The sequence below is a fragment of the Motacilla alba genome, chromosome 5 (genome assembly GCF_015832195.1).
Source record: "Motacilla alba alba isolate MOTALB_02 chromosome 5, Motacilla_alba_V1.0_pri, whole genome shotgun sequence".
Classification (NCBI taxonomy): Eukaryota; Metazoa; Chordata; class Aves; order Passeriformes; family Motacillidae; genus Motacilla; species Motacilla alba.
The window spans coordinates 12,356,423-12,428,511 of record NC_052020.1 but is presented as its reverse complement, the minus strand read 5'-3'; the positions used below and the strand labels follow the sequence as shown (position 1 = coordinate 12,428,511).

Sequence of the window (72,089 nt, the reverse complement as noted above, 5' to 3'; positions counted from 1 at the left end):
TTCTGAAACAATCTCTTCATGTTGCTGAGCAGTTACTCCCAGGAGTAATTTCACTAACTCTCTGTCATTTACTTGGGACAGGGGCTCTACAGTGAACATAAAATCTTCACAAACTGACTCTAAAACACCCCAATAGAATTTCTAAATTACTTTAAAACAAAATCTATATCAATCTGAGCTGCACCATGAAATCCAGGACAACAAGTTTCTTCCTGGACCTCTAGATTTTATATTACAGAAGGTTTTTTTCTAAGGCTTCTTTCCCATTGTGTAAAACAAAGGTATCTGGTAGGAGGAGAAAACATTTTAAATTCAAAAAGAAAAATGTTATTTATTTACATTATATAGGCTGTAGAGGTATTTATGAAATTAGTTGACAGTTCTTTGAAATAAAATTATATAGTTAATACTAATCTCACTATGTTTCTTCAGAGGAGATTTCAGTGGAATTTTTCTGAAGATTTACAGAATAATCAAGTAAAATCTTTTTTTTTGCATGAGCACATGATACAGGCAGGAAAAAAAGTTTGAATCAAAATCCCATTCATTCTAGTGGAGGACTCTGCAGTCTTCCTTCCTGGATTCTCCAGGATTTATTTTCCTGACAGGTCCCCACAAAACATGGTTTGTGGCTTCCTATGGCTGCTCCTCCAAGGTTACTTCAAGAAGCACAGATTGTGTAAATCCTGGCAGCATTGCATTTCCTGGATTTTTGAAAGGATAACACGAATAAACTTTTTGCTGTGTTTCTTTTCCTGTTGAACAGAGTTGGACCAGATTGCCTGAGCGTTTGGGAGGTGGTGGGATGTGAAGATGGACACAGCATGCTCCCATACACTCAGTGTTAGTCCAAAATATAGGCCTGGACTCCACTTCTGTCCCTACCACTGACTTCCTGAACTACTGTTTTTCCTCCTCATTTTCTAAGTTGTTTGAGGCATGTGTCCACAAAGCACTTAGCACAGCAGAAACCCAGCCACCACTGAGATTTAAGTGCAGCTGGAAAATGTTAATGCTGAAAAGAGCAGCAGACCACAGAGGCAAAATGATTGGGCAGCAAAACCAGCCAGGCCTAGTACTCATCAGTAAAGGAAGGATCTCCTCTGATTTTGGAGGCAGAGAGGCTAAGAGACTGTACATTTCTCAGAATCAAATAGCAAAGTGCTTTGAAGTTTTTGTTCTTTCCCATGAGTACAAGAAATAAAGGAGCGATACATTTACAAAGTAAGTAAATCTTAAAAGAGAAACTTCTGTTATTCCTTCATTATTAGAATTAATATCTTCTGTTTAAATTTATTAATAAAGTACATAAAATTGGTTATCATGAATTTTCCTTCCTTCAGCACCCCAGACTTATTGATCCTAGATTCATTCCAAAATACTGCTGACCAAAATAGGAGCTCCAACTAAATAATTGATTAAGAAATATGTACTTAGAAGAATAGTAAATATTGCATATATGGAGTCTCTGAAATCAGAATAGCCATAGCCACTATTTTCCTCTGAGAACAAAAATAGTTTTTGCCCTTGAAGTTGCATTTTCCCCTCTGTCTTTACAGACTCACACAATGGCTGAGGTTGGAAGGAACCCCTGGAGGTCATTTTGTCCAGCTGCCTTGCTCAGGCAGGCCCACCTAAAATGGGTTGCTCAGGGCCATAGCCAGGCTTTTTTAAATATCTGCAAGGATGAAGTAGACTCCATAAAGTTTCTGGGAAACCCAGATCAGTGTTAAGTTAGCCTCACAGTAGAAAAAAAGAGGCTCCTGATTTTCAGTTGAAATCTCCTGCGTTTTAGTTTATGCCCATTACCACCTGTCCTGTCACTGGGCACCACTGGAAAGAGTCTGGCCATGCCTTTTTTATATCTTCAGGTATTTATATGCATCAATAAGTATATAAAACTTCTCTCTCTCGCTTTCTTTCTCTCTCTCTCTCTCTCTCTCTCTCTCTCTCTCTCTCTCTCTCTCTCTCTCTCTCTCTCTATATATATATATATATATATATATATATATATATATAAAAGCACAAAATCCTTCCCTTCTCTAGGCTGCATGATCCTAGTTCCAGTCCATTATTTGATTTGGGTTTGGCCATTAGGAAGCAGCTGCAACTCTTTTTTGTACTGGGAAGCCCAGAACTGAACGTTATTCCAGGTGCAGCCTCACCTGTGTGAGGAGAGAGGAGGAATCACCTCTGTTGATCTGCTGGCAAGATTCCCCCTAATGCATCCCAGGATAGCACTGCCACAAAAGCACACTGCTGACTCCAGATGGGACCGGTGTAGATTAGTTTGCTCATTCCTGAGCTTATGTGCCATTCAAGGTCATTTGTCCTACCCCATTTGCCTTATTGAGTGTAAAACCCACCATAGGCTTGATTTACCTACACACCCTCTCCCTTTTGTAACTTAAACTTTTGGGGTTTTTATGCATCAAATGCAACCACATTCTTAGGCCCCACAGTAGGGATGAGGGCAGCCATAAATCTCTAAAAGTATTATGAATATAAAACCATATCTAGAATATAAATAAATAAATAAATAAATGTAAAGTATTACACCATATTATAAATTATGTAAATGTGAGTGGACAGGAATTAATACCTTGGATAAGGTTCCCTGTGATTAGGTATCTTATATAATAACTGTCATCGCTGCACAGTGGAACTAAAAAATAGGAGGAGTAATTCTTCCATTAGTTCTGTTGCAGAGGTTTAAACTACTGAGTTATAAAGAACAAAAAATGATGGAACGTAGTGCCTTAGTCACAATCATCCAAGTGAAAAAAGGAAAAAAACAACTTCACATTTTCTGATTGTTCATATAGGACATGGTTAGTCATATAGGATATGTTAATTCTGTCCTCAAACTCTGAAACTTCTGGAATTGGTATAAACTTTAATCAGTCTAAAGAAACAAATGTTATACATCCCCATACAGGCCAGACATGTATCTTTGCCATTTTTCCCCTAGGATCCAAGCAAATGAAGCCCAGACACATCTCATACGCTGAACTGAATGAACCTAAGGATGAAAATAATCAGCATTATAAGATATGGATGAGCATGAAAATGAGAGAGGAACTGATTGGACATTACCTTTCCTGTTCTTTCATCCTGTGTAAACCAGGACTTTCTCAGTGAATGAAGAAAGTCAGGATATATGACATAAGAATGGAAGTAACTGCTCCTCCAGGATAAAGTGTAATTTGGCAATAGGAACTAATTTTCCACTCTTCTTATCTTTCCTGAGGGAGAAAGGCATAATAGATTTTCTTTAACTGCCCTCTCAAGTATTGTACTGAAGACTGAAATTACCACTGACTCTTTAAAGTATGTACTTAATATCCTGAGAAAAGCATCTACAGAGAGATGATAATAGAGAATTATATGTATATAACTACACACACTTATTTTATATCTGGTTCATAACACTATTAAAACTCATGTAAAGCTGGTATCTGAGTTATGACCATTGAACAAACAATGACACACAAGATCATTTCTACTCCTAATTCAGGCAGAAGAATATACCGGAGGAGGACAACTGAAGGAATTCATGCACAGCAGCAGAATTTCCTTATTTTTTCTTTAACAAACACATGCACTTTCTACAAAAGAAGGAACTACAATGATAACAGTTTATTTTTCATCAACTCTGCCTGTTACTGAGAGTCTTCCATTTTGATAAAACTATTCTGAATCAAAGATGTGTGTAGGAAAGGTGTCAGATTTCTTTTGATATTCTGAGCATTCCTGCCCAACCCAATTCATTAGTGGAATTTTTCAACCCACCTGACATTTTATTTTGAATCACAGCTTCATGAAAATATGTTGATTAAGTGGCTTGTAAATTCACAGGTTTCTCACTATTCTCAAATGTTTTCCTCAGGTATGACATCCCAGAAGGGCTCTGTTTGAAGATGTCCTGGAGTAAATGGAGGACCAAATTACACTGGGCCTGATGGGGTGAAATAGCACACACTGAACTGGTCCATGGATGCAGCAGCTAAGTTCCTACTTCTGCATCTAAGTATTTAAAATTTAGAGGAAGCCAACATACCTTCTCTACAGTAAAATAAACAGGAAAGATATAAAATTAAGTCTAATATGAGCACAAATATTTAGAAAGCAAATGTAACCCAAAGAAGAGACACACTGCATATCTTATATTCTGTTTCAAATAAAGCATATCTTATATTCTGTTTCAAATAAAGCATTCTTTGTCTATCTTTTAATCCCCAAATTAGGAACACACAGACTCATTAAAAATATCTCAGAGATGGAGATTCTGTGTCTGTGAAGTGCACTAGTTTTAGTGATTTCTATTATTTTGTAAGTCTTACTTTTTCAGCTAGTATTCCTCTACAAACCCACGTTCCAAATGAGAAGAAGTTTATGCGTCTTGTGTGAGACAGAAACGCGGAGGTGGCACCAACAGTGTTACCAGGCCACCCAACGGTGCCTCCCTGCCCTTTCAAACGCACTGCTCCCCACACTGACATTTTCAGAAGGCTTAAGAGAACCCCAGGAGAATGGGATCACCCATCACGTGATGGAATTTATTACTGACCTGAGGAAAAGTTTTATTCAAGTGGCAATCTTGACTGAAGGCAGCAGGACAAGACATCAAGATTTCAGACTTCTGCAAGCCAACCATTCCTAAAGAGTTTACTGCAGGAAAGAAGAACACTGGTAAAGGTGGCTCAGCAAGCTTCTAACAGGCAACCCCAAATACTGCAAGCTGGATAAACATGGCAGCAGAAAGGAGAGGCTTTGTGTGCTGTCATGACAGCCCTGTCTGCCTCCAGCTCATATGGAGGGCTTGAATCCTGTTGCAGAAGTTTAGGGAATGTTAATTCACTGCACTTTTCCTATCCTCAGCATGACTAAAACACCTCTTTATTCACAAAGGGTGTCCTCATCTCTGTCTCCTGATGTGTTGTTGGCTTTTGTATGCTCCTTATAATCCTCAAAATGTTTTTCTCTGCTGCTGTTTTTCTTATCTGCTTTTTGTTTAACAAGCTACAGAACAAATGCAAAGAAACCTAAGTCATGACTAAAATTGCAAGCTTAGTTTTGCAGCAAACATACAAATGCTTAAGATTCAATTTACTGAACCTTCTACAAACAATTTCATGCCTCATTTTCCTGCTTTAAGCTGCTACAATGGATATCTGCACCAAAAAAAAAAAGAAAAAAAAAAAAAGAAAAAAAGAAGTAAAGCTCCAGTGTTAAGTATTCATTATATACACTCTCCTTCTAAATTTCTTTGACCATCACAATATTTCTTTGATGTGCCAGCATTTTTACATTTCAAAGACTAAGATAACAATGTGATTTTAAGAAGTCTGGAGGGGAATAAAAACAGAGTACACATCTATAGTGTGCAGCAAAGCAACTGCTTTTTCTAAGACAGTTTCAGTCAATTGTCTTGGCTTAGTTTTGATTAATTTTGGAAGGTGTTTTGGTTTTGTCTTTTAAAATGGAGCAAAACAGACCATGAAAATCCCTGTTTTTAGCAGGGAAGGAAGGAGCATTGTTCTTGTAAATCAACAATTTCCTTTTTATTTATTTTTTATTTTAAATCACTGGAATGGTGACACTCTAAAGCAATTCTCTCACTTCACTTTGAATCCTCCACAAGCACAAGGAATAAAAGAGCTCTTCTCACTCAAGGGAGTCTCCTTTTTACTATACAATTCACAAATGGACTTTACACAGCTGGACTGAAGACCCCAAGTAAGGAAAGAAACTGGGAGCTGGAACGATATGGAAATTAATATTGTTCAAAGAAATACATATTTTGGCACTGTATTGCCAAATGCACCAGCATACATACAGCTTTTGTTGCATATTGTCTGATCTGCTTAAAAATTAGGATCTCTAAAAATAGACCTGTTAGTTTTCTGTATTCATATGCAACTTGTTTGTTGGTATGGTAGAGAAACATACAATAAATTAGAAAAACATATGCCAAAATAAGTATTTTTTCACTTGTTAGCACCTTGCTACCTGCTCATTCTACTTCTACATTTTTCCATCTCTGAAATCTGCTAGTGAAGAAGAAAGAGAGCAAAGTTTATGGAAGGCCACATAAAACACATTTATCCAGATAGAGAGGCATGTGGCTCAGCTGATAAGAGACCCTCTTTCTAGAATTTTATGCCCAGAGAATTAATGCATTCTACTTTCTCCATAACTGAGACGTCCACAGAACCAAACTGCAGCAGTTCCATGCCTGAAAACTGCAGAACAGGGTCCAACATTTTTAGAATATTTTGAGCCATATACAGATTTACTCCCTCAGATCTTGAGAAATCTGAGCTGAAGACATCTTGCTTTGTCTGCCAGAACTACATCATAACTACTTCTTGTTGAAGCTTGTTCTTTTAAAATGTCTATTTCCATTTCCTTGCAATTTTCAAAAAAAAAAAAGTAATTTCTTTCAGGTTGTCATATTTCATCTTAACAATTTTCAGTAAAGTCTCTCAAATATAAGGAGGATTTTGTACAGTATCCTGGGGGCAGGGAGTGGGTGGCAGGATACAGAACAAATATTCCTGTCAAAACTTTTTGACCCTTTTCTGATAACCAAAATATTCAAGAATGGTTTTAAGCCCACTTCTTTTCATAGTCTTATCAAATGTAGCTTTCTGAAAATGAAGCAAAACAAAACAAACCACTGGAGCTTGAACAATACATTTTGCAGAAGGAATACAGTTTTAGGCTCTTCCTGATAGCTGTCCCCTGTTCAGAGATAAGTCAAATGCTAATCTCCTCTTATTCATAAAAACATACAGAGCACATACTTTGAAAAAAGAATGCACAAAACCGTTATAGACAAAATCACAGAGACAGTAAAATTACAAAAAAGGGGGACTGAATATTTCTTCTAACTTCTATGAGAAAAATGTGTGAGTGAAAGGGACAAAAACATCAGAATTTATCAGGCCCAAAATCTGGTCTTTATTGTACACAATGTTTATATTTAGTACTTGGAGGAACTTAAAACACTCTTAAAACCATATAAAGTTGTTAGAAGTTGTTTTAATATTTTTTAAGTGTATGAACATCTAAGTTCTGAAGTAGCCAACAAAGTATGTATAATTTGGGAATCTTCAGCCTCCAAGCCAGCATATGTTAATTGTTGCTTAATTTAAACATATGTTGGACTTGCCTTTAATGGGAGAAATATTTTACATTTTGAGGAAGAAATCTAGAAGATAAAGTATTAACCGCATCAGAAGAATAGATGTACAAAGCACAAGTTTAAAATTTTGATCACCTAAATGAGCTACAATTGCTTTTTTGGATAAGTTGTATGAGGAGAATGCAGGAATTAGCAAAACAGAATTTCTAGGTTTCTCTCTACATCTCATTTCTCTGTGTTTCTGGCTGTATATTCCTCAGCTAGGTAGTTCTACTGGATAGATACCTGCCTGTATATTCAAAAAAATTTAATACAATAAAACTGTTTCTGACTTTAGCCTTCAATTCAAATGAGCACTTTAATAATAGATTAAAAGTTTAAAAGTCAGGGGAAATATGCAGGAGACCAATGAAAGTTTCATCATGACAAAACAAAAAGAAAAAAAAAACCCTGCAGAGTAAGTTTGTAACTCAAAACAATATACCAAGAGAATGGCTTATGTCAAAAATGTTGTGTCGAAAATGCAAATAATCCTTCCTTAAAAAGAGCTTCATGACAGTTTTCTATAGTAGAATAATCCCTTTCCATGTTCATTTGTTTTTGTCCATAACCACCATTGTTAAGGACAGGGGGACAATGTTGCACTCCTGGATTTCTGAACTCTGATGGGAGTAAAGAACAAGAGGAATACACAAACACAAGGATGCATCTATTTGTGGATTATTACATGCCTAGTAATGAATTACATGAGATGAAAAGGACATTTTCCTCTTTTTCTTTTTTTTCTTCAGCATATTGATGTATTACCCATTGGGTTCAAAAACCCCAGCTTCCATGCTCTGTTACAGTAGAAATATGAACTCATTTGGTTCAAGCTGAGAGCTTTTTTTATTACTCTTATATGACTTTATGTAGGCTTTGTGTCCTGCCACAACAATTACAAGATGAGAGAAGATGAGACAAGACTCCACTCATTACCTTTAATACCTTTCAAGACAAAACAAAATAAGTCTTATCTTTATATTTAAAATTGCTTGCCTGTATTGTGATGCAGTCATTTCACTCTCTGGCACATTACTGTATCTGGTTTATAATTTTATATTTATTTCACATTAACCATTTTTGGCTGAAAGGTTTTGCTTAACTGCTATTTATGGCATTTTTCTGAATTCCCTGGTGTGGCACTACATAAAGATAAAGTAATAAACAGCTGGTTGTTTTGACAGCAGGTGTAAAAAAAAAATAATGGCATACTAGGAATAAATAATGGGAATAAACCAATAGGATGGGTCCTGATTCCTTGATTTGGTCATTATCCTCCCAATTAACAAGGGGTAACAGATTTAATAACAAATGGTATTTTGAAGCATAAAATTTACAGTCCTTCAAAGCAAAACCAAACCGTCCTGGCCCTCCTGAGCAACAAATCACCCTGAAAGGTAGGGTATAAGGAACAACACATGCTTCATTTCCAACTCCGGAGAAGTATTCCACCTCCAAAGCAGTGGAGAACTACACATTTGGCCCTCTCTTCCATCCATCCCACTCCATGCACCAATCCTGGCACAGAGCTGGCAGGCAATATTGCAGGCTAGAAAATCTTGAACAGATGAAATGAAGATTCTGAAGTTAAAACCCTTTAACCTCTACTGCTTAACCAACAAATACCTCTTACAACTTATGGGATTTACACTGTGAACCCCATTATTGTTGATCTTTAAGCTGACAGGTTTTTTAGAGAAGGACCAAAACACTCAAATTTGTATTTCAAATACATAAATTCCTACAGAAGCATATATAAAATCTTGGCATTCTCAATTCTGTGGCATATACCAGGAAGACTGCTTGGGGAATCTTTGTATGGATAAAATTACTCTGTTTGGCTGCAAATTCTATTTTGTTTGAAACCTTTGTTCATGCCTGGACTAAAATACCTACAAGATGCTTTGTAGAATAGACAAGAGAATTGCTGTAAAGGAAACAAAAAAAATTTATTTTATCAGCACAATGAGCCCATCCATACCAGGTTGCTGCAGATACTTTGGCAGAGGCAGGATTTCTTTGCTACTCAGAATATTTTGGAGCAAACCTTGCAGGTGTTTCTGTCTAGCTGTTTCCTGGGCATCTCCATGTACAGACGTTATTTAACTGACTCTGCATATGAGAATGACAGCTCAAAATGGAAATCTCAGGGTTGCTCTAACAATGATTCAGGAAAATAAATCACCAGAAAGTGCTATCCCTTCATCAAAGCTATGTATTCTCTTTGAACCTATTTGAAATGTTGCGATTCAACAGGCTCGAATTTTGGCCATCAAAAGGGGCAGTTCACATGGAAATTTTAAATATCCATAATTCATGATGGCATTAAAATAACAACAACAATAATAAAGCCACATAGGAGAAATGGACATTACAGGGATCTGTTCGGGAGTTCACAGTAACTGTCTGGTTTGTGAGGTGGTTGTCCTTCGCAGTAGAAGTAGAGAGATTCTTTTTACTCTGAACTGGCAATAAATATCTATATTACCTTTTATCTGATAAAATACAGCAAATACACAAATTCTACTGGCTTCTGGTATGAGAAGGAGATACTTAGGACTTCAAGAAGATCACAAATCTGGACTTCTGTCTTGCAATAGCAGGTGATCAATTTGAGGTATAAACACCATTGTTAAGCAGCATTTAGTGATCATTCCCTTCATGATGCATGCAAGGCTGCAATTCCCACATATAGCTAAACTACTGATAGCTGATCTGCACCTGGCAATTGGTTCTGTTCAGAAATGGAAAAGAAATAGCACCAATCTATTTAGATCAGCACCAGATTTCTGCCTCCCAAAGACCTCCCTCTCTACCTCCTCCAGCATGCACGAGTGATGATAATGAAGATATTCATAAGCTTAAAACAGGATCCTCTTTTGATCTCTCTCTGTCCATGTGTGCCTTATCATTCCGAGTATCACCACTGTTAGCATGTTCCTTCTGTATTACATGAGGCAAAAGGCTTCAGGAGACAAAATTTGAAATGCATGAAGTTCTTTAATCATACCACTGGCATATTAACCAAAATTAGCCTGACAACTATACTGCAGATAAGTTTTTATATGATATTTTCTATATTAAAAAATCAAAATGAGAGCGATTTAATAAACCTTGTGGATTCATCCTTTGGAATCCTGCACTGAGCAGTGCTGTCAGGGCTGAAATATGGGTCAGAAGTATTGATGTATTCTCAGCCTATTTTTGTGTTTTGTGCAGAACCCACTGATGTTTCTTTCTCTTGTCCTGAAAGAAATGGTCTCTTTGATATCAACAGATAAATACCACAAACGCTTAAAAAAAAAGTGTGCAAAGTATTGACAATGTAAATTTGCTGACACAACACAGAGAATCCCTCTCAGTGAAGTTTAGTTCACAACTTTATCAGTGCTTTCTTTTAAATACATTCAGACCTTCAAAACTACAGTTTTCTTTTCAGGAATTCAAATCTATTCTTCCAACTATGTAAGATTAATTTAAATTATTATTTTCCATTTTTATTAATTTGTTCGACCTGTGGTTGTTCTTTCTCATTTCACTTAGGCTCTTGGTACATAAATCCATTCTAAATGTTTTCACAGCTGCTCAGAAGGTGTTGATTCTTAGTGTCAACTCATTCACTCAACATAATCATTCCCTTTTAATGAAACAGTTAACAGGAGACTGACAACTATCATTTTACTGATGGGGTCCAAGAGCTGGGAGAGGTGACAGTGGTGTAATTACCAGGCCTGACATACTTTGTTCACTTTTTCCCACCTTTTTAGGCAGATGAGGCAGTGCTGTGCAATGTCAACAATCAAAATGGAAATGCAGGCAGTGTGAGGACCCGGGTGAGTAATTACCAGGGGCTGCAGACCTGTGACTACTCCCAGTGTGGCAGGGCTGACAAGGTGCAGATTGTTTTTTATCCCCTAGTGTGAATCTGGCTGTCTTGCTGTTGATAGATCCAGGTGGTGGTATTAATTAATACACCAGCAGGAGTTAGTTCAGCTCTTGACAATACATTTTCCTTACTAGAGAGAAAAGAGAAGGCAACAGTCTGTTACTGAGGGAAAAAAGGTCAATCTTTTTGACTTCTTCCTGTAAAGGTTGAAAAATAAAGTACATCTCAAGTAAGAAGTTATCATCAGAGATTACTTACTGTGTTTCTGTCTTTGGACGTTGGATGCAGGTAGGGCTGCACTATTTAATTTCACTCCAAAATTACTCCATTTAGGTTGTTCATGTAAGAAATGTTCAACTGACTGTTGGGAGTTCAAGTACTGTACGTAGACATGAAACTTGTCACAATCTGTTTAAATTTTTTGGACCATCATCAGTTCCTGCCATTTGACCTGCAAATAAATTCCAGGGGAAAATATTCCAATTGCATTTCAATTGGAACTGAAATGCAGATTCAGATTGTGAGTGTAGTTATTACTCTGCATGTCATCCAAATGTACAGTCACAGCTGTCAATACTCTAATCACCTGTAAATTATAAGTGATACTATCACAGATCATTTGATATTTTACATTTAAAATTTAAATTTGAATATATGTAACAATATATGCTCCACTTGAATGACAAAGTCTTTTACCAAGACTATATCTTGTGGTAAAAAATATCCAAATCCTGTTTTCACCAGTGGCTTTACATTTTTTTAGGTGACTAGTAAATCAAATGTATTTTATGGCATAGGCACATGCAATCCCCCATCTTTGGCTGGGTTAAGTGAAGGGGTAAAAACTTGAGTCCTCAGCTAGTTAATAAACTCATGGCTTGTCTCTCTGTCCCCTCTGCTGCAGCAATTGATTTGATTACTGCTGGGAACACTCAATAACCACTTTCAGCCAATAAGACTCAAGCTGACAAAACCTTATTTTTTAAGCTGTTTTAAATACATTTCTTTATTTTTTACTTCAGTGGGTTGATAATGCTGGCAAGACAAAAACTAATGCCGATGATGACCCTCAGGACTATGGTTTAGGTGAAGTTAAAAAGAAAATATAGCTATGATCTTACATTTATAAAGCTATTTTTCAAAATAGGTCTCTACCTATAAATTCATGGGGGGCTTCTTGGAAATTTACAGTTTAAGTAGTAACTACTCAAGTGGGTATATTTTGTTAATGACACCCTTGTAGTATAAAGTATGTAATGTTAAATTCTTTTTAATCACATGTGAATAATTCTTTTACATTCAGATTTCAGTGTCCAAGTCAACAGCTTCAAAAGTATGGGGGAAAAATGCTTGAAATGTTAAAGGCTCAGAATATCACATACAGATCAGTATGTACACACCTGAAAATGCCTTAAAATGGTCTAAATGGTGTAAGAACTCACAAAAAAAACTCCTAAAATGCATATACCAGAATGGCATTATCCAAAACTTCTATACAAATTTACTGCTGCTATGTCACACATGCAAACCCAATTTTATTGCAGCAACACCCAGTATTAAATTTCACCCCTCAAAATTCTACACCCTATACACCCTATTGAAAGGAAATAATAATGTTAAAGGAAAGCAAATTCTGTGATTGTTTCACATTTGGCTGCAGATGTCATACCATATTCAAGGGAAATATTTGCCTGCCTTCCTTCTTACTTGCTCAGATAGTTACTGGGCCAGACCCACTGCAGTCTCCTTGAATAAAATACCCTGTTTAATTGAATGCCTGACACTCAGGATTGAACTGCTGAGACAAGCCTGCACATGCAGTAGTCAGAAGCAATATTAAAAATAGACTCTACCAAATAGCAGAAAAGCAACATAAAACAACAAAAGCTGGTAATCACTACTGAGAACTTCTGGTGATGGATATGAAAGCCTACTGGAGAAAATGCAAATGAAATCTATGCAGGAATGCAAAGAAAGAAAAATAATTTTACACCTAGAGGCTGTAATAAGATCTCTGATTGTTGGTATCACACCTGTAGACCTCTGAACTAGTATGGCAGAAATACGGGGGCATGACTCATTTGCTGCAATAAACAGCTTGCTGACTGATGAGAAACAAAGTAATTTTTACCTTCTATTTAAAACTTAAGTAAGCTGAAAGGCAATTAGGCATCCTCTGCTGTGAGGTGGCAGTGCAGTTCCTTCTGTGATGGTGGGTGCCTGCAGCTTCATGGATTTCCATAGAAAAGCTGCATCTGTATGATTATTATCAAATATATCCCTGAAATGCATTTTTGTGGCATCTTGGAACACTTAGAATACAGCTATGTTTTATCACTGATCTTATTGACTATAATTTGTTTCCCAAATTTTGTGTAAAAAGACACTTAGGGAGATTAATTTTTCTTACATGTTAGCAACAAGAGATGCATATCACCCCTTAGATTCCTCCCTCTAGTGATACTTTTGTCCTAATTAAATTTGCACATCAGTTTTATACAGACCTGTGAACAAATGTAACCTCTGTTACAGCTTTTCAGACTAAGCCCTACCTCAGGGTGAATGACAGCAGGAGTAGCTGCTCTAACTTCTGGTTAAATATTCAAACTGTTGATATAATAACAACAACTGTGAGAAATTGATTAAACATTTTAGATATCAGCTTTCCTGGGTGCTATTTGTGCACAGTGTGCTATGTTCAGCTATCCTCGTGCTGTGCCCCCAGTAAGATTTATTAAATAAGAGTATGATCATAAGAAAAAGTTAATAAGTGGACTGAGTGCAAGGTTTTGCAAGCAAATGAGACTGCTCCATACTTCAGTTCCTGTTCTCCTGTCCTGTGAATTCACAAAAAATGTGAAATAATTCAAGCCATGTAATCTCACGGGGCAAGAGGCAGAGCTACTCTATAAGCACTATAGGAGTACCAGGAGCAAGGATATATATCTGGACATTAATTTAGGATACTTCATGCTTTTTACTCCACAGAAACTTATCCTTCTGACACAACTAAAGAGGTGAGAAAATCTAATAATATTCTACAGAAGTTTCAATGTACCATATATGAAACATTTTTCTGTGATTTTCATTCATTTTTCCTTTCCATTTTTTTGGTGTGTTTTTCATTGCACTTCTGTTTATTTCTGTACATATATACATACCTACTTGAAAGGCTACCTTGGCAGTACTTCCAAAGCTACTGTTCCCATGAAATGCATCCCAGAAGTGGGGAATTGCAATCTCTTGCCTGCCAATTTTGTTTCTATGGTTTACACCCTTTGTGGCTACTTTCATCTGTCTGGTTTATGAAATAAAAATCAATATGAAAAAGATAATATTTATAACAAGCAATGACTACCATTTGATTTGAAGGCTCATTTGGGGATGGTAAATGTATTTGTCTGCACCAGATGACTTATCATAAGAATTAGCTAATTTTCTTCTGAAACCAAAACAATGCATTTTTCAGCTCAGTTAAAACAGCTGCTTGTTTGGACACAGTCAAATCTTTCACTTAGTGGTTCAGCTACACATTTTCCAAGTCCTAATGCTGATTTCTTGCCCCCGCACACACCAGGAGACTTGAATTCCAAATTTCTCAAAGTTTAGGTTTCATCCCATTTGTCAAATTTCCCATTATCTTTAGGACCTTCAGAGTCTCTTGAAAGTGGAAGAGCTAAACTTTGGCCAATGATAATATTCTTTAGGTGGCAGAGTGAAAACATTGCTGTTGTGGGTTAAGCTAAAAAAACTGGAATGTGAAGTCAGAAGAGTCATTTAATTCCAAGGTTTCAGAACAAGCAAACCAGAACCACAGAGAAGAACAAATTTCCAATTCTGCCTATAATGGAACTATTGTTTTCTTGGGAAAGGCATAAGGACGTGGCTATGAATTAGGGAACTCTGCCTAAGTGGCATCTGAGAGTTCAAAGCCATAATCTTCATAATCAGAAATATCTATTCAGATGGGAACTACAAGAGTTTAGTTATTAAAGATGAGAATTGAGGACTTTGAATGAAAATATTCCAGTGATCTTTGAAAAAGTTTTAAGAGCTCAAGACAGCACCACTTTTGTTTCTGATTATGCCACTGCTCCCTTGTTCTGCCTTTTAAAAGCAATTTTTGAATTAAGGCTATGGCACTGACTGGAGAATGGGCAGAATTTAATTCTTTAAAAGTAGTGCTCCCATAGGGCACAAGAAACAACAAAAGAAAAAACCAAACCAGCATTTTCACAATTAACCCTGTGAATGTTTTAATTAAAAGAAATACATCTTTCTTCTGTTTTAAAACACAGACACAGTTTCTGTTGCCTGCGCCCTATGTGAATGTGGTTTGGAATCAGAAACAAGACTTAAGTGAGGATTAAAACAGATCAAGTGTCCTCTTGCACTGAATTTTCTATGTATCTTGTCCTGGTTCTAATAAACCTGTACAAGATACCTAGAAAATTAATTTTCTACTACTACTTTTACAATAGTGATATGGTTGTACTCCTATTTTCATATAAGATATGGTCAGATAGATATGGGAAAACAAATACTTTTTTCATAAAAACCACAGAAATTGCTCTAGGACCATTAAGTAAGAATATCACAGTTTTCTGTGCAGTTCGTGTGTCCCAGCAGACTTCCTGCTCTTGCTAGAAGAGGGTGGAATGACTTCTGAGAAGCCTTGTCAACTCAGCTTGCAGCCTGTGAAGTGGGGTACTGCCTTAAGTGACCAAAATTTTGGATTAAAGAACTTCAGACTGCAAAAGTAATTGACCTTAAGTTATCCCTCTTTCCAGAGCAAGGGGCTCCCCTCATTTGTCTTCTCCTGAGTTGGCACTGGGGGCAGGTACAACTCATTGCAGCCCCAAAAACCATTTCAAAACCCTGAAGGAAGAGCAAAATCTCAGTCTTGCTAACTCTCTGCACTGTCCTTGAAGGTTGATTCTCACTCCAATTTTTGCATGCATTATGTTAGAATATCTAAATCTCTAATAGAAAAAGATTTTGGACAAAGATGCACAAAGATAACCACTAAAGTCTAAAAGGACTTAAAATTCAATAAACTTTAAAGACTTAAAAAAAAAAAACCCAAACTAAAAGATTTCAAAAGACCAAAAGACACAAGATATCTAAAGTGTGGGAATGTACATAATTTAATTTATACAAATCTTAGCTGTTCAATTTTTAGGTTTTTTTCTGCACGTATGAATCTGTAGGCAAGATTCTGATGTCCTTTTTGAAAACTTGGATGGTGGTGCAAAATAAACCCATATTCGGCTTTGAACAGCAGACAATTTCCCTTTCACAAAACTCTTTTAATGCATCTTTTTTTTTTTCTACCAGTTATAAAACTGGTAGAAATCATGATTTATTAGAGCTCCTCTGAAATCTGTATTTGCAGAAATTCTTCCAGTCTTCACACTGACCTCTATGAAGTGTCAAGTACAGGTCGCAAACATGAAAGACAAAACCAAGTTTAAAACATTGTCTGAAAGCTGGAAGAAGTAATTTTCAATACTAAAAATATTTTGATTCCAGTCTCATTTATATGGTCTTATATGTACGTTAATAATGCATTTTTAACAAAGGGAAAAAATCAAATTATTCAGTAACAATATATGAGTGCATATCATGCAATTCTGTAAAACTGTAATTAATTAATGTCCAAGGAAACCTGTCAAAATGAAATACTCTGCCTAGCCTAGTACAGAGATTTCACCCACACATGGATTTTCTTAAGCCTTTTTACTCCAAGCTTTGTGATTCATCCACATAAAATTCTTCTGAATAGCCACCACCATGAGACCAATATGATTTGTTAATAATCAATTGACAGTGAAAAGGGAAAAGTAAGGATTCAGTCCATGCTTAAACACGTTCTCTGTACCCACACAGTTTCTTCTGCTGCCCCACAGTGAATTTACACAAGAAGCCTATTTCTCTTCCATGTGAATTAACAGCTACATCACTCCTGTGTGTTACTATAGTCACACAATGATAAAACATCTACCTTGAGTGTTTTCAGAAAAAATGATTTTTACATTTTTAGATATCCCCTGCTGAAGTGTAATTTTCCTACAACTTAGGGTTTCATTTCTCCAAATATAACACAGAATTTCCCAGCAAAATTGAGAAATACTTGGACTCCTCCCCGTCTCCTCTATTATATTATGCACCATATAAGACAAGCAACTTGAACGTTATCCTGCAAGCTTGAATCACTTTTTCCCTATAAAGGAAAATATAACACAATTACAGTTGTACACGGACACATTACTAGTCTCTTTTAATTAGATGCTAATTAGTGACTCCCTGGCTTTAATCATATCAGTCTGGTAATACTATTTATGTCACACAGAATAATGATCTACTTTATGAGAAATCAACGTGGTCCATGTTGACATAGGAACACATCCAGCCATAATTCACTCTGTGTAAATATTCCCACCTAATTCTGAGCAATTTAGAGAAGATGCACTAACTTAGCTGATGAGCATGGAAAGAGAGAGGAGGGAAGGACAGGACAGAAGGAGTCAAAGAAAAGTACACAATTTTTTTCCCCAAAATATCAGCATTCTCATGCTTTATGCAATAGATACCTATCAATGTGTTTTACATTCAAAGGATGGTAATAATGTTATAGCTCACCCGTGCTGACAGAGTTAAAAGACAGCGATTCATATGTTTAATTTTCATTAAAGGTGTTCAGGTACTGCAACAGAAATCTTATATATTACATAACTCACTATAGATGAAGATGATTTTGAAGTTATCATTCTGCTGGAGAGGTAATAATATTTCAAAATTGTCACAGAGTATTTCAACTGTACTGAGAGCCTAACAAACCCAGCATATCAGGAGAAATTAGATGGATATAAAATAATTTTCACTCTGAAATACCCTGTGGGTGTCCTAGTTGAAGATCTGCACTTCTGCTTTTTAAAAATACCAGAATGACCACTGGTTGCTCCTTCAGATGCAGTTCCAGGATAAAAACCAAATCAGATAGTAAATAAAACTATAATCTAAACCTGAAACTGCAAGCCCTTCAGACCTCTCCTTTAGGTTTCTTTTATTTTATCAAGATATCTGGGATATTCTGCCAATTAAATCTCTGTCTACTAAGCCTAAAAAAAAAAAAAAAAAAAAAAAAAAAAAAACCCCAAACAATAACAACAAAAAAAAAGAAAATGCAAGAAACCAAAACCAACAAAAATACCACCCAGACAAGCCAAAAAACAAGCAACATATCTTGTGCTTTCCATTGGGTTCAACAACAGGAAACATTCCTGCCACAGCCACAACCAAGTGAGCGCTGAAGAATTAAAGTTTTTCCTCCTGAAGACATCGGTGCTTTTATATAATTACAGAGCAGTACACAGTGTTTAATGTCTGCTGTTGTCAGGTTAGCTCTTATTGCATTATACTGTATAACTTAATGTGCCTTAATATACAAAGTGCACTGAGGGATACATTTTAAAACTGTGTGTTATTTCAGTTGACAGCGTACAGCAGGCTTCACAGAGAGAGAGGAAAAAACCACTTTCCTTTTCTGGTTATGATCCCGGACAAACTGCAAACTTTGGAAGCGCCACTGTCATAAATTTTTGGTGGTTGGATACATTTTTTTTTATTATTTTTTTTATTCATTTGTCAATGCAAAGGAGCCTACACTATTTCCATTACCAGGCAAATTTAGTACACAGAACCAATTGCCATGCAAGTGAATGGACAGTCAACCTCTCACATATAATTTGCTTCATAGCCAAAAACCTGTTAAGTGTTTTGTGGTTTTTCAAAATTAAAAATAATCGTGAACAGCTCTATAAAATATACTCCACATATTGAAATATTTTCAACACAATATTGTAGGAAAAGAGTGAGATGTGTGAGTCACTGTTTTTAATTTCCCTTTCAGCTGAAACAGAGAACATAACTGGACCATAGGAACACATATTTTTAGACAGACAACTGACTTATGTAGATACACTATATACATTCCCAACAATTTTACCATGGTTAAAAGGTATTTATATTCTGATGTGGCTAAAATTGAACATGTCAACACTAATGCATTTTTCTAGGAGAACCACTACTTTCACCATAATTTCCATGGAAAATTTGTGTGCACATGCAGTAATAGATACATTTATAACATCAAAAGGATTCAATTTTCTTTTCAATCATACTACAGTATGAATAGCTTTTCCTATTGAATTTAACAATAAGGCACATTACCACAGTCTAAAGGATGGGGTACTTCTGCTTGCTCATATGAAAGTATGTCAAACAATATATATCTCACAATAGTTCTAGGTTAACTGCTCCTTTATATAGGTTTGTTTCTAATACATTTGTGTCAGCAGATTTTTTTATATTACTATTATTTAAATTTGTAAGAAGAGCAGAATTGCAAACTCTGTTTAACACTCTACAATATTAAGAGTACTTAAATATTATTTAAATCCGTAGAGCGACTTCATGGTACAAAAAAAAAATTCCTTTTCATTACGAAATCAACTGGAATTACGTGTTTAGATGTGTAGGTTTGGATTTGTAACACTTATAGTCATTGTACCCACTCATGGGCATCATTCATATTTAAGTCTCTGTCCCACATGGGAGAGAAAGGGAAGGTTTTATCTGAGGACCATTGTCTCAATCCTACATGCCTTGAGTAGGGCAAGAAAGAGAATAAACCCCAAACTGAGGCCTAGTACAGTTTTGCTTGAACTCCACATTTATTTTGCTGTCATGAAAGAGGATTTTTTCAGAGTCTTTAAGTCAATGAAAACAGCGTTTGTGGAAATCCAACTCTGACAGTCTGCACAGCCACAAGGTATTGTATTGCCCAATTCCTGCTTTAAGAAAAAAAGACAAATTCATAAAAGACTGCAAATTTTTCTATTAATCAAAGACAATAACTGACAGTTTTTAAAGATTCATATATAAGCTTATTTATTGTGTAGCCCATATGAAAGGGAACATGTAACAGGACTGTAAATATCTTTGGAAAAACTTCTCTTCTCATACAGGTGTTGGCCATTCCCAGAAGGTGACTGGCACTTTCAAACTTGGGAGCTATGGAAGACATCTTACCAAAACAGTAAGTTAAGACCCACAGAGTGTCCAGGTGTAATCAGACATCACACCTCTCTCCATTTTCTGCTACTAATTTACTCACTTATGAGTAAAACTAACCTGTGAAATACAATGCTAGTTTCCCTCCTTTCTATAGCTGCTTTATTCTTTATTAGGCCTGAGCACTACTCTAATGGGATTAAAATGAGCAAACTGCCAAAAGCCCGTGGCTTTAAAAATCCCAAGTTCCATTCAGTCATTTAGACAAATATTCATCTTTGTGAACCATGGGATTTTTAGATTTTTTTTCCCCCTGCACGTTTAAAATAAGTGTTCAGAAATCCTGCTTCAGTAGCTTTTTCAGACTCCCATTATTCTAAAATTGCAACATTTGACACGAATTGCTTGGACAAAACCAAGTCCCCTTTTGGTTAACTGAGTATTTAAGATTCTCACCGAGTCATTCACCCTGGACCACAGGCTTCACTTCTAGCTATAACTACATTCTTCCAGTTTCACACCTGAGTAAGTGTGGAGTGAGACAATGGTGAATGGTGACAACAGGTCTTTGAATCTGGAGCCCCACAGGACCTTAGAGATCTCTTGCAGGTACTGTTTTTTGTCACAGAAAAAAAATTATTTGGGTAAAACCACTGTATTTGTCTTTGTTCTCACTGACCATTTGTTTGCTGTCCTTCCAGTTCCCATGTGTCCTGGTTTGGGGCAACTACTGTGTTACTTAATATTAAAAAAAATTTAACTACTGGCTCTTTTTAATGCAGTTTTATAATTTTATTTTATTTTTTTTAATACAGATTATCTGCTATGGTGTTTACCTGACCAACAATCTGTGAAATTCTGTAAAGGTGCCTACACCTTTGCAAGAATTGAATACCATTTAATCCACATTTTGAAGGTGGTTCATCCCCTTTAATCATTGTGTTTCTACATATCACAAATGCAGAAATGTAACAACAACAATACTAATTATATAATTTTACTCTTCCAAATGGCAGGAGAAGCTTGCTATTAAAAGTATACAGATATATATATATATACACACACATATTTATACAGATATACATATATATTTACACCTATATATTTATACATATATACACACTTATATATGCATATAAAACAAGCATGAAATTTCTTTTACAGTATCCACCTTCCTTTATCCCTCTCTGCATATATTTCAGGATGTCATTACACCAAGCTTTGCATTTCCTACCTCTCACCATTAGAAGGAAGCATTGCTGTAACACAGCATGGACACATCTGGGACTGGTCTCAGCAGCCCATCGACTTTTGGCCCCTCACTGCAGTAGGAGAAAGCTAGGGACTGAAGTCTGTGGAGCTCAGCTGAATTACTCACCTGAAGTCCCTAATTTTAATGCCTGTTCAGCTGTTTCCTGATTCACATTAGCATTTGTTATTCAAATGGATAACTTAGATCCTGATTATATAAAAAGCAGCTGAACCTTTGCAGCAGCAATGTTTTCTGCTTTCAGTTCTGACAGTTAATTAAATTATTTAAGAAAACAAAACAAACAAAGCCAAAGCAACAAATACGCACACACACCCACACCCCAAAACCCCAAAAGAATAAAAGTACAGTAAATTCCTTTCTGTAAATAAGGGTAAGTAGTAAATATTTATTAAACTTTCAACCCTAATGCAAACAATCAAGGAACAGAACGTATGCATAATGCTATTTTTTGTGTTCTTGGAAAATTTGTTCTGCACAGGTTTCTGTGGGGAAGGATCTGCTTTTGAGATCACAGCACACAAATGGGAGAACTCTCATCACGGTTGAGAGATCATCTGTCATTTCCCTGAGAATTCAGTATGTGGGGACATCAGACTCATAAACCAAGAAAGGCAACCAACAATCTACAGCTAGAAGTGCAAAAATTCCTAGACATGACAGGAGGCACATTACCTAAGGGCAGGGAGAGTAAAAGTGCAAAAACAGCATAGACAAGGGACCAAAGAAAGGCACATGCCTCATCCAGTTTCTACAGCTCAGCAATCCTTCTTCCTTCCACCCAGTTGCAATGAGCACCTAATACAGCAAAGAAACTATTCTCAGTGCTGAATGCATCAGAATTCTAGAGAAATGACTGAAGAAAAAGCTAAAGGCCACAACCTCTAATGAGAATTTCAGTCTCTTGGGTACCACAGGTTCTTTAGCTTCATCAGCCAAGCTTGAATTCGTGAAGCATATAACTTGTGTTGGAATTATTCTTAAATTCTGTGCTCCTCACTGCCAGACTACACTAACATGATTTTAGTTTTTTTAGGTTTTTTTTCAACTTTTGCAAGGAGGGCAGGGGAGCAAGAAAGAAAGAAGCTAAAACCTGTACAGCACTTTGCATATTTTTAGGGTTTGTCTTGTTTATTTGTTTGTTTTCCTACACTAGTTCCCGAGAAGGTGTCTTTTTTTCTCCTGTGATCTTTTCTTTCTAGGAACTTCAGTTCTCCAGCTCTTTGGTATCCAGCCATAATCTGGCCCTTTACAATGAACCATATGAAAAAAAATCACATGTTTAGCAAATTGTCATAGAAGCAGATTATTTTTATGTTTCTGTGACTGCTGAGTCAGATTAGAATCTGACAACATTCAATACACATTCAAGCACAAGACATGGGTGCATAATACACACAGCACACAAGCAGAAGTTCTATGAAAAATGAGATCAAATCTCCTTGTAATCTGTAGGTAAATTATATTTATCACTCAAGAGTTGTATTACCTTTTCCTTAAGCAAAAAGACATTCACTAAAAACAATATTTGAATCAGATCAAATTGCATTTTCATTCAATTTTAATAGCAGTAGAAAATCCAAACCTTCCTCCCCAGCACATTAACATGACAAACAAACTTCCTACAACTTTAAGTCATGGCAGGGATGTCTGTTTACCATTCAGGAAGGGTGTAGGAATGGGGATTATTAAGGAAGTAAAATGAGGTGTATAGTCAAGGTGATATTGTTGTCTAGCCACTGGTGAATAACCACACATCACTGAAAATTTGTACATTACATCAGGTACTAGGAAAGAATTAATTGAAAGATATAATGTCAAAGGTGTACACAGCAAAAGATAAAGTTTGGAAAAGAAAAAATGGGATTCTTTAGTTCACATTTCAAGTACCTGTTCAGTTTTCTGATAGATTCAAGAGGAGTCTATTTTCAAAATTAAAAGAGAGAATGTGTACCCCAGTTTTGAACTTTTACTTATAATTATCTGATTTGTGACAAAGCTCTAAACAATCTCATGTTTAACTGAGAGTACATGGAATTATTTTCACACAGACTGAGCACCATAACTACCTTCAAATTTCCCCTGGGACCTCAGCTTCCCAAATGTGCTAGATTGCATTGAAACAAGTACTAAACTAAGGTAAACAAAATGTTTCACAGAAGCTGGATCTGGTACATGAACTTTAGACTTGGAGTTCAGGATCCCAACAGCTATCCTGATTGCAATGCACTTCCTTCTGAAGTCTGTTGAGACTCAAAACACAAGAAAAAAAATGCTGTTTGTCACACACACACTCATATATATATCTAAATATATATATATATAGAAACTTTTAATAGCAAGCTTCTCCTGCCATTTCGAAGAGTAAAATTATATAATTAGTATTATTGTTGTTACATTTCTACATTTGTGATATGTAGAAACACAATGATTAAAGGGGATGAACCACCTTCAAAATGTGGATTAAATGGTATTCAATTCTTGCAAAGGTGTAGGCACCTTTACAGAATTTCACAGATTGTTGGTCAGGTAAACACCATAGCAGACAATTTATATTTAAAAAAAAAAAGGAGACATTTTTCTAAAACTACTAAAAAGAGCCAGTAGTTAAAATTTTATTAAAACTAAGAAACACAGTAGCATTTTTCTGAGCCCGAGTTCCTTTTCTTTGCAAGTAATGATTATTCGGTCCATTATGGACTGAAAGACAGATTTTATCATCTTTAAAACAAAATTAATGTTGGGTAGTTTTGTTTTTTTTTTTTATTTTTATTTTTATATTGCAGACAACAATTCAGTTTGAAAGGAAAGAAGTTTGCATTTCAGTCAGCAGGTTCAGAGAAGTGCTACATGTCATGACTCCTTCTCTCATTTGTTGCTAGAACAACCACAGCAATTATGTCATCTTCTAAAACTGTCACCACGTTTATCCACCCTGAGCCCAATGAGGGAGCATCAACAGGTTAAATAACCTTTGCCAGCATGATCATCCTTCTATTATTTGAGGAAAAGAGACCGATAAGGTGATCTGATCATCCATGAAGCAGAGAATCTCCATGACTTTGAATTCAGTAGCAAAACCAATAATATTTACATTCAAGTCCCTGAGTAAAGGGTTGCAGGCTTGAGGCTTATGGTGTCTTGAGAGAGAACACTGGAAAATACTCTCTAAGTGAGCTTTTAAATAATTCAAAATATCATTGCCAAGGATGGAATTCTTTTATCACTTCACTGTACAAAATTAGGCATAAGAACAATGCTTGCAAAATCCCAAATCTGAACCCCACCCCTTTTCATGTACAAGTGCCAATAAATAGCAAAAGAGGGAAAAGAGAGCAATGAGGAGGAGAATGGAATGCACACAGTCTCTGCCCTATCTACAAACAACTGCATTTGCTTCAAATGGAATAGTTGGTGCAGTAATATTCAGGAAGGGAAAATAAAAATGAGTGCCCATTGTGCAAATCTTTAGCTCCTGTATCTGTGACAAAATGATTACACTTTTAGGGAGAATCTGCATATGTTTCCTGACAAAGAGATAGGAGTCTAGAGCATATATATAGGGAGAGAAAAAAAAGATAAGGAAACAAGAAAAGAACTGCTCAGTCCAGCTCCCATGGAAGTGCTCACTGAAGAGCTATTTAGAAAAGACCACGCTTCAAAAAATTTGGATCCTCTAAGAAAATAGATTTTGCCTAGGGAGAATTTTTAGCAGTTGAAATGCAATAGTTTTTCTTCAGTTGAAATAAAGGTTTCTTTTCCCAGAGAGTTAAGAAGGAAACTTATTTATCCCCAACTCAACCATTTGTTCTTTCTCCCAAACCAGCACTCTCCTATAAGGATTACAGAGATGATGCAAGTAAAAGTGGGATGGGGAAGGGGGAGAGGGCCAGTACTGAAAATGCATCTTTAAACTTGGATCATGCCCCACTGACAATTGGAGCAGGGACATATTCTAGCATGTGAAGTGCTTTCTTGTTTGACTTATGTGCATGTAGAGTTATAACAAGAAATAGAATAAAATGTAAAATCCTTTAAACATGTAAAGCACAATTTCCTTTTCCACAGGAGAATCGTCTTTTGGAAAATGAGAAGGAATTAATATGAAAAATTACAGTTGAATGAAGCGAGAGGGCTGAGAGACTTTTTAAAATTCATTTTGAAAGTCCCACTGCAGAGAAATCAGAAAGCTCTTTATTTTTAATTTGGAGGTTCTCGCAGCCTAATCCTCGCAAAGGCCGGCTGCTCGCTGCTGACTCGGCGAGTTTCCCCTTCCTTCTGCTGGTGGAGAGTGATCAATGAATTGACAAATGCCACTGACTGCTGAGTCAGCCCTGCAAAGGTTTGCCTGAGGGAAATTTGCGCACTGAAGAGCCAAAGCCAGAAAAACAGAAATAAAACCCACCGAGACAGAGTTCTCTGAGCAGGAGGAGGCAAAGAACAGAACATGAAGGCAAGGAAGGACACAAAGGGGGCAAATGCGTGGGTGGGAGATTGCAAAGTGTTTTATTGTCTATAATTTATGGACTGTTAAAAGTATTGAAGCACATGATGGCTGGGTTCAGCACTGAGAGAGAGATTAGGAGGATGAAGGGACAGATCACAGTATAAAGGGAAAAACTGCTTGCTTGTGAAGTTCTCTGCGCAAAGGACTGGCTGTGTAAGACAAAGGATGTAACAGATGCTCCTCCTGCCAACAGCCTTTACAGGTTCATAAGCAGCTGGGAGCAAATCAGAGTTCAGACTTCCAAGCGCTTGACATTTCACTCAACCCCAAGATTCTCTAATAATTGAGTGAAATGAGAACAGTTTTGTCCTATAACTCTGTCCTGATGTACTGAAGTGAATTTGTCATTTAGGAATGAGAGATGTTTTTGTACCAAGATTGCTAGACACCATGACAGCAAGAAAGAATGATCATTGGGAATAATCCTGGTGTCAAGGCTGTTACAATTTGCAGCATACACCAACAAAATTAACAAATCTTGCCCTTCTGTATCAAGGAACCTCCTCCTCTTACATTTCATTTTGTCATATAATACTCTCTCATATAATTCTCTTCTGCCACATTTCATAAAAATGTATCCTGCCACATATTTGGCAAAAATAAAAGTGCCTTTCTAGTGTTTGTCATTTACTTTTCATTCAGCTTCTTTCCATATCTTCCTTGCAGTGGGCATCTATACCCTACCAGAGAAGCACCTGCCCAAACTTTTATAACCACCTTTCTTCTAGTTTTTGCAGTAATTTGTTCTGATGTTTCAGAGTACTCTTTAACTCTTATTAGGAATTCACAAGTCTGAAACCTCATATAAAAGGTATCCATTCCATCTATTACATAAGGAAATTTTCAGACATCCTATCAAGTCTAAAAGAACTCCTCCCCTACTTTTTAAAAATCTTCACAAGGGAGTAGAAGCTCCTCTCTGGCCTTAAAGCTGAGTATTTTGTTCTGCAGAGAGGTAACTGAACTAACAGTGAGGATCACAGATGTAGATTCTGAGTCAACTGAAATTTTCTTTTTGAGAGTGATCTCACCTTTTCCTAACAAAACAGAGCAGCAGTCAGTTGAGTTGGAAAGATACCTGCTGCAATTTTAAATAAATTTTACTCCAACCATAGAAATAAAAATGTCCTGAATTGGGAGAGACCCAAAGGATCATCAGAGAATAACTCCTGGACCTGCACAGGACACCCCAACAATCACACCTTGTGAATTTTTTAAAAAACAAATCCTTGAAGCCTGGGTTGGCTCTGCCTTCAATTTATTATTTATCAACAGTTGGCCTGTATAATACATAGAAACTTTGCAAAGAAAATTACTGTCACTATCTTTCCAAATTTTTTTCTTCCAGGTCAAATACATTTTTTAAAAATAAATTTTAGAAACTGCTGGAAGATCCTGATTATATTTTAGAGTTTAAAATCTTTTAAACTCAGGTGACAAATACCAAAGGAAAAACTCAGATCTTTGAAAAAGAATAGAAGCTTGAATGTTTCTTTTATAAGATATCTTAGCCATGCACCTACCTATAAAATTTAATCTTTTCCTGGCACTGTTCTAGCCAGGAAAAAATGGAAAACAATGTGACAGTGACAGCCATAACAATCTGTTCTTTGGAAGTATTTGGATTACAGTAAAGGAACACAGAAATTAGTCAAATTGGATGATCAAAGGAGGTCACAAAGGAAGGTCTGTGCTGTGGAGATATATTTGAATGGTAACATTATCAAAAAACAGTCATCAAAATGGCAACCAATAAAATATAAAACAGCATAATTTGATTTTTCAAATGGGCTTTTCTATCACCTATTTATGATAGCTGAACTTTCTGTTCTGCCTCTGCATTTTTCTCCCAGTCCTAGTAGTGGAGATGGGAAAATTTTAAAGTGGTATAGTTATCAACAATTTATTAAAAAAATAACAAGAAAAACAAGCGTTTGAGGTCCAGATATTTAAAACCTGATTTTTACAGAGATAAAAAGGCAATGTTAATAATTTCCCAAGTGAAGAATATGTAGACTCTTCCCCTTACTATTTATGCTCTTTTTTTATTTAAACCTGTGATGCATGCTGAAATTATAAAACACAGTGAAAGCACAAAATATAATGAATAAAATCATCTGCCTCAGAAAAATCCCAGGCTTCAAAGTAAGGATTAAAACCAAAAACTCATGAAACTCAACAAGATTTTTCATCACACTCCTAAACCCCATATGATCAGAGCCCATGGCTAATAGCCAGGTGACCAAGGAGCTGATTTCCTCAAGTGACTGCTCCTCAAATTCTACTCCACTATGAGGAAGAGAGTTGTGCCTCACACTCATTTTTTCACCCTTCATTTCAGGAGAAAACAAAATATTCAGAACTGGAGTACATAGAGATTTTTTCACTAGAGCAAAAAAATGTAACCAGTATTTTCGTAGCTCATTATGGCCTTTTATAAATGTCTTTTTTTCCCTCCCACAGTATTGAAGAGATTATAATGGCCACAATTTGTGTGAGAAATGAAAAGTCTAGATGTTTCATAGAAAAATCTTCATCCCTTCTTTTCTTGTTTGTAAAAAGAAAGCTTTGGTCCTTTTATCTTCTCACAAGAGCTGGGTTATTACAAGTCTTCTAAAATCCTCCCAATCAAGAAAAAGATGCAGAACTTATGCTGAAAATTGCATGAAGAAATTTGTGTATTGAGAGGTGTCCCCAGCAATGTCGAAACCATAGCACTTGATTTTATTAGTTTTCAGTCTCAGGTAGATAGATTTCTAATTAATGAAGCATTTGTTCTGCATCACAAAACAAGTGAAGAATACCCTCCTAATGTCAATGACTTGCATCCAAGAGTTAATTACTGCATGACCTTCAGTCATGCTCTTGTTTTAGGACTAGAAGCACCTATTTTTAGTGTGAATAAAGTTTAAAGGTGTCTTTGAAATAATATCCATGGCATACTTTCTAGCCATAGAGTTTCCTGCATTTAGTGGTCTGATTTTAAAAAAACTATATCACAAAGCTTTGTCATAACTCTAACATGCAAAGACATTCATAAAACATAAAACACTGAGAACATATCTAAACTCCACAGGAGTTTAAAGCATGGTTCTTCTGGCCAGTTTGTCTGTAACTACAATAGTTAAAGAGAGCAATATAAAACAAACTAATCACTCATCACACACAGGCTTTTGTTGCTACAGAGAAGCCTAAGTATAGTGGTTAAGGAAGATGGAATAAGTTTCTGCTGTGTGCTGTTGGATTTTGATTGCAAATTATGACCTCTGATAAACCAAAGTCATTCTTAAAAGAAATTTTTAAAAATTGAAAGAGGAGAAAAGGAAAAAAGGAAAAAAGGAAAAAAGGAAAAAAAGGAAAAGGAAAAGGAAAAAAAAGGAAAAGGAAAAGGAAAAGGAAAAGGAAAAGGAAAAGGAAAAGGAAAAGGAAAAGGAAAAGGAAAAGGAAAAGGAAAAGGAAAAGGAAAAGGAAAAGGAAAAGGAAAAGGAAAAGGAAAAGGACCCTCATGCACGAGGTTTCCATAGAACTCTGTCAGCTCTATAGGTATCCTTCCTAGGAATACAAAACAACACTCTGAATCTGCATTGCTAAAAAAAAGCCAGTATTTTCCTAAAAAAAATAACAAGGAATATTCTCAGTAAAGGTCTGTTTCTAAAGATATTTGAATGCTGCTCTAGAACTAGGAACACAGACAGACCAGCAAGCTGGATCAGACTTGTGGGTCACCTAGGCTCCCCTTTCAACTTTATAAAATTCTCTCTAGTTCAAAACTAAGCAAACTAAACAAATCTTTCATTACCTCCCAGTGCTAGGTCGTTTGAAAAACATTTCCCAGAATTTGAAATACCGCAGTTGATATGATTTCTAAAACAGCTCATTCCTAATGGAACTTGAAACATAAACAACGCTGTTTTCCAATCTGTCACAGCATTCTCTCCTGTGGCTGCTGCAGCACATTTCAGCTGATGATACCAGAGAACATTCAGGAAACAGGGAATCTCCTCTTTGAAGAACAGTGACACAAAATACAAAACATACTGTGGATTTTGTAGAGCCATATTCTCATAGATACTTAGTAAACCAGCCGCAGGTAACAACTCTCACTAACGTTTGACAAGAGTACTGAATAATGCTGTCCTAGTGCACATAATGTGGAAAATAAGTATCAAAACAGTTTTTGTTTCCTATTACTAGTCACAGTATTTGCCCACTGATTTATTTTTCATTCCCACTCAGTCCATTCTGGCTTATGTCTCCACAAAATGGTTAACACTATGCATAGAGCTTTCTTACAGCTTGAGTTGAATGTCTGTCAGTTGCAGAAACCTCCCTTTCTTATTAGAGCACAGCCAAATTGTTTAGAACCCCAGGCAACAAAACATATATATATATATATATGTACATATATGTATGTATGTATGTATATGTGTCATTATCACCTACCCAGCCCCATCATCGCAGCTGTAAGGTCAAGAAGTGGTGTAAAAGTCAGGGAGTAGAAGCCACTGGGGAAAGAATAGAACTGCAGCCAGGCAAGAGAAGTTCACTGCATCCGTTGGACTTCTTTCATCTGGATCCAGGCCTTAATCTTGGCCATTACTGGCACTTAGAGAAATTTGCAGTTAGTTTTAAACTGAGGCAGTGTCACGCCATTAAGCTTCAATACAAAAAACTAGTAAGTAAAAACAGGTTGTTTCATAGAATGTTCTGGTTTAGTAGGGACCTTAAAATCATCCAGTTCCAGGCCCCTGCCATGGGCAGGGACACCTTTCACCAGACCAGGTTGCTCAGAGCTCCATCCAGTCAGGCCTTGAACACTTCCATGGTTGAGGCATCCACAACGTCTCTGGGCAACCTCTTCCAGTGTCTCATGACGCTCACAATAAAGAATTTTTTTCCTATTATCTGATCTAAACCTACTCTCTTTCAGTTTGAAGCCATCATATCAGAAATGTCCCGTCGCTACACGCTCTTGTAAATAGTCTTTTTCCTTCATTTCTGTTGGCTCCATTCCAGTTCTGGAAGGAAAAATCCTGGAAACTGCACAGAAGTCTGTGACTTTCCTGCTCCTGGGTCATCACAGGACACTGCCTGAGACATTGCTGGAAATTCAGCCGGGGAGCTGCTCTCTAGGGAGTAGGAGCAATAAGGCTGAGGCTGTTTTGGATCAATCCCCTCCCACAGCAGCTCCTCACAAGACCCCCAGAGAGGACACCAGGCTGCTGGGTAAAACCTGTCCCAAAACCCGGAGGAGGATTCTGTGCCTTTGCTCTGCAGCTTTGTCATCGTACAGGGGGAAAGCTTGGATAATGGCGCTATGTTCAAATGGCACTCGCAGCAATTTTTTAATCTAAACATGCAGAAGTTTTTATTTAGAATCTCTTTTTTTTTAGAAACTCATCCAGCAAACAGTCTTTAGGTAAATGAAGATATAGATATTAATTTGGGAAAAAAAAGAAAAAAGGTGTTATTTTAATGTGGGTAGTCCACATTTTTGTCTTGAAAATAAGGTCATACGTTTGTTGCTCCTACAAGTGCAAGCTGCTTTCCAGACAATTTGAGTGGGCATCATGCCCCTGAGTTTGCCTTTTCCTCCAAGTACATGCCACAGTTACAGCTATTTTTCTGTTCATACTCTGACCCACTCTGGGCTTGTTAACAGTTATTTTTTGGGGGGTTTTGAGAGTGCCAAAAGCAGGTGAAAATCCCAAAGAACAAATAATTTAAAAAATGGGAGCAAGCACCATGCCACAAAGCCCCCAAGTAGAACAGAATGAACGGCACGAACAAAATGCAATTCAAGTGTCCACTCTTCCTTATTCAAAATCACAGCTTTGACTCCCTTTGTCACTCTTGTTTGGTTCACTGTCATCATCCCTGCAAGAGTTTGGCAACCAGAATGTGACAGAAAGTGACAGTAATGCAGTCATCCTTTGCTTTTCTTGCAGAGGCAGCTGTCAGAAGCTATACCACATTAAGCCAAAGTACCAGTCATCATGAAGCTTTTCCAGCATTAAAATTTAAGAATATACCTTTGGAGAGTTTAAAGTAAGTTAGGATTGTCATTTCACGATAGATACAGAGATGGATGGATAAAGGAATGGAGGAGTAGGACAGACAACAAGTGTTACAGCAATATTGTTACAAGCCATTTTGAAAACTCAACTTATGCAATCTTGTTGTACAAATTCCAGAAATAATAAGGATATTGCACAAAACAGCATTCCAGGTACCATTTCCTGACTACATTTATAATATTAAGGGACTCCCTCACCTTAGATAATATATTAAAAACTCTACTGTTTTGTAAATATTGTTACACTGTTTCTTTTTCTCTGACACATTTTTTGGGATTTGGTATTTTTAGTGCTGTCCTGTCCAGGCCAGTTTCTCTTTCATAAGCAGTCTAAATCTATAATCATGCCCACTTGTAGAAACACAGAACTTTTCAAAAGCTAGCCAGTCACAGGACAAGTCCACTCAAAAACAGCAACTAAAATCAACAGCATAAGGAAAAACTCAATTGAGGTAAAATAAAATACAGTAAAAAATAAATGCTTCCAGGTGTGAATTTTTGTGTTTGTTTGTTTTTTTAGATATTTTAACAGTGTTGCAGAAAATGCTAGCTGAAGTTCATTCTAAATAATAATAAAGCATTAAATAATAATACTATAGCAATCTAAAATAAGCAAACCCTGTCTGCAACTCTACTAACACTACAGCAGAATCCCAATACTTCACTAAACACACAATTATGTCTCAGAAAAATCTTGTTACCTACTACCACACACTTAATTAGAATAGAATAGGTGCCACAGAATTATGAATATAGGGGTGAGAAATGGCTGTGCCTGGGTTACTCCCCTACCCCTGCCCTACTAGGTGCTGTAGGTGTGCTCTCCTGGAGATGATTTATTCCTGAGAGGCTGAATTTTTCTGATATTTCTGTCCTAAACTCCTGTATGTTTCCCCAAATAGAGATATATTTCTTTTCAAAACAGCTCTTATCATATTAGGGCTTAAAGACCAATAGTAAGGGAGAAGAGTGGAATGTCTAAAGAGGAGGGAAGAGGCAGAGTCAAAACCTCCCTTATCTAAAAATATTGCATAGACTACAGGGATAAACCATTTTCCACAGTCCTTACGCATGAAACAAGTGTCACTAAGTATAAATTGCAGCAAAAAGGATTTAGATTAGCCACTGGCAAAAAGCTTTCTGGCAATAGGACAAACAGAGTCTGCAGTAGTTGGAAACTTAAAATGTGGGGCAGCCTAGCAAATACACAGCCCAAGTGGGGTGGGGCATGCCAGCTAAGCTAAAGGGCCTCCTAAAGCCCTTTCAGCTTGGTTGTCTCTGAATTTTTTACCTTCCTGTAGGATTGCCTCAACTACAGCAATTTTAGTAGCAATTCATTCTGAAGAATGAAAATACTGTACCCCCATATAAAAGTTTTTTGAGAGAGGAAAGCAAGACATGCTCATGAAAAGGAGGACAATTTCATACTGAAGAAATACTCTGGTGAGAAAGAATTAGGCATCAATTTAAATAAATTTTTTGGTGAGATTAATTTGGAAAGAGTTGGAACCACATTTGAACTACTCAGAAATAATTTCTCATACATACCAATATTCCCTATGAATGGCTCAGCTGACACTTGTAGAAACAGCTATTAGCCCAATATAAATAGCACCAATTTATTCATTTTACACAATGCTCTGCATTCCAGCTTCTAGAAATTTCCTACATTTTCTGGATGGCTATCTTTGTTTCTACATACTTACACTCTGCCTAGTCCTTGAAACCTAATATAGCAGCATCTTTTAACAGAGGCAGCACAAAAGCAAAATGCACTTTTAAAAGGAGAATATATATCAAGCTATATATCTATATATAGAGTTACCTGAGATGTTTTTCTTTCAAAGAAAAAATATTGTGATGTTGGATAAGCCACTTCTAAAAGCTCCAACAGAATTTCCTTTTTTCTAACTTCGTCTGTTTCATTAAAAGTACAGTTTTGTGCTGTGGTGTACTCTACAGTATCCATGCATATCAAGAAATGGTGACAAGATATAGAGGGACAGCAAGACTATTAAATATCCATCATGCCACTCTGGATCAGGCTTAATGCAATCAGAAACACATGACTACATCAACTTATCTCCTTTGATCAAATGTGATTAAGTAAGTCATTAATTTTCAAGACAAATAAAAAATGCAAGATCATTTTATTATAAATGTAAATGCCTGTCTTCTTAAATGATTTTTCTAAAGGAAGCCCTTCTAATACAGAACTTTGTATACTTCAGAGAACAGTTGTTTTAACATTGGTTTTAATTTTAATGAAACATTATGTATTTGTATGCATGTCTTCTTTCCTTTTTTCTCACACTGCTCATGTTGTCAAGCAAAATTTGTGCATCAGCTTGATCAAGATAATTTCATTATACCATTGTTACCATTATGACTTGGGCAATTAGTAGTTTATAAGAATAAATTTATAGCAATCAGTGATTGAGGCACATTTGCAGTAGTCAGGGTGTAATAAAGCCCAATCAATTTCTTTCATTTAATATGTAGGCTGTGACCCCAGTTTTGATGAGAACTCTTAGCTATTTCATCTTTAAATAAAAAAGAATGTCTGCAAGCAATTATAGTGGTGTGTTAATTGGATATTCCTTTTTATCTTTTATACTACAGAATGCATTGCTAACGAAATCCTTGTTTTCTCTCTCATTCCCTTTCTCTCTTCCTCTCTGTAATGAACTGATATTGACTTGGTGTATTTTGCTAAGACAATGGGCCAGATTTTGATTTGCAGTAGCACTGGTGTAAATCTGGAGTGACTTCTCTAAATTAGATAGAATTGCTTGGATATCTATGCACACAACTGAAAGCAAAGCCCACTCCTCTTTTCTCAGTTTTTATTGCCAGTAACAGAGGACCTGATTCAGAGCTGAGTGCCTCTGCAAGCTCTGATCAGCCACTGCCTTGTACCTGAGCTGAAGTATCCACTGGCATGTGCTATTCAAAGGGATGATTCCCAGGCTCAGAGCATTGGGAAGGCTTGGTCTTTGCCTAAGGTACTCTACTGCATTAATTCCATGCTGATTTAAGGTATGTGATGATAGATGAAAGTAATACACACTGCAGGAAGAAATGAGACTCCGACCCAGATTTAATCAGCATTACACAGCCCAAGCTGTGCATGTTTCATGTTCCATGAAATCACCCATTGACCTGTGCAGGTCCATCATTTGGTTAACAAGTTCCTGCACAGGACAAATAGAGCTTAGATAAAAGGTGTTGTGGGTGCAGCATGCACACATTGGGACAGTTCACCAAGAATTTGCTTCACATTTCTTTCCCCTGTAGTGGGTTTTTGACACAATGCAAAATATCAGCATTTGTGTTTATGTTAGTATTTTGAAGATTCTCTATCACACAAAAAGGAAAATTACAATTTTTTTTTGTTTTTATTTCTTCTGGGACATAATTAAATAACCCTTGAATTTTGTACTTCAGCAGGGGTATAACTTACCCCTACATGGAAACAGTTTCCTTACCTGGAAACATTTGATTTTTTACACATCAATAATTATGCAAGAAAGATCTTTTATAAGTAAAAAAAGTTTCCATCCTTCAGCGGTGAATTTTCACGTCCTGTGACTCTTCAGGCAAAATCATTTGTGTAAAGTTTATCATTTGTGCCAGAAGACAATCTAAACAATTGCAGCCTCACCTGATCCTATTTAGGTGTCCTCTGATCTATTCACATGCTTCACTCCAGTTCTGTGATTTATCAATGCTTATGATAGTTTGCTACCTGCAAGCTTTTTTCTAATATAATTTTTTTTTATTCCACATTTTCTGAGGCTGAGGCAATGGAATCCTGAAATCTTTAGTCCTTAATCAAGCAAAAATCCCACTGAAATTAAAAGGAATCTTATTTGAGTGTAAACTCAGTGAAGACTTAAGGGTTATACTCTGCTTTATACTTCAGAAAACTTAACCCCCTAAACATATTAGAACATATTATGGGGAGAAAGGTTATTGAAATACAGAAATAGAGAGATCCTCAAAACCTTAACGAGAATAATAATATTAGTGTGTCTCAGAGAATTAGATAGCCGGCAAAAAAAAAAAAAAAAAAAAAAAAAGAAAAACAGGCAGAAATGACTGGTCAATGTAGGTATATATACACATTAAAAATATACACATATACGTACATATCTCTATATGATTGGAGATACTGTGACAATGTGACAAATAATGTTCAGTATCTCTAACTTGGTAGTTAATTTTGTTGTGTTTCTTAGTAATTCCCAGTCTTCGAAGCATGGAGGAGAAGGAAGGAAAAGATCTCTTTTTAATGAATGCAATGGATACAGTTGAGGAAGAATTTCAGCTCTCAATTCTGACATGGACTTCCTCCAAGTCTTTTATAAAATTGCTTATTTTATTCTAAATCTGGCCCAAGCCTCAGTTTCTCTTCTGCAAAATAGCACCACCTAAACAAACTCTTAATGTCTTCCTTGTGCAGAGGCCGTAAATAATTTTTGCAACTGCAGCCTTGAATAAAAAAGATTGTATAGATATCATTTGGAATGCTTAAAAATATAAAGAACTGTAAATACATTATATTTTTCATGAACAAAATGGTAATATTTTCAAATTGTAGTAGTTTCTATTTCTCCCATCACCATGACAGATTTTATGACCAAAGCTTGCACTGGCTTTAAGATGGGCTTTAATTTCTATTCTTCTTTAATTCACTGTTTAGCATTTAATTTTCATTACCTTTTTATATGTCTGTACCCTTTAATTAATAACATCATCATGTAAGCATTGAGATCCAGACATAATGACAAAACAAAAAATACAAAGCAAAAAAATAAAAGATTTTTTTTCAGTAAGTCTTTTCAGGTAAATACCCTGGCAAGGCATCAGGTCCTCACCAAAGCCATTTTATCATTACCCCTCCTCAGGTGGACAGGGGAGGGAAAATAAAATAAAAGGCAGGGAGAGGTCAATCAGCAGTCACTGTCATGGGCAAAGCAGGGTCCACTTGGGGAAATTAATTTAATCTATTGCCATTTAAATTAGACTATGATAATGAGTAATAAAACCTCCTTTTGGAAACACCTGCTGTCCACCTCTCCATTCTTCCTGGGCTTAGCTTTCCTCCCAATTTCTGTGCCTCCTTCCCTCACAGCAGCTCATGGGGGTGGAAGCTGGGCTGCAGTGAGTTCATCTCATGTTGTCTCTGTCCCTCCTGCCAGGAGCCTGCTCCAGCACGGGTTTCCCATGGGCTCACAGCCTCCTTCAGGATCTCCCTGCTCTGGCTTGGGCTCCTAGGAGAAGGAATCTTGTTTTTGGCACCTGGAGCATCTCCTCCTCCTCCTCCTTCACTGACCTGGGTTCCTACAGGGCTGCTCCTCTCACATATCCTCACTCCTCTCTTCTCTGGCTGCAATTGCTGCTGCACAGTAATTTTTTCCCCTTCTTACATGTGTCACCCAAAAATCCAGAGGAAAGCACTGGTGCAGTAATGCCCTCACAGATATCCAAGGGAAAATATACATCTGTAGGCATGCCAATCTCCCCTGACAAACAGCAGACTCAGGGAAAAATCAACAAGAAAACAGCCAAAACTTCCCTAACTTCTGAACAGGAAAGAGGCTTATGATTTAAAAATAAATAAAAATCAGGAGCACAAAAGAGTTATTCTGGTGATTTTGATAAACTTTTTGATAAAAGATATTTTTCAACATCAGTGGCACTACTTATTAATTTTGTTTAACTGAAAAGCATCTAAGATATATTTTTTGTGTAGGCCTAGCCTAGTGAAGCACGATCACAACTATGAAGTAACTAGTCAAATACCCAAAAGGCTTTACAGAATACAACAAATGTTTCAGAAGGTGTGCTGACTTTGCACGTTTTTTGATATCACATTCTGTTACATGACAATACTGACAATTGAAGAAAAAATATTAGCCTTTTATTCCCTGTGGGTAAAACATAGCAATTTAATCATACCATTTTCTATCACATGCAGAAAAAATAATAATAAAAAAAATCTTACGACAAAAACTTTGCATCGCATATAGGAAAAAAAATACTGGCAGTGAAAAGCTAAAATATTTATTGGTTTTCTACTTAAGATATTGTTAACTCAGTGGATTATTTCTACAGAAACCAAACAGGACAGTATGAAAATTCCTTGGCTTGCATTAGCATATGGATTTGGAAATGTGTTTAAAAATTGAGTTTAAATACTATCTTCTCTTGGTGTTCTCCAGTTGCCAGAGTTTATTGATTTGAATGATAATTGTTAGCAAAACAGGGGCAAAAGCAGTCTTCTTGTTGTCACTGTTGTTTTGTGCAGCTATTGATGTGATAAAACAATTTCATTTGTGGAATATTTTAAAGCAGCAGCTGCCTAATGGAAAAGAAATACTTTAAGAAATTGCATGCGTAAAAGCTTCTAGGTGTTTAAACCTCTGGTCAAATGAGACAATTTATAATGTTAACAAACTTAATTCCAGAACAAGTTGTATCACAATTGGACCCGTCACCCTTCTACAAGTAACTGTCCCTTATGATTCATTAAGACCCACCCTGCTTGACATGTGGACTGAGTGCAAACAGAGTGTGGAGAGTGAGTCAGGAGAGGAGAGATAACAGAGATAAATCTAAATTCATTCTGGAAGCAGTCACACTCAATGACATATTCACTGACTTCTTCAACAGCTCATTTGATAATGTTCTTTCTGCACTATTCATTTTTCTGAAAGATGAAAGCTGGCTGAAGATCTCATCTGCTCACTGATGCAGGGAGAAGATTTGAAATTAGCACAAAAATAAAAAAAGGGAGGGGTGGGGTGGTGTGGAAAGCAAGCACTTTCTGATTAACAGTTTCTTGGTCCTGACAGGGAAGGCTAAACACCCTGCCTTTTCAGGTCACCTTTAATTAGATATGCATTATAATTCTACAATATGTCAATGGGCTGACTCTGTCTGGCAGAATTGTGCTTAGAGCAGAGGGAATACATTAATCACAATAATTAATTGCTTGAAGAATGGAAGCATTGTTTTCTGTCTCAGCTTGTAGCATGATACATATTTGTATAAATTTTTTATTACTGTTCTACACAAGGCTCAATCCAGCAGGTTAATAGAGTGATTTTAAGAGGAGTGCAAAAAGGGTCAGTAATTCTTGGCCTTTAATAAATTCCTGGTTTGAGTTTCCCAGGGTTTTTTTAAGTGAGGAAGTAAGGGGAGGAAGGGACAATGCTAATTGCATTAGCCAGCCAGAATGTTATATTGTTCATTACTGGAAATGAGAATTAAAACACCAGCTAACTGCTTTTCTCCACTGGTACTGAAAATATACTACACCTGCTTCTGCTGATTTGCCCAACTTGTTAATTATCCAGAAAAATCTGGGTCAGTGTTTTATGACCAAATTAGTTACCAGCTAAAGATTACAACTGGCTTACCTACAGGAAATTAAGAAGTGTCATATTAAGTGAGGGCAAAAATAAAAATATGATACTTGTAGGTTATTTTTGGGATTTGTTTTTAGAAAACTCTTTGATAGAACACTTTGCATTAAGCCTCTTAATTTTTCTCCAAGAGTTTAAAATGCCTGTCAACGTTTCAGAGCTGTCAAGAGAGTTTACCAATCAGTTCAGAGAAGCTCCTGCTGCCTTGCATGAGCACTGACAGGCACAATATGTACCTGTAACCACTTCACCAGCACTCTTCTGTCTACTCATGAGTGGGGAACACAGAAACAAACTTCTGCAAGCACAGCACTTTTGCAAGCACAAACTCTGCAAGCACTCTCCTTTACCTACTTCACTGCAAATATGTGTGTGAACATGGACATTTTTGAGCATTCATGTCCGTTTCATCATTAGCAAAAAAAAAAAAAAATACCCAACAGAAAACACACAAAAGAAAAAGTGTCAGAGCCACAGAGAGCTACATCCTGACAGACACACAGCTCCCAACCCTTGGATTAGTCAGATACTCCTTTGCTTATTCAGCTCCCCACTCTGTGGGCCAGCCTTCAGATGCTGTCTTTGCCTGCCCTTACTGCTCATAGGACTCATTCATTTTCCCTGATCACATAAACAATCTTCCCTGAATTAATTAATCAATCCTTTCCCCATCCCACAACCCTTTTTATTTTCCAGATTCATAATTTCTCTTATCAAACACCCATTTTCTCCCATCCATAACAGATGGGGAAAGACAGGAGATGAGAGGGTGTGTGAAGGGAATTCAGTGAATTATATGCCCACATGTACCTGGCAAACCTGCTTCTTATTTAAATTAGGAAAGAGGGAAAACAATATAAACAACTACAATTATATCCACAAATCTTTTTGATGCTTCCTAAATGTGCTAAGCTCCCTTGGAAAATAAAAAGAGAACCTGCAAAATTTGCTGGTACATTTTAAGAGGCTTCCAAAACACTTCTCGTTAATTCAGCAGTCTACATTTGTGTTCCTTTTCCAGTTTAGACTGTTTTCTCTCTGAGAATATGACAGGAAATTATATAGCATAGTATCTTTAAGACTAGTACTCCTCCTTTATCTGCAAAGCAAAGATCAAATAAATAGCTCTCAGAATAAGCCCAATTAAAAATAGAAAGAAACTGGTACATTGGATGTTTAGACAGAATAAATACACACATAAAAAATAAAACCTTTTGTAAACCTTATTTTAGAAAAATACCATAAAACCCCAGAACACGACCCACAAAATTCCACCCCTCCTGAAAGACACATATTTATGTATAAAAAACATAAGAAATTAGAGTACTTTTCTATTAAAAAAAAAAGAGGAAAATAAAGTTTCAATTATATTCTAGAGAAGTCCAAAATTTCATAAAACAGCCATTCTTAGAAAAGGGTTATATTTTCCCCCTCAAAACAAATAGAACTATTACACAAGCCCAGCATAGACTGTTAATCAGCAATGGCTCTATGAAGATGTAAAGTGAACAGTGAGACTGCCAGCCCCTAAGGTCTTTTTTATTGATGTAACACATTCCCAGCCATATAAAATAAACACTTCTTCCAACAAATTTTGGGCTTTCCTTTCTATGTTGTCCACCACCCGACGCTCTCTCATTTCACATATCCAAAATGAGCCCTAAATATTGTCAAATTAATTACTCTCGTTATGCATTCATTTTTATGGATATAAAGAACTTGCAACACAGCGGAGATTGAGAATCAGGAGTTGGTAGATACTGCAGAAGTCATGACATATTCCAAAGGGGATCACTATGAATGTTTTTCATAAGTGGTTATGAGATTGAATCTGCTTTAGTTCAGTCTCCTTTGTGTTGCCTAGAAGGCTGTGAAAGTTTTTCTGATGTCAGGGAACATCAAAACGTCTAAACAAAAATTCTATTGCAGCAGTTATTAATTTCAGAAAGGAAATCTGTGTAAAAATTTGGAACAGGAAGTTTGTTAAAATGAACCATGAAGTGAAAAAGTGAAAAATGAAGGAGAAGTGAAAAAGACAGCAGTTTTAAGGCTGTCAGAAAATTTATTTATTTAGGTACCATCATCATAGAGGTTTAAGGGAAAAATGGAGATTCATCAAAGTCTAATATCCACAGAAATTTCTGGAATGGTCAAACACAGCAAAATAGGAAAGAATGCGCATAAACTATAAAAATGGTTAACAGAATTATTTCAAATCCCTCTCAAACAAAATGATTTTAAATACCCTTCAAGACCTATACATGAGAAGAGCAATAAGTGTAAGTTAAGAGATATTAGGCTGGAGCAAGAGACTGAAAACAACTGTTTGTACCAAAATGCAAAAGGAAGGAGCTGAAGAAGTTGCCCTGGAGGAACTTTTCTTATGAGGGACACCTCAGAGGATTTGTTTGATACTGAAGAGCCAATCAAAGAGATAATGGGAAAAATCATGGAATGAGCAACAGGAAATTGTCCTGAACAGGCAGAATTCACCCGAGAGGTCTAAAGTAATTCAAGTACAAACTTCACATATTTTGGATGTTAGCATAAATCAGACCAGGCAACAAAGAAATGGAAGGTAATAAAGGTAAAGCAAATTCTCCATAAAATGTTCCAGGAGATTCTAAGGAGCTGAAGAGCAGTAAATCTGACTTCTACAACAGACATGTTGGTGGAAATATAATAAAGAGTAGAACAAGCAGGTAAATAAGGTGTAGTGGACAACAATCCAGACATTTTTGTAGGTCAAGTCAAGCCTCACAAATCTATTAGTTTTTTGAAAGTCAATGAATGTGCTGCTAGGAGTAATCCAGTTGATATATACTCTGCACCTGAACTCCAAACAACTCCTGGCAGACTCTGTTTTAAAGGTTTTACTAAAGAGAAAAAATATCAACCAGTGGGGAGTAGGTGTCCAGGTATCTACATTTCAGAGACTGGAAAGGACAGAAATTAATGGCTAATTTTCCCAATGTACAAGAGTTAAGCGTGGACTCTTATAATAACAAAAAAAGAAAACCACAAACACAAAAAACTAAACAAAAAACCCCCAAACTATAAGAAAAAAAAAACAGGGAGAAAAAGAAAGAAGTGATAGCAAAGAATTGCAGAAGTATCTCACAATATGGATTGACTGCACAATAAAGTTTCTGATAAAATTTAATTTGATAAATTCAAAGTGATGCAAACTGTAGATACAAAGAGTGAAAAAAAATCCTTATTATGTCTACCCTGTGATGGATGTTAATTTACCTATAACCTGTCAGGAAAGAGATCTTCAAGTCATTACACATCTTGCAATGGTACTTGTATGAAAATGTCAGCTCTGCTTAGCAGCAGCTAAAAAGACAAATAGAAATTAAGAGTTATTTGGAGAGCATAAAGAGCTAAGTAGAGAAAACCTTATTGCTATTAAAGAAATCCATGACATTCATGCAATTGTGGTCACTTCATCCCAAGAAGGATACAGCAGAACTAAATATTATGTAGGAAGGATTATCAGAGATCAAAAATTATTTGCATTTGAAAAAAAAATAACTGGACTAGCTTGCATGGAAATGGCTCAGAGGGAATACCATAGACACATGAAAGTATGAATGATATGTAAAAAGGGAATTGGAAACTATCACTCAATGAGGAAGTGACAAGTATCCCATGGAATTTTCAGCTGAAAATGTAAAACAAACCCAGGTTAGCCCTTTTTTTTTAATGTAATATGTAATTAAACTGTGAAATTCATCACTGAAGGATATTGAAAAATGAAATGGTATTGAAAAGCTGTTAGGAAAATTCATGAGAGAAGCAATTATTAAAGGGTATCAAACAAAAAGATACACTCACAATACTGAGCTGCTCTGCAGATTGCCAGAAAGTGAGAGGGAAAAAGTGGGGAATTATCACTTGCACTTCCTCTGTTCTTAGAGGCATCTCTGCCAGGAGATCTTCCCTCTTCTTCATATGGATAATGCCAAAACCAGGAAGGAATGGAGAAAATGGAAGAAAAGTCAGACTTCACACAGCCATTGTTTCACTGACATATTTGCTTCCTGGAGCCTGACTGTCCACCAGAAGAGCAATTTACAAGAAAACTGAAGTATTATCTTAGGTATGTCATAAAAGGCAAGGACTAATCACCTAATAGCCCAGTAAACTTCATTCCTCATCTTTGCTTGTGTTGGTAAGTTATTAAAGTAATAATTAGGGAGGATACCGTCACATTATGACCTAAGTGTGCACTCATGGAAGACAAAGCGTGAAGAAAAAAAATAGTCATAATCCAAAGTTGCCATATTATATTCAGATTCTGCGCTAGTAAGACTCTTCTAGTGATCCTGGAATTTACCAGTTACCTGAAAGCATTACAAGCAACAAAATGGATGCAAATATCCTGTCACATACTCAGTTATAAGATTCACAGGTGAAGTGAGCTTGGAAAAAAGGTGGGAGAGAAAGAAGATAGTAACAATAGAACGATTTAATATAATTTTATTTAAACATTCTTAAAGTAATCTAGGATTCAAGCCATGTTCTTTCAAATGGAATTAAAACTCATTCTCTCCTCTTCCTCCATTAATTCTGATAAAAATGATAAATATAAATATAAATCCTCATCAAATGTGCAAAGCCTTTTCTTCCATGCCTCAGGTAGACTGTGTATTCTTCACTGACTGGAATGCTCAATTTTATATGTATATGAATACACATTAATTATCTCCAAAGAAGTCTCCTCTCTTTAAAAGAGGAAGGCAAACTTTGTGGTTTGTTCTATAAGGGACTGAACTATTAGTTTTGTCAGCTACAGCTGATGTGTCAAAAAATAATTCTATTCAAATGAAAAGTCAGCCAAGCTTCGTATTAGGCTTGGGCAGACGATTATAAATCATAGCAGGAATTGAGGCTACCTAAGAACAATATTTCTTTATTCTCCTCTGGATGATAAGTTATTTGAACAAAACAAAGGCTAAGTAGAAGGTCTGTAATAAACTAGATAGAGAAAAAATATCAGGACAACCTAGTGCTGAAAACTCGTGTTTTGTTGACACTATGCAACCCAGCAAACATCCTTGCTCAGCAGGCTGAAAACCACAGGAAAGCTGCTGCGTTTAAAAGCAAACATGTAATTTTACAATTTGTATCCATGCACCAAAACATGTTGCATCTCTTATTTTATTTTGAATCTGTATATAACTTTTCAGGAAGTTTCAAGAATATAAAGTAGTGTGATCAATAGGCCAACAGTCCTTTAGTCCAGGGTCATGGATGTAGAAGTTGCATTTAAAGAAAATTAAATCATCTGCATGAAACAAATAAAGAATATTTATTCTTTAAATAGCTAATAGCTATTGTTTATAGATGAATCCTTCAGTAGGTGTCTTATTTCTTAAAATCCCTAAACGCCTCAAGGAAATGCTGTTAAAAGAGGGTTATAGACTTGATGCTGCTTAAACATTGCTGCAGCACGTCAGTAGATGGACTGCAAAATGCAAAACAAAATTTAAAAATGTGTCTAAAAACAGCTTACAGAGTGCTTAAAGGAGTAAGGGACCAAAGCCCCAGAAAAAAAGATCATTTTAAAATTTCTATTCCCTACTAAAATAGCAATCATTATGGAGGAGTATCTGCACAGGGTACTGGGACCAAACATAAAAAAAACTAATCTGAAAAGAATTTATCCCTGGTGAATTTGTCAGTCCTCAATACTGCACAGCTTCTCCTGGAATTTATGGTAAAATGTTTAGAAACTAAGTTTGTCTTTAAATAATAGTTTCAATATATAATTTGTATAAAGTTGTTTCATGCTCTTTCACCAGGTAGAAGCTTCAGAAGATTTTTAACCAATGGTGAAAATTTCACTCCCTTTAAAATAACAATGTAACTAAAAATCTGACTTACATATTAATCAAAATAATTGAGCCACTTTCTGCTAAATTAGAAAGAAACAACTCTGAAACTACAGTTCTTTTGTTCTGATTTAATCTTTCCTACACCAAATTCACCAAATTGTGCTAGCTTTGCAATACCTTCCAGTCTTTTTTTGTTCTGAAGATATTTCTATCATGATTCTGTACAAGAGAATGTATACCTTAGAACATGTAGTTTCATTTTTAAGTCCTGTGCACATAACAAGAGCAAATCTTTCTTCTTAGAGAATTTGAAAGAAAAATCATCATTAATTTGAGTAAACAGCAGATTTTTCATATGTGGTATTTCTTATTTATAACATACATCTAATGCTGTTTCTGCAGAAATGAATGAAATATAAAAATCCAGTCTCAGTGCAACAGGCCTTAATTATCAGTCACTTTTGGCCAATAGTAAAGGAATTGCCAGATAATAAATGATACTAGAAGATGGACAGAGAGAGTTCTGCAGTTTTCTAGTTCTGTCAATCAAAACCAAAAATAGCTGCCATACACATTTATTAAGCCATATATGAAGATTAGGCAAGTAGTAATGAAGTGCGAGAATTGGGGTTTTTTTCTATTACAATTTCAGAATTTTGGAAAGAAAAAGCAGGTTTTAAAGATCACATTTCTGCAGTACACACTTTTCCCTATTTCCATACATTTTACCTTTCTAATCTGTGAAATACAAGAGAAAAAAAAAAAATCCACTTTCCATGTTGCTCAGTGCTACAGATGCTGCTGCTATGGAAACTACCCTTCATGTGCCAGAAATGAAGACATACAGTTGATGTACAGTTACTGCAATGCAAAGCAGCATTACTTTTTAATTTTTCCATTAAAAGTCTAATATAAATGCCTAAAACATTGCTTCAATGCATTATGCATTCTCCTACTTCCAGTGAACTCCATAACAGAGTTTTGACTACAGAACGCTGTGAGAGATTTCCATGGAGCTGTCAGCTCATTGTCTGAGGCATACAAAAGAACATTGTGTAGTGGAAGTTGGAAAACACGGGACTCTATAATAACCTGCTTGTTTATAAAACTGAAATGATGACATTTATCTAATAACAGCTCTAGCTGGAATCTATGTATCCTTGAAAAGTAAAGGAGAGAAATAATGAATGTTACTGTCTTCCTCATAAGGGACCTCTGGCCTAGTGTGAAGCTCAGGGGTAAAGAGAAAGTGACTTCTTCTACCCCTGGTTATATTTTGAGCTTGGACTTCTTTTTTCCTCTTCTTCAAAGGTCACTGTTCACATGTCTCCTGTAACTTTCAACCAATTTTGGTTTCATCTCTCTAATTCATTCTATGATAAAATTATGAGAATGAGTGGGCCCTTGTCACAGTGATATTTTATGAAAATCCCTTCGCTTGGATTTTTTCTCCTGAGAAGCCTCAGAAAAGAAACGTAAACAATAACTATCTGATGGCTGTGGAATGTGGTCTGGAGATGGTTTACCAGCAGGCGCATCCTTGATTGGTCTCACATGAGTTATTTTTGCTTGATGACCAGTCATGGTCCAGCCGTGTTGAGGCTCTGAGCAGTCGCGGGTTTTTGTTATCATTCTATTCTTGTCTAGCCTTCTGTCTGTATCTTTCTCTCTACTCTTTTAGTGTAGTTTTAGTATAGCATTTTAATATTATATAATAACAAAAAGTAATAAGTCAGCCTTCTAAAACCTGGAGTCAGGATTCTCATCTCTTCCCTCATCCTGGGGACCTTCAAACACCGTCACAGGCCCTCATCTCTCAGCTGTGCAGACTCACTATTCTGTGAGAAATGTTTTAATTATTAGTACTGCCCATATTTACCACAATTCTACTGTTTCTGTGCAACATCTTCCTGAGCCATTACCACAAACTACAGTTATCTCTTCTGAATTTCTATGGCAAAATTCAAGAGAAATAATAATAAAAGGCAGAGAGAAGTCCAAAGAACCCAAATCAGCCTTATTTATTCAGGAAGTGTTGAAATGTTAAAAAACCAAAATTATAACACAGGCATAAGTGATGAAAAAGAACTCCCATAGTGACTTAGGTCACAGGTATTTCTGCTTTATTTTTCCCATGCAGATAAAGAAAAAAAAAGTCTTCACTATTTTCAGAGAGTTTGACGAAAAGAGATGGTAATTTGAACAACAATAACTCATATTTCTAAAAAAAAATTCCAAATTTTTAAAATATTGTTCGGGTGTCAAAGATGGGGACAAAAACAATTTGTCCCCCTCTTTGACAAATTAAGGCTTGTGGGTGAGTTTTTATAAACACAATTACACTGGTGAAAGACTGTGTGCTCCCCACCCCTGAACAATTAACTCACTAAAACCAAAGGGTGAACATCCAAAAATGACAGGCATATCACTGGGGCTACAGGTTCCTCAACACCTAAGTGTCACAATGTCCAGACAACAGCTTCTCTAACTCAACCCCCAAAAACGGCATCACGAGAAAATCCTCTGGCCTGTCAATAGCAGAATAATTTTAACAGAGGTGTAAAGGCAGGGAAAAATAATAACACTGGCTGCGTTGGGAATGGTGCTATCACAAACTGCAGTCAGGTGCAGGAGTAGGAGAAAGGACATCAGAGAGCAGGTGTTGTCCATAACACGAAGTTAAATGAGCTGGGAAAGACAGAAAGAATTGAAGAGTTCTTGCTCTCCATAGCACTCCCCCCCCCCCCGCCCCCAACAGCCTCCAAAATTTTGTATCACTCAAATTCTCACCGTAAAAGTGTGAATGAAATTGGGATTTTGCTGAGATCTAAGTTGGAAGGATGCAGAGCCTCCCTAATCCCAATCACACCGAGCTAAACCACTCCTCTGCAGGGTGGGTTAGCAGTCTTTGCCTTTATCCTTCTCCTGAAGACATGTGGAAGTGTTGAAGTTTTAGCAAATCTGAACCTCCTTTTCCACTCATTCATCAGCATATTTTTGCCAGGCTTTTCTAAACCATTGTACAACACACAGAAGCTTTTGAAAATTTTAGATCATTCTACAGAGGTTATGAGGAAACAGAAGTAAGGATTTTTTGGAGCATCTCAGAGAATACAGTTTCCTTGCACTGGAATGAAGAAATTGTCAGCAACCTCTATAGATCCTGTTGTCTCAGTATCATTCAACAGCCTAGAAGGATGAAGGTATCTACAGTTTAACCCGTGTTAAGTAGAGTGCAAAACTTCATTAATACTTAGAGCCCTTTAAATCAATATTTAGACATTTAATTATTTTGTTCATTTTACCTGAATATATTAGTAAAGCCTGACAAAACCATTAGGGCTCCCTATGATTAACATACTTGAATCAGCAAAAGGTGGCAATTAGATAAAAATCTGCTTGCTTTTCTGGTCTATCATAAAATTAGCATAATTTCTGAATTATTTCATCATTTGAGATATATACTAAAATTGTTTTTTCTGCTTTTTAATTGTAAGCTATATTCTACACCTTTTAAATCCCCCTGCCTTCTGAATATCTTGAGTAAAATATCAGTAGATTTTTGGCCAAGTCAAATCTGTAAAATTTTTGCTTTTTCTGCCACCAAAAGGTGCTCATGTATCAAAGATCATTAAGTGAGACTTGTGATTTTCTAATAAAAAATATATTTACAGATTGTATTGTAAATTAGAGCTTTTGTAGACATAATTATTTTTCTAGCAGTTCAAAATCATTTAGCTAACTTCACTCAGATAATGAGACTTTCCTCTGTGCTTTTCACAAAGCCAAAGCCATACCAAGGATTTCTGCTGTATAAATACAAATCATCAGGTAGATCTCAACACATGGGTATGACTGGAAGTTTACTTCAGAGGGTTCTGGATCAGAGCAATGTAACTTTTGTTTGAACTTTAATATCAAAACATTGAATGTACAGTCAGAAGGGTGTCCATCACAATCTCAATATTGTTACTGTCTTTTTTGTCTCTCTGCGAGTCTTTATTTCAGTTGAGCCTGATTCTCTGGAGCTATTGTGGAAAATAAACTCTTTAATTGCCTGGAAGAATATAAAAGACCCACAGGAAGTTATACAGTAGATTCCAATCATGTAAATACCTTTTTCTTTCAGTTTCTAAGATTCATACTGACCTTAACAACATGGGAAAATGAAACATATTCTAGAAAGAATACCACAAAGAAGAGAGGAGGATAAAAGTCACAACCACTCTATCCTAACCATGAATTTGTTAATGATTTTCCAGAAATGAATGTCAGGACATACTGATTCACCAAGGTGGAGACAGGGGAAAGGAAACCTGGTATTTTCAGTCCAAATCTATGTAATTTTGACTGTTGTTTCAACAGTGATGACTTCCCTTGGCTTAAATAACAGCTATATGGACCAGACCCCCACCAAAAAAAAAGTTCTCTCACTAGTTCCACAGCTGATGTTTTAATAGAGCAGGGTTTTTTTTATTGTGCTACTGGACTAACAAACTTCTGTGCACATGACTGCAAGGTCTAAAACATTTGGTCAAAAATGAGCTCTGTCCCATTTTAGAGGTTCTGTTGCTCCATGAAAAAAAAAAAAAAGATGCAAAATTGGACTTTGTTGCCAGAAAGACTGTGAAAGCAACATTTTTTTCTGACTTGCCTATCAATAAATATCCTCAGCTGTTGGAAAGATTATTATGACAGTGTCATGGCTGTATTTGGGGTCTGTATCTGTGGTTTTTGAGTGGGTTGAATTTTGGCTCTGTAATGGGTGACAATGTATGCAGGATACTATCAACCTGAAAGGGAGTTAAATATTAATAGATAAATCTAAAAAAAAGAATGTTCAAATAACTGAGATAAAAATGTGAAACTTTAATCTCATCAGAACATAGCAATGTGATTCTCAAAAAGAAAGACAAACCTTCCAAGGGGTGTAGAAAGCAAACATAGAAAAACATCTCTAATATCCCCAAACTAGTAAATATATTATTAGATTCCAATGAAAAATCTCCTGCTAAAGTAGGATTACACAAACATTATCTGAACTCTAAGAAACCCCACTCAAAGAAGACAGAAGTGACCTATTTGTTTTCATGACACTTTTATGAGGCTTGTGTATGATGGAAGCAACTCAGCTTCAAAAATGCTCTAAAAAGGCATGTCCTAAACATTTCCAAGGAATAATGATACACCCACTTGTGTTTTCTGCTAGATGTAAGAGCTGTTGCAGGAGGTCAGGGAAGAAGTTCAGTAATTTCAAATATAAATGAATGAATTGTCTTTGAAATTAACATACCAGGAAAAAAATCCACAAAACCCAAAATAGCAAAGTTTTAAAATACTGCGTTGTAAGGAAATCTGTTATAGTTTGGTCTTTGTGAATTTGAGGTCTTATTTATGGAAAATAAAGCAATTTCTGGATATGCATCACAATATTACCTGTTCAAGTAGAGATGCACACTTTCAGGGACACCTTGTTATAGAGAAAGAAGTTTACCACAATCATACTAGGAAACTGAGACTGAAATAGGTCATCAACTCTCCAACAATTATGCCTGAAGTCCTGCTAAATGGGACAACATGAAAATTTAACAGCTGCTTTCTGGTTACCAAAAGTTATAAAGGTTTTGATTTTTTTTTTCTTTTAGTGTGAGTTGTTTGGACTTTTTTTTTTCATTTGACAAAGAAAAAAAACACAAAAATTCTTAAGCATATTCTGTATGTAGAGAAAAGTATAATCCTGACAATGATTAATTGATGCTATGGACGAGAAAGCATCTAAAGCTCAGAGGACTATGGTGGTGAAACTACAGTTCATTTAAAAAATAAATAAGTAATGAGACTTCATTAGCTTACACTGAAGTGGAGAAACTTAAAAGTCTTCTCTAAGTTAAAAGCTGTAACAAAGAAAGGCAAAAGCAAAGGAAGCAAAGAAACAAAGGAGCAAAGGAAATAGAAGAATGTCTTGTGAAATTAAGCAGTGGGGTTTTTTTCCTTCTCCCCATCTTTGACAACGGAGGAGGTCAATGAAAATTATAGACTGATGTTCAAGAAATATAACTTGATTATTCTAGCAGCAGTGAAAGGGAAATGCTGCAAATAATTCATCAGAATACCAGAGAATCAAAAAGATTTTAAAAAGAAAAAAGAAAAAAAAAAAAGCCCATGACAATATACTGTATATTCTGGCATGATAAGTTGCTTCACACAGCAGAGAATTTATCCAAGCTGTATGATACATCTCATTAAAGGAGCAACCACCAAAAGTAACTTCTGATTTGCTATGTGCTGCTCAATCTATCAAAACCCAGCCTCTTCATACTTGTAATGCTGCCACTAAGAGAAGTGTTGAAATATGTCACCTTATTTTGAAATACCTTATAGCAAAATAATAAATTCCACATTACAAAGTACTTTGTTTACTGAACGACAGTGCGTTAACTACACTCAGCATAAAATGCAGCAGTAAACAGGGTTATTTCCCACTGATTTTTAGTGCACAGTGATGGGTGTATGCTAGCCCAATGCTTCTTATCTGACATGGCAGATAAATTGACAAAAATCTGTAGGATGCCTGATTAAATTGATAGATTAGGAGGTGTTCCACAACAGAGGAATAAGATGCAACAGTACAACTTTACTAGGTTTAAGAAATGAGAGAAGCAGAGGAGCTGTACAAATAGATTAATTATAGTATCCACTCTTTCACACAGTCCTACATTTTATTTTCTATTTCAATACTCAAAAGATGAAAGGAAAGGAAAACATTTTGTTTACCCAATTGATAATGTTTATTTCCTAGAAATAGGAGATGATGTGTCAAGTGAATGCTACTGAACTATGTGGCCTCATAGAAATTTTGAGTAAAAGTTAGCAAAAAACTGCTCCGTGGGAAAGTAATTTCTATTCTGAAATTCTCAGAACTGCAGAGAGGAATAAAACTTATATTACCAAAATAGGATTTAAAAAAATAAATAGCCATAACCTTATGAGCTTATAAACAGTGTGAAACAAAAAGCTGCACATTAACAGAGATCTCGGTGAAGTGTCCAAGCCTCAAATGTTCACAGCTACAGCTTTTTATTTTTTAATTTAAAAAAATAAAATAAAATAAAAATCATTACCTCAGTCAAGAGTCGTGTTTATGGTGCCATCAGAGAGATGTGACTGCTTCCTGGGAAAGCAGAGCAGGTATGCTAACTTAGCTTATTTGGGTAGCTGATAACAGCACAGCTAGCAGCCCCAGAAGCCATGAGGCTGAATGATTATCTAGGTAATACACCTGTGGCAGGTGTTACTATGGTTTCAAGGTGTTTGCCATCTGAACCAAGTAGCCCACATTTACATGACCTAGGCCAGAGGTTCATAATTATGATTTCGTTTGTTTCCTCATCAATTTTTTGCCTCTAGTCTTGTGGTCTTGAAACCAGCCCCGCCACTCATCAAGATTTGTTATACTGTTTAAAAAGGAGCAAGCCATAGATAAGATGCAATTTAGGAAGAAATTTTTAATAACCTCTCAGCTGTTAATTGCTGCTTCCCAAAAGAGACCAGAGACAAGAGTGTATGTGTATGAATGTTCCTCCTCCCCTCCATTCCCGGGAAAAAGCTGACACACGTCCCAGCTGGTTAGCTGCCATTGCCAAGAACATCAAAGAGGAAATGCACTTGCACAAACAGCTTAGATGACACCAGACAGCTGGGGTTTGGCTCTTCCTTTTCCTTCCATTTCTGGTAGCTGTGCTTACCTCCAAGGAGCAGAGCTCAGGAGGAGAGCTACTGCTGAGTTTTGTTTCATTCAGTCTCTTAGCATCAATCCCCATCCCTGATGTTCCCAAAAGGCAGCCATGCTTAGGCAGGTATCTTCCACCCACTGTTTGTGCCTGACAAAAAAAGCCTGTTGACTTGGCAAGCTAAAATAAGGCTTAAGACACAATGTGAATGCTTCTCTGATTGTATAAAGCAGGCTTTTGACTGGAGCAGAAATATTTATTTAAAAGTTGCGGTGCAGTAGCGAATTTTTGGTTAGATTTAGATGCAATTTGTTACATTTAGAAAATTAAGCCTCCCAACAAGAAATCCATCCTTCTCTTCCAGCCGTGTTTCTTGAGATAAAAATGAGGGACCTGACCTCTTTTAAAATAAACTTGTACTCCGGTAACTGCTGCCGTTTCTCCTTCTCCTGCCAGACTTCTCTTTCACCAAACGACTTGTTCACAGTACCTAAATATTTCTCACACCCAGTTCCAGCCCATATTTCAGTCTTTTTCATGTAGTTGAATCTATTCTTATCAATGTCTCTGATGACTGCTCCAACAGCCAAAACTCATCCCAATTTTGACTTGTCAGACATTCTCCAGTAGCTCTGTGATTTACTTTGAACAACAGAATTCCAAAAGTCAATGTCCTAAAGATATCACACATGCAGAACAGGTAGATTTGACCACAATTCTGTTTTAAGCAACATTTCAGACAATGGAAAAGGTTCAGCATATCCAAGGGGACTCCTAATCCTTCCCATAAGCACTTTTCAATGTATCCTCCATGGATTACCGTGATCACAACAGACAGCCAGGACAGGTCTCCACTTTCACATTTTTGTAGATCCACCTTGATAACTCATACCTAAATATTTCAAATCCTTTTTCTACAGCACCATGAAGAAAGTAATCTCTAATCCATCCTTTCAGGTAAAATGATTGCTTTCTTTGGTCTTGACTGCTAGGATATGACTTCCACAAATTTGGCTGCTATGCTTTTAGCATCTTAAACAAAAAAACTTGTCTTCCTTCATCAAGGGAGCTCAAGAAGTGGCTACAAATGTTATGCTGGTATATCTGTGCTAATTTAGATCATCTTCAGCATCCTCCATCTCTCTACCAATTTGCCCTTCCCTTCTATGTCAAAGAGGAGCTATTTATTCTCATATTCACAAAGACACTACTGCCATCACTGATTGAGTACAAGGCTGACTATTCTCTTGTTACCTCCCATCACTTAAATCTTTAAAGTGTCTTTATCCTTTTCTGGATTAGAATAGCAGCAACACTTTAAACTGTGACAGTCATTTCTAGAGTGCTCATCTGAAATGCAGGCAGATGTCCCAGAGAACATATTTGCAAAATGATTAGCTCTGGAAGATTTGAGCTGCAAAAATGTCTGGTATATGATTTGGAACTCTCTATATTACAGAGACAGCCAAAACTCTGGGATCAAACAATGTCATAGAAACAGGAAAAATAAAAGGGGGTTAGTTTACTAACCCCTCCTCTAAACAGGAGTAATGGGCAGACTGACAATCACAGCGCAGAGGAATCCTATGAAAACTTTTGAAAGGGCATGAGGAACCAAAGAGTGATGATTTGAAGGAGTTAAGGAGGAAGAAAATTGGAAAAGTAATTGACAGGGTTAGAAATGCACCATCCATTAATGAATGCTTTTAAAATTTTACAAATGAGTTTTCTTTCCTTCCTTTTCAGGTCCCACCATTCCTCTGCAGATAGAAAATAAATATCTTGGAGCCAAGCAGGTATGATTCCTGTGTTGCTCTGTGCCGAACAGTCCATAGTTCCCACAAGAAAACTTGATCCATCATAGACAAGGATTCTTGCCTGACAAGAATACAGTTTCATAAAGACAAAAAATGTCACTAAGTCAGACTGTCAAATTGTCTGGAAACTGAAGCAGACCTTTTCCTTTATGATGTGTTCGTAGACTGAGATTCTAAGAACTTTACTACTAAACTCTTTGATTATTAATGGGCAGTAACTTAAACTTTGCATGCATGATTTACACTGCACGGAGTTTCAGTAAGTTTCTATAAAATACTTTGTTCTGTTCAATAATAGTAGTTCTACATTCTGTGCTTCAAAACTGTCCTCATTTTCTCAAACATAATAGCAACTTTAATTGCATTTTCCTGGTAAAGTGAAATGTAACAAAAGAAACCTGTATAAAGGAGTAAACCATATAAGCACACCAAGAATATGTAACTTGCTATAATATATTTAACTCATAATATATAACACAGCTTTTTTCTAAGAGGTATCTTTAAATCATATCCTTTATTACAGCTTAAAGTATTCTTTGCAGATTTTCATTAAAAATAAAGAATAGTAGATGATATTACACCATTTAAAAAAATACCCAGGGAAGGTAAGACTCATACTGTCATTAAAAAATGTACCCATTTAATAGAATCACAAAATCTCCCAGGCTGGAAAAGGCCTCCAAGACTAACAAGTCCAACTTTTTGGTAACAATCAAGATCAGTGGCTAAAATCCAGTTTGTAACACAAAGATATTTAGCTAGTTATCACTTCCATGCTTTAAGAAAAAAGAAGAGTGAAAGAAATTTGTCTACAACTGAAATCCTTTTTTTCCAGGAATCCCATGGGAACAAGATAGTGCACTGTTTCTTAGAACATGGCTTTTAAAATTGACTATGACTGCTGTATATTATGATTGGCTCAGGCATTTGAGCCAGCATACAATGAATACAGTTGTAATTTTTGCAGTCACAGAGCAATGAATGTTCCATGTTATTTTGCTTGTTGCCTATATGTAGAGAGCAATTTGTGTGGAGAACATTACTGTATCTGTCATGTTCCATCTGAAAGCACTGATGCAGAACTGCTTGGAGACAGCAGCACTGTGGTATTGATGCTCATGGTAGAAGAGATTTAGATACCATGAAAAGCTAATGGTGTTAACGAAAGAATTCTTCATTTCACTTTAGCAGAAAGGAAACATTTAAAGGAGGATTAGTTTTAGAATAAATGACAAAAATTCAACACATTGAAATTGTGCAAAGTGCATATTGTAGCAATTATGGAGACTTTTTGATACAGTACTGACGAGCCAAATTATGGCTGTGCTGTATATTCCTCTACAGCATAGACAACTGCCTTTTCATGGGATGACTTCTTATTTGCTTCAAAAAATTTATACTTTAAACAAACATTCTGCAACTGTGCACAGAAATAAGCACCTGGAAAAACTCACAGTTCCTTTTTTAGCCTATGCACTTCTTACTCATCCTAAAAGATTTATCTTCTCAATTTTTCCTCTGAGGTGGGCAACAGGGGTAAAACCAAATTAATTTTGCTGCTTCTTGTTTGGGCTGTAGGGAAATGACTGCAATAAGGAGTGACAATTCTGCTATGGTAAAGTCTGTACAGGATCTGGGCAAGAAGTTATGTTCCCCCTGTGCTGGAAGAGATGGTCCAAAGCAGTCTGCAAAAAAAAAAAAATGTTTTAAAAGATGATAAAGAAAAGGTGGAAGGAATGTTCTGCTTTGTCCGGCACTGTCAGGAATCCTGACCTTGGACAGTGAGGGCCAGTTAGGAGTGAAGTGCCAGGTTCAAAGCATACCCAGGACTGGCCCTGCTGTGTCACAGTGACCTGGATTCTCTCATCACACCAGTTCCAGGAAGGAAAGAAGTCTTGGCTCTGTGTTGAGTAGGACTGTCATCAATTCACAAATAAGTACTGCCTAAGAACACAAGGTTAATTAAGGACTTGGAACTGAAATATCCTGTCTCTTAACAAAGCCATCATAATGTGGCATTCCTGCTCTGCTTTTCTTTTAAAGGATAATAAAATTTGACATGCATTTATTATGATATATATGTGTATGTATGAACATGAACATACACATAAATTTAGTCAAACTCCAGAATATTAGAATGAACAGAAGAAGAAAACAAAGAGCAGTAACTCTTACCATGAGAGCACTCTTTCTCAGTCCTACATTTGAAATACTGCTGAGGATATTTTTTCCCAGCTATATCAACTATTTCCCATTAAAGCAAAGCTATGCACTTTCAAAAATCATCATGGGTTTATATGTGTCTCCTATGCACTTACAGCTCAAATTTGCTCAGTTTACAAGTGAAAAACATGTCTCCTTCTATGATTTGGCAGCAGCAAATCTCAAGTTGGGACTCCAAAACCAATCTACTCTTTTTTTTTTCTTTTTTCCTTTCAGTTATAATTGTATGCCCTCAAATTCTTCTGTTCCTTTTTGCGACATTCATCTTTAAGACCATCAACAATGATTCAGATGCTGTACTAGGACCAGGATTTTTATCTATACAGTATAATTCTCAGTCTATTATTCAATACAGTCTATGGTGAATAAAAATATACTCACATAAATAAATTAGATATGGTTTAGATGGCTCCTATTGTTGCCATTACTATTTCAAGTACTTTCACATAAGAATAGGTGCCTAGTTCTTACTCCTAGTTTATCTTCTACAACTTCTATATTTACTCCAGGGTTCCCAGTGAGACTCCCAAAAATTATCTGTCTCCAAAATTTTCTTTTACTCTTGTTCTCATTATGTGATAAAATTACAATATCTTTGGAGAGACATTACATTCATATTTTTTTATGTCTGTATAAACCTAACACAAAGAAACTCTGATCTTTGTTTGGAGTATGTAATCAACAAGGCAAAAGAAAAGAAATGTAAGTATAGCTGGAGGATTTTATGTTTTTTGGCAAAAAAGAAGATGGAGAAAAATAATGTGTAAATGTGCTGTGCTGCAGTTGCTTCTAAGTAATTAGATGATTCTGCAAATGGTGGCTTTGAATAAAAACAAACAGGAATTTTTCATATCATCTGTCTGATTCTTGTGACAAATTTTCTCCTTGCAAACATTTTTGAGTATTTATTTGAGATGCTCTGTGTTGATTAATATTTTTCATTCCATTTGTGTAAAAATATCAGTTAATATTTCATACTTTCTTCTGCTTCTTTACTTCTTTGAACTTATTTTTAGATATTTGCCTATTCTCTCATGTGTCTTATCAAATAATTGCATTCAGAAATCAAACCTTGTGAACCTCATCAGAAAACTACATTCAACCCAATTTTACTTTCTGTAAAAATAATCCTTTCTGAACAGTTTTTTGCAGGTAATTTTAGCCACAAAACACCATCAATGATTTCAGTCTGCTACTGCCAACTACAATGACATGAAAAAATTCCAAGAAGAGCCAGTACCAGATCAATTTAAGAAAAGCACTCAGGAGGGTGTAAAAGGCACCCACCAGGGGTTGACTAGCACTTTAAGTACTACAGTTGAGTAGGGAGCATTTAAATCTATTTTCTTTTGACCTATAAAGACTTCTAAGTGAAGAACAAAAAGCTTTTCAACAGGTACAATCTTTATACATTAATTTTCTGATGCACCAAGTCTTTCCAGGAGACATCAGGGCAAATGTTTCAAATTAATGGAGGGCATACTGTGGTGATTTGTATCACCTGACACACACTGAGGACAGGTAGCCATAGGATAACACTTCCTAGAACCTAGTCTAGTTGAGCAAAAATATTCAATTTAGCTCTTTTGAAATGCATCACAAAGATGAACAGCATAGATAAATAAAAGCCAGGCTAACAGACAAGCCAGCAAAGAAACATCTGTACAGAAAACTTTTCTATTTAATAGTAATTTGTCAAGATAATTGTGTCAAATGTGGTATAACCACAGATGAAGTCAATATTAAAAAGACTTAATCTTTGTTATCAGAGTATTAGCAGGCCATAGACATTTATTGCTTTTATTTCTGAGGTGGAAGAGGATATTTCTGTTTTTTCCTGTCTTATTTTAACATTCCCCTTGAAAATAATGATAAAAATATCAAATACAGTGCTCAGAGTTCTTTAAAAGAAAAATTGCACTATTTAGGCTAACGTAAAGGAGGCATCAAAAAACCAAAAATTCCATCAAGTAAAAAGCATATCCAAGTAAAGAAAACTCTCCAGATATATTTATCAACCTCTGAAAGCAGATTTGGGAAACATCAGGGGTATGCCTGGAACATTCAGCTGGTAAAATCCCAGGAAGGATTGTTGGTAGGTACATCAACAGTGCTGTACAGTGCAACAGTGCTTACTGCAGTGCAATAAGAATTGGCAACTGCTCTCAGTGGCCTGTAGGGTTATATTTACAGGAAAATGAACATGTACTGAATGAAACAACTTCACCTTCTAGAACTCAAGAACTGAGTCATCTTTATAATAAAGCTACATTCATCTTTATAGACATAAAGATGATGTTGCAAGAAGAAAGAAGCAGAAAAGTTAGTGACAAACAAAGGGGTGCCAACCCCAGTGAAATGACATTTACAGCATCTACCATTTAGATTAAGGAAAAGATTTTTGCCTCATAGACAAAATAGAGGTACCAATCAAGAAATACATTAAAAAATGGAGCAACCAATCAAATAATGTGTGACTGTGTAGACCAGGATAAGAAATAAAACACAATGTTTAGAGACACAATAAGCACATTTTACTTGATTCACATTGAATCACGCAAGATTCCTTTCTCTTTTCTCCACAGTGGCCCTTGCCAGGGAGAATCCCTGTGAGTGATGACCAGATCCCTTGGCATCATTTGCCAGGAGCCAAACTGAGCACACCCCACTTCAGCCTGAGTCTGAGTTCCATGACCTGTCCCCTGCACATCAGCATTGTACTGTCTCAGTGATTTGATTTGATAGCAAGATGCAAATGTTTCAGTGGTTCATCTTAAAATGGGACCAGATACAAAGAAACCAGTGAATCTTTTTAAATGTTTGCTTGCGCTTAACCTGATTTTTTTTCAGTGTATAATTAAAATTTTACGGCTACAAGTTTCATAATAAACATTTCTCACAGCCTGTGCTGGGATGTAAATCACATCTAATAATTAAGTCTGAGTTTTGCAGTTAAAAACCCCTACATCCTTCTGAAACTGAATTACTCAAAAAGCTGATATCAGGTCATTACCAGTACAATTTTTAAGCAAATCATTAACTTCTACAGCGCATGTACTGATGCTCAAACTTTGTGATTGCTGTGTGCATTTATTAGACTGTAAATTTAATTCCTCATAGCTTAAAAATTACGGGGAGGTTTTTGTAAACTTGTAGGAGCTATGTCTTTTTCTGTGATGGCTGGATGATTCTAAAATTTTGGGTTTTTTTCTTTCTATTCCATAATTTCCTTTTCATTTCGATAGTGATAATAGAAGTGGAGCAGTTAGGAGAAGGGAGAAATGCAGAACAATAAGGAAGATATTAAAAACTTGTTTTACTTGGCAAAATTAGGTTGGTCAGAAAATATTATCTCATACTGACTACTGGAAATTGTGCTAACAGGAGCTGCTGTGTTTGCTTGGTACTGCAATGCCTTTTCCAGGAGTCATCAAGGTGGCAGAATTAAACAGAGTACAGGAATATAACCAGTAGGAAACAACCCTGCCAGGGAAAAGGATGTAAAGGGTGTCTTGCATTTCTCTAGTCAAATGATTATGAATAAGCAGTACATCCTCTCTAGAGAAGCTCCTGGTGCATGCATTGAAAAGCTTCACTGCGCTTTTTCTGCAGATAAATCATGCTGACATATTTCTCATATTTTTCTGTTACCTTTATCCAGATGTATTACCAGATACAGGTGAGTAATGTATCTCTTACTAAATATTCATTCTGGCAAAAACCACAAAAGCTCTCACAAACATTCATGATATAGTAATGCTGATCAGTGACAACTTTTTACTTCAAGGGACCTCTGCATTCTATAGCAGGACATTCAAAGCAGTACTTAGACACCAAAAAAAAAATTATGGAATTGCTGCTTAGGTAACTTGCAAAAAGTTGTTAAACTTTACACTGATTTCAGCAGAGTTTACCTTAGCTTTCTGTCACTGAAATGTGACCTAATGAATACGCTTAGACTGTGCTCTTCATCACACACACACACACATAAATAGCTCTATTCTGCCTCGTCAGCTGGGCAAGACAGGAAACCCTAAGAATTACAGCAGAAAAGCAGCAAAGGAGTTCGTTGAGCCCTGTCTGGGTAGTTGGGTAGTGCAGATCTGGCTGGCGAAGCCTTGCTGTCACCAGAGCCCCTGCCCTGCTGCAGCCTGACGTGTGACGAGCCTGTCACTCAACACTCCGCACAAACAGCCCCCCAGCACCCTCCTCAAAAGGCTGTCTCTAAACAAATGGAAATCCAAACCAGCTCTGGAACCAGACAAACCTGAAGAGCCCAGCTCGAGAGCACATACAGGGAAAAAAAAATGAATTGCCAGATTTTTTGAATAATAGCAAAATTGAAAGTGCCTTGGGTCCATCCAAGCACAGCTGCAATAGCTAACTTATTAATGTCTTTTCATTGGCAGCCACATCTAAACAATCTGCAAAAGAAACTTTAACAGCTTCTCTTGTCATAAATGATTCAGCTGAAAGATATACAACCTTGTAAGCCAGGTGGTGAGATGTAAAAGAGGCTAAATCCTGCACGGGGTATTTGGTTTTTTTTCTGGTTTTTTTTCAGGCTATACAGAGAAGCCCCTATCATTGGTTGATGTAAATAACTCCTAAGGGCCTTGAAGGCATATATATTAATATCAGGAAAGGTATTTGTTTCAGACTCACTTGTAGAACTTTTGTTAAGGAGCTACCCATAGGATTAAAAATATCAGAGAAATTGGGTGAATATGAGTGGAATGAATATTTTAGCTAGATGAGTTATTAAGCCCTTACGGAAAAGACACCTTCCTATGTCCAACAAGAGCTTTGAAAATAAAAAAAATTGCATTACTAAAATTGCAATCTTATCCTTCTTTCAGCATACAGGCCCAAAAAGAGAAGTCAAAGATTCTCTCTTTCTCCCATTAATTTAGCCAAAATTACAATGAGACAAAGAACAGTATAAACGAGGTAACAGATCACTGCAGTTAAAATCACAGCCACTGACAAAAACAAAACAAGAATAATTTGTACCTGATTGTAATTTTAGTTATCAGCCTTGCTGACTCTTAGATTCTATTTAAAAATATTTTATGTTTTGCAGGATATCCAAATAAGACACTATTTTTCAGTGACCAGCAATGACTGTCTCAGACCCTCCTTCTTATCCTCTTGCTTAGTATCAATTGTATCTTCCAGATTCACCCTGGCACATCAGATGAGTTAAGACAAGCTCCTGGCCAGTCCTTCCTCCTTGGTGGGTAAGTAACTCCAAGGTCGTGATTGCAGTATCTGGGAATAAAGTAGCTTGGATTTGCCGTGATGTTTTTATTCTTCTCTAAATAAACACAAATTTTATTGTCAAAGGGCTGAAAAAGACAGAAAAAACACAGTAAGCATGTCACTTGTGAAACAAGACAAAGTGACTCACAAAAACAGGGCTCTAAAATTTTAAGTTGTGGGCTGAAGCAGGGGTCAACATGGCCACTTAACTTTGCCTTCCTATTCTTAGTATAATGGAAAATAGAACAGAAATAAGGGTTTAATCATGGCTTGGCAATACTTTAGTCATACTTTTAGCACATATATAGGTGATTATAGTATCTATAAGTAAAAGAAATATCAGGTTGTTGTTTTATAATTGAAGTAGAAGAAAAGAAATTATACAGATTTTTTTCCTTCTGTTTTTCCCCTGCATTTGGTAAGAAATCTATGTCCATTAACCTTACTGTACTGGGTTTACATGACCAGATTTTCGTAGCAGGAGGACTTCAGGGGTGGCTTCTGTGAGAAGCTGCCAGAAACTTGCTCCTGTCCAGCAGAGCCATTCCCAGCTGGGCCAACACAGCCGTGCTGCTGGCCAAGGCTGGGCCTATCAGAAATGCTGGCCTCTAATGTGTGATAAAACATTTAAAAAGCAAAATATTATTGCGCAGATATAATTGTGGCACAGGTAGAGCAGAGTGAGAATATGTGAGAGGAGCAGCCCTGCAGACACCAGGGTGAGTGGAGAAGAAGGGGAGGAGGTGCTCCAGGCACTGGAGCTGAGATTGCCCTGCACTGGTGAGGGGGATGTGCCCCTGCAAGCCATGGAGGAGACCCACACCAGAGCTGGTGGATGCCCCGAAGAGGGCTGTGAACCCTTGGGAAACCTGGGCTGGGACCTGCAGACCCCTGGGTAAGGAGCACATGCTGGAGCAGGTTTTTAGGTAGTACTTGTGACCCTGTGGGGGACACAAGCTGGAGCAGCCTGTCCCTGGAGAACTGCACCCAGTGCGAGAGTGGCTACTGCTGCAGCAGTTCATGGAGAACTGCCACCTGTGGGATGGACTCACATTTGAGGAGTCCATGGAGAACTTCATGGAGACCCCATGCTGGAACAGGCGAAGGACTTCTCTCCCTGAGCAGCAGCAGAAACAAAGTGTGACCCCCATTCTCTGTTTCCCTGTGCCACTGCAGGAGGAAGTAAATCTGGGAAGGACAGATGGGTGTGGGGAAGGTGTTTTTCAGAATTATTTTACTTTCATTATCCTGCTTTGCTTTTGCTAGTGATGAATTCATTTAATATCTCCAATTTGAGTCCATTTTGCCTGTGATGGTATTTGGTGAGTGATCTGAGACCTTAACTCATGAACCTTGGTCATATTTTCTCCCCTGTCCAGCTGAGGGGTGACAGAGTGGCTTTGGTGGGTGTCTGGCATCCAGCCAGGGCCAGCCCACTGAACTTAGTCATGCTGAGTGACAGCTATCCATATTTTGGACTCTGGGGCATGTTGCCAGACAGCATTGGACTCTGTCCATGTGCTTGGAAGCAGCATGGTGGGGGTTCGCTGTGGCTGCATCCAGCCTGCAGTGCAAAGATCTACAAAGTCCCAGGGGGATTGTGAAGCATATGGGGATCTTTCCCTGTTCACATACCTTTTCTTTTTCCTCCAGAGAGGACCAAACCACTGCAGAAACAGTTCTTCCCCAGGTTCCTTCTGCAAACACTGGCCTCATTCAGAAAAAGATGTGCAAGGGACTATCAGAAAACCCTGGAAGTTTCACAGATCAGAAAGAATCAGAGCAGCCATTCATGTACATTACTTTCTTCCTACAAATTCTTTTGTATTTTCAAGTCTTTTCATCTTAGAGAAAATACCCACATGACATTAAAGATAAGTTTGCTTTGGCTAAGTTTTTACTAAGGTCTTAAGATGTACAGTAATAAAATGCACAGTTTGTTTTCCAATGGTATATGCAGGGCAAGAACACATTCAGTAATACATCACAGGCATCTTAAATCAACGTGCCACATTTGAGTTAATTCAGTTCCTTCTATCAGCACAATATCACTAGCTCTAGGTTGCTCTTATTAGCCATTTCCCCATTTCCCGCTTTTGATCCCCAGGGAAAAATTAACAAACCAGTTTGTTTAAACTCTTCTTGAAATATTAGCTCTCCTGTTAACCCAAGTGACTCCAAAAATTCATTTGGAAAATAGAAAACATAGCATACATCTGGGTGGCTACACACTATTGTAACACACACATATTAGCTACTCCTTCTGTATTGCTTGAGGGACCAAGAATACATTTATCTTTTATGGAAAATTCTACCTAGCACTAGAAGTAGCAAAAAATAAATACACTGAACATCATGTAATTCCCTGGGCAAACATTAATCAGTTATGAGAAATATTATGGTACAGGTATTTCAGCTCTCTTTTCCTTGTGGGACTCATAAGGTAAATAATCTAAGCCATTGGATTGATTGTAGAAAGCATTTAAACCTATGATGTCAAGATATTTATGATTTGTGCAGCCAGATATTAATTTGCCAATACTTTTAACTCATGTGATTAGCTTTTTGCTATCTACACAGAGGTTGAAATGATGGTACCTTTCAAAGCTGAAACTATTTCCATGAGTAATGTAGAAATGGTATTCTACTGACTGAGAGTTGCACCAGGACTGTAACTTATCCACAGCTAGACAGCACTATTTTTTCTTATTTTATGCAGACATTTCAAACATTTTTCTACAGAGAACATTCCAAAGAGGACATCTATTGACACTATAAGCATCCAAATATAAATTGCTTTTGTCCTAATTACGTACTGAAAGTTTCAGTCAGGAAATTCCACTAATGCCAACTAAAGCTTTTTTCCCTGATAACATTTTACAGGTTTTGACTTAGATTTATTTTCCCATATATGTAAGTGATCTTTCCCAGGGGAAATGTTTTATTTGTCTATATTTAAAAAAAAACCACAAAAATATTAATTTTTTTACTTTTTAAAAATTTTAGTCTGAAATATTTGAGCATATGCTATCATGTCAAACTTTTTTCAGTTATTCTGGAAACTTTATATCAATAAAGATTAATTCATACTCAAAATTTTCCAGTGTACTACAAGATGCAGAAATCTCAATAGCAGGGATGTTTCAAATAGCATTCAATGAAAAGCAGCTGTCCTTAAATGAGCTATATGTAAATATAGCAAATTAATTTAATATTTTGATTCTTGATGGTGTAAAATATTGTAGGCATAATAAAAGTTAGGCACAACTGAAAAATACACACAGAGGGGAAAATTTCATTTTCAAAAAAGCAGCCTTTCTTCTACATGATATCCTCATATAATGAAAAGTTCTGAAACATTAAATGTTTAATTTGGTTTTGCTCCAAATCAGGAAAAAAAAAACAAGATTAAAATGTTTTGTAATGCAAAATAGACATCTCTAGCTTTTATCCACTCCACTCATTAACTTTTGTCAAATCAGTGCTATTCATTATGGGTGAGTTTCTTTGTGAAACAGAAAATAAAACTAAAAAGTCCATAACTCCAATCCTCAAGTTGTTCAATTGCTCAATTTTGTGAAGAACCAGTGCAGTTTTTTTCTTCTGGTTTTGTTCTGATCTTAGTTTCAGACATCTGGCTGGTTTCTGTTTCCCAGTGGGCATTTTCTTTAATGGATGGGGTTTACAACACAGAAAAGAGACTTCAGCAAGTATCCAAGCACCAGCATTAGGTGTGATTAACTCCTATTCAAACACAGCATCTTAACTCATAGTTAATTTTGAAAAAAAAAAAAAAAAAAAAAGAAGTGGTTTTTGTTCCTGGCAACCATTCCTTATTTCCACCGTCTTTCCCTGCACTTTCTGGACAAGCATTTTAATACCTGAAAGAGGAGGTCAATTTAAAAATCATCCTCTTCAAGAGCTGACTCACTTGGACTGACCTGCCTGTGTACATCTTTCTTTCTAAAACACTTTTCGCCTTTCCTTCTCCCAGTTTTCATCCAACTTACATGAGATTTTGTCCCACATGCAGCATGACACGAAAATTCTATTTGAAATCTGTAAAATGAACATGAAGTGGAGCCAGAACAGCTCTGTATTTACAGAATTCAGTAGTGCTGAACAGGACACCTTAAGCAATAAAAGGTGAAAATCAGAATTTGATTATGGACAACTTAAGATGAACATTATTCTACTTATTCAACTAGAAAATGATAGGGTTAACCCAAAATAAATTTAGTTCACAAAGATGCTTGTTTCTTTTTAACCCTTTAATTTTAAGCTTTCATATTGATTTTATAAACACCAAGATATTTAAATGACATTCACACATTTCCATCTTTGTTTACGTGGAAATCATATGCAGAAGGACAAGTGCACATGCTTGTACAGCTGAAATGCATAACAACATAGATTTTTAGCCTTTTTCTCCTTCGGGACCTGCAAATAGTGGTGTATTAAAGCTATAATTAAAACACATATAATTGAAAGGCAGCCTGTACACTCAGAGGCTGTATATGTTGTGCTTTCCATGCTTACACAAAGCCAATTTAACAGCAAAGATTGGAATTTTAGGTGTTTACACCACCCAAGTCACCAAACTTTGTCACTAAACTGTGAGCCACACTGGGTCAGTGAGGCAGCAAGGAGAAGATGTGGAGTTGAAACACCTTTTTGTGGAGTAACATTTGAAATCTGTGTTTCCCACTTGTCCCACCCACAGACCTCAAGTTTTCTGAGTATGGATCCAATTTGCAGTATCCCTTTCTATTGGGCTGCTAGGGGTATTTAAATACTAATGAAAATGCATTTATGAAAATATTGAATGAACTATAAAAACCCCCAAATCTTGGGCAATTACTGCCCGAAAGTTCAGTATTGCTACTTCAGGCAATATTATTACGTTATTATAAGGTCTCTTGTTTCCTAAGTGTGACTAATATACCTGAATTCCTAGACATGAGACCTTGTGTTCAGCTGTGTTAAACACACACAGGCCAAATGAACTCACTTAGCAGGAGTACTCAGACTAGACTGTAAAGCAGATTTATCTGTGCTATGATTTAATATTCCATTTCATTCAGCTGCCTACTTCACAAGATTTTTTTTTCTTCTAGTCCTTGATACAAACCAAGAAATAGGGACTCAGCTTTTCCCCACAGGAAACAAGTTTAAACAATAACAATCCATCCTTGGATTTTTCAGACCTACTAGACAGTGTGCATCTATTTAAGACTTCCAAAACTCTAAACAAACAAACAAGCAGGATTAATATGCTTTCCAGAATTTTGTGCTGTAACACTTAATTAGGAACCACATTGCATCTCACTGCCTAATATTAATTAAATTAGATCATTTTTTTAAATTACATACTGACTTTACCCCAAATGCCCAAGTGCAACACTGGGTTAATTTGTTAATTAATCCCTATTTAATTTTATCTCAATGGTTCCTGTTTCATTATTACCTGAATAATATCTTTTTACATCTTGGCTTTTTTTCTCCTACCTTTTGCCTTTTTGTTTCCCCAGCTTTGGTCTTCTCTTCCTAATATTTCTTCTATTGCATATACTTCATTCATCTGGATTGAAACTGCCTTTTTAACCTCTCATAGACTTCACACTGATTTTATTCTTGCTGTTCCAGAAAAGCAAACCTCTGGCACTGACAGGATACTAATAGCACACAAACAAAAGATTTTGTATATAAGAAAAATCTACAGCTACTAAAGTTCAGTTCTTAATGCAATATTTCTGTCTGTACTTCAACCCTTGTTGTCAATGTTAAGACCAAAGTAACACCAATGTACAAATAAAGGAGGCAATCTTTGAAAAAACAGCAGTGGAAAAGTAGAATTGCACTAGCAATAGGCCTCCAGTTGGTAATGGCTGCTCTTATGTTTTTTATTATAATTTTGAGACTTATGGGTTTGGGGTTTTTTAACATAAATTCCTTAGTATACCCCGAAGGAAATTAGAGAAATAGTAGTAATACCTCAGTAGGCAATGTGACTGTAATTTACAAATTAAGATCCAATTTCCAGTATTTTCCTCCTTACCACAATTTCTTATTAAAAAAAACCAAAGAAACAAACAAACAAAAAACAACAACAAAAACCCCAAAGAACCTTATCTCAAACTTCAAGCCAGGAAAAGCCTTCAGCATTGTGTTCTAAACCTTTATCTGTCTTATTTTGATCACTTCCTGTCAATTTTTCTTACTTTCATAAAGAAGAGCTGATCACCAAAGACAACAACCAAAAAAATATACAAGAAAAAAAACAAACTAAGTTAAAAAAAATTGAAATCAAAGCACACCAATAAGCAGCAATTCAAACCACACAAAGATCTTTATTGTGAGGGTGGTGAGGCACTGGAAGAGGTTGCCCAGAGAAGTTCTGGATGCCCCATCCCTGGAAGGGTTTAAGGCCAGGTTGAGTGGAGCTCTGAGCCTGGTCTAGTGGAAGCTGTCCCTGCCCTTGGCAGGGGGTTTGGAACAAGATGATCTTTAGGGTCCCTCCCACCCAGACCATTCTGTGATCATGGAGACTGACAAATTCAGCCAACACTGGAAACCTGAGCTGCCAAAGAAAAGACTCAGCCAAGAAAAATTTCAAACTGGTGCTATTAAATAGAAAATAAAAGAACCCAAAATAAATTCCCAAACTAGGCTGAAAACCTAAATCCCATAAATACAATACCTATGTTAAATTTCACACTGATTATCTTTATTTGGCCAGTAAATCAAAGAGAAACAAAATATTTTACAGCAAAATAATTATTAAAAATAGTTACTATGTTTCCTCATATGAAGATTCTGTGTCTTCTGTTATAAACATACCTATGCAATAGATATGAAAGGTCCATGTAACTCATAAGGACTAGACAGACTGTAAACAAGTGTAGAACTTGGCCAAGTGATTGTAATTACTTTGTGAAGCAGAAATAAATTTGAAGCAGCTTCCTGAAAGCCATATTATATATCTCAGTTATCAAAATTAATAAAAAACTCTGTAAACATAGGAAAGGCAGATTAACTGTAATGTAATGGTAAGAGTGATAAGAAACTCACCCTGTGCCTAGTATAGAATGGAGACACTGATATTACCTTTCACTCTTTATGCTCTTAAATATATTAAATCAGGGAATTCACTTTGTTCATTGGAAGTTTAACTGTATTATTTTAAAACCAAACTATCTATACGCACTCAATAAAAAAAGTACTGTGATTTATAATATCAAAACAAGGCCTGATTCTGTATTAGACATAAAGAAGAGGAAAAGTAAAACATACCTGTAAATACCAATCATGCTTAGTTTGGTGCCACTAAAATGAACCCAAAAATTTTTTATGTTTTAACTGCTACATGAAAGAAAATCTTTTTACCCAACTGACCACTGTTATAACCTCAAAGTTATGTTTTGACAGAGAGATTTTAAAATAGAGGTAAAATAAGATGTTCAGCAACCACAGGTGTTCATCAAATTTTTTGGATTTTAAGCTACTTTCTAAGGCAGAGCACTGTGAATATTCCTAATATTCTGCAGCCAGCCATAAAGAAATCAATGTCTCTCACACACCTCTTATCTTCTGATGATCTCGTTCATCAGTTTACTTTAGAGATACTTCTGAACCCACAATTTGCTAGCTGGTTTGAAATTTTCCGTAATGAGTTCTCTATCCCTAGTTCAAAGTAAATCCAGCACTCAGGATTAGGGAGGGAATGATTTGACTACTGTGTGCACAAGGTAATTATTTCCTTTCTAAAAGTTTAACCTTGCACTTCCAATTTAACATTATTTAGATTAAATCACCAGTTTCAAATATATGGATATCACAACCAGCCAAAACATGTAGAATATAGCTTTAGCACTGAAAAATCTTACTGCACTTCATTAGTCTTCTAGATGTCTGGATCTGCTGTGTGACAAAAGAGGGTATTTGACATTATACAGGGGGTTCAGGACCTTTATCAGGGGCAACTGAAAAATTATGGGGAAGCATTGCAGTGTTCTGATGTTAGAACCCTGGTTGCTGAGAATTTCAGACTTTCTGTGCTGACCCCCAAGAGAACACTGCAATTGACCTGAGGCCATGGAGAAGGCTTCCAAAATTGATTGATAGAACTGGGATTATGGATGTGAAGTTTGAATAGAAGTGTGTAATATCACATGGTGGAAACCTTAGTTTAAAGTTTTAGAATACAGTAATATATATAAAGCAAGACAGAGGTTATAAGGTGAAGGCTGGTCCTTCTTGTGACTCGGTGAGGACCAAGGATGGAGCTAACTGTGTGTGAGAGGCTGATTATAAGAGGTCTCTGGGGAGTGTGGTGAACAGGAGTGGGTAAACAGGGGTGTGGTGAGTCTTTAGGGTGTGTACAAGGCAGTTCACGCAGGCAGGGTTGCCAGCTTTCTTGCTAGTAAGGAGTCCTCCGTGTTGTTTGAGGTTCTTCCGCTGCCTGGTCGTGTTTGAGGTGTCTGTTAGTAATGGTTTCTACACGGTCAAAAACCGTGGCTGGTATAAGTGTAAGTGAGCAAGTCGAGCCCTCCAAAAAGGACGTGTCTATACAGACCCATCCGTGCCCAGAGTGTTTGAGCTTATTGGTGGCTTCAGGGAGTGTTGTGGAGGAGACCTGCCTGTGGTGTGAACAGGTGAACGACTTCCTTTCACTGGTGGCTGAGCTTAGGGAGGAAGTTGAAAGGTTAAGGAGTATCAGGGAAAGGGAAAGTGAAAGAGAAATAGACTGGTGGAGTTCAGCCCTTACATCTTTAAGGGAGGCCTCTGACCGAGGGACTGAGGACTTATATGCCTCCCGCTCTCAGGCAATAGAAGGGCACCTGGTAGATGAAGAGGAGTGGAAATGGGTCCCCATTCGGGGAGGTAATAACAAAAACTCCTCCCCATCTCCATTATCCAGCCAGGTGCTGCAGGGTTGCTGTTTCTCCTTGGGCCGATGCTGCCAGGCTACCTCTAGCTCCGAGAGCGTCTCCTCCACGAAGCTGTCTGGTACCACCCTCAGCCCACCTTCCGCCCAAGCCCGGATGTCGTAATGTAAAAGCCTCACCACAGAATGAAGAGCAGGAGGGCTTCTTGCTTGCTTGATCCAGAGAGGTTTATTGAGGGAGAAAGTAAAGAGCAGCAGGGACACAACCTTCTCTGAAGGGGAGCAGAGGCAAAAAGCCCTGACAGTGGGTGGGGTCCGGGTATATAAACTCAGGGGAGGTAGGCGGGGTTTGGGGAGGAGCCAGGGTGGGGTGACACAACACGAACCAATAGGGGAAGGAGGTAGGAGTGGTTCCAACCTTGGGACCAATGGGGAACAGAGAACCAAGGAACCTTCTGGAACAGGGGAGTGGGGAGTGGGTGACTGACATGGTGATTGACATGTGAGTTTGCACTATACACATGTTGTCTCCCAAGGCATTCCCCAGCTTTCTTCCCTCAGGCCGCCTCCCACATGGTGCCACTTCAGAATAGGTATGAGGTCTTGGATCTAGAGACCCAACTAGATGATTTAGAAGAAAATTGTCTGCCCACTGAGCCCCCCAATTATGACTCATCTGTAAGATGGATCATTACCTCTAACATCAAGAAGAAAAGAAGGGTAATCGTAGTGGGTGATTCCCTTCTGAAGGGAACTGAGGGCCCCATATGTCGACCAGACCCATCCCACAGAGAGGTCTGTTGCCTCCCTGGGGCCCAGGTACAAAATATCACTGAGAGACTTCCTGGGCTGATTCAGCCCTCTGATTATTACCCACTGCTGATAGTC

General features: G+C 36.7%; 1 long non-coding RNA gene across 3 annotated transcripts; it reads right to left on the bottom strand.

Annotated features, from left to right (window-relative positions):
* Nucleotides 1-56,216: 56,216 nt before the first annotated feature.
* LOC119702025 lies at nucleotides 56,217-71,498 on the bottom strand. Of its 3 annotated transcripts, none has more exons than XR_005257232.1 (4): nucleotides 71,382-71,498; nucleotides 63,950-64,065; nucleotides 63,367-63,502; nucleotides 56,217-62,400 (listed from the first exon to the last, which is right to left on the bottom strand). It is a non-coding gene; the product is annotated as an uncharacterized LOC119702025 (long non-coding RNA). The 3 variants fall into 3 exon arrangements; XR_005257231.1 differs by lacking the exon at nucleotides 63,367-63,502 and having other exon boundaries at nucleotides 56,217-56,514; nucleotides 56,603-62,400; XR_005257230.1 differs by lacking the exon at nucleotides 63,367-63,502.
* Nucleotides 71,499-72,089: the final 591 nt, after the last annotated feature.